Consider the following 72,089-nt stretch of genomic DNA (forward strand, 5'->3'; position numbering starts at 1 on the left):
AGGTTCAAATATGGAAAAGATGTAGAAAACAAGTAATTTGCGAGACCTGGAGGGTTTTTCTGAAGGACAGTGGTTAGTTTAACTGTTCAGAACAAACAAGGGACTCATGAACAACCCTCGCAAAAGATTAAAATAGTAATTGAATATCCAGGCAAGGACAAACAGTAAACGGGGTCACTTTTATAAATTTAGCTATTATTAAGTCTTGTGAACTATGTAAACATCTGTTATGTAAAATGTCTTATTCAGGACAGTACTTATTAAAAAAAATTATAAAAAAGCTTATTTTGTTAAAATAATTAAAGCTACACTGTGTAACTACAGTTACGTTTAGTTTATTCTTAGCTAAAAACACTTAGCTCTTTCAAAAATATATGTGCTCATTAATGTATATTTACTTCTTTCAAGTAATAAAGTATTCTCGTAAGTTTATAAAATGCCATTGAAAATACATACGGGTAAGTGGTTCGAATGCGGGTCGCCATGTTGCCCCTCCATCTTGAAAGTACATTAGCCAAAGAGGGACATACCCGTAAATTCAAGCTTCGCCTTTCGCGTTTTAACACTCGATGCCACCGTGTCGAATGTGGACGAGGTCGAACTGGAAGCCCTATTAATCTTGGACTAAATCGGCCACCGTAGGAGTTAAAACGAAATCGGAATTGAGAGGAAGATAAACTAATATTCACTGGATGGTCATATACCTTTTAACCGCTAGATGGGGGAAAATATCACACAGTGTAGCTTTAACATTTTGCAGATTCTGCAAAGTATGTAAATTGCTAATTGTATTGAATGCTAATAATGCTAAAATACATAATAAATGCATGCCCAAAACAATTGCTGCAAATTTTTAATTATTAAATAGTTGTTAATTACTCCTTGCTAAAAGTATGTTTGCTAGCAGCCTTCACTGATCTAAGAGCATCACCTGTCCAGATGTGCATTTACACCAGTAAGAAACCACACGTCCTTACATGCATTAGAAGAACCGATCTCCCTCTCAGCTGTCCAGTGATTCTGGTGCAGATAATGAATCTAAACACACCTAACACATGATTTAATTGGAAACCTGAACAAATAAGGTTCACCCCACTAAACAAAACAGCTGAGACAGATCTATCTCCCAGGCACATCTCTTATACCGACAAATGATATTTGAAAGGTCTGTAACACAAGGTGAAGAACAAGATTGCAATAGCCTTCACAGACGGGGAGATTAATTGCAAAACCAAAGAAAGAGAAAGAGAGAGAGAGAGAGAGAGAGAGAGAGAGAGAGAGAGAGAGAGAGAGAGAGAGAGAGAGAGAGAGAGAGAGAGAGAGAGAGAGAGAGAGAGAGAGAGAGAGAGAGAGAGTAGGAATATGTTGCTTAGTGGTTCAATTTACAGCTTCACTTCTTTTCCATTGTTACAGTTAGAAAATATTTTTTCTTGCTGTAACTATTAAATAAATGTTCGACTTAAATCAATAAAAAAATGAATAAAGTGGCAACACTTTATTTTACAGTGTCCTTGTTACATATGCTACATGTACTTACCATATTAATAACAGTAAATTATGCATAATTACACACAACTAACCCTCAACCAAACCCTAATTAATACTACTTAGTACTTAAAGGTCCCACGGCATGGATTTTTTATTTTATTTTATAATGTATTCTGAGGTGTACTTATATTGTTAGTATTATTTTTACATCATAAAATGTCATAATTTAGAAATAAAAGGCATTTTTTCTATACTGATGTTTGCTCTCTGGCTGAATGCCCTGTTTCAAGGGGCGTGTCTGCTGTGAGACTTCAGTAAAAACGCCCACTATTGTGATTGGCTGAGGGGGCGTGGTTTAACGAGGTCTATGAGGCACAAGCCTGTCACTTCTCATCAGTTCTCTCATATACTTCAGGGCCCGTATTCATAAAGATTCTAAGAGTCCTCTCAGAAAACTCCTAATTTAGCTTAAAACCTTTTACGTAGGAGTCTTAGCTTAAGAGCTATTCGGGAGCGATCTGAGAGCAACTCTGAGCAAGGAAAATACAAAAACTTTTATCTTAGTGAAGAGGCGGGGCTGACCCCGTTGCTACGTATGACACAGTCTTTTGAAGACTGTGATTGGTTGGTTGTCCAAAAAGGAGCGCTTTTAAGTATAGGGTCTATTCTAAGCCTTCACTTTGAAATTACAAGCGCAAATTGTCCTATTTTACCGTTCTCTCTCACTCACTCACACACATTTTATATATTATATATATATATATATATATATATATATACACAAACGATATGTATCGTGAAAAGCACTATACAAAAAAATTTGAATTGAATATAAATCCTTTTATTATTTACCATGCTGTTAATTTCCTATGGTATTTGATTGGCTTAGAATTATAAACATTGTTCCACTCTTTACAATTACACTGACTGCTGGCATGTCTATTTAATTGGTGGTTTGAAAGTTGGATTTAATGCAACAAACATGATCCCTGCACGATCTAATCTATAGCGTCTTATTAAGTCACTGTCATTCATTGTCTGCAACACCTTTCTTCTCCCTCTTCATCTTTCTGCCATTTTCTCCGCTGCTAAAGAAACTCTTAAGCCTCTTAAAAGTCCTCGTCCGTGCTCCTAACAAATTTGATCTTAAGACCTCTTTTAAGGGTTAAGATCCTTTCTGAATTACTTTTTTCTTTACAAGGATTTTTTAGTTGATTTTAAGAGTAAACGCCCACATTTCTAAGAATTTTCTTAGAATTTTGTCACTAGGAGTTACTCTTTGCATTAAGATTCTTTATGAATACGGGCCCAGGTTTTTAGTTTATTTCTAGTCAGAGAAATTTATTTATTTCACTCATGTCAGAAAGTTAGTAACTTTAGTAAATTATGGATCAGCACTGACTCAAGACACGAACCATTTAGAATGATTCAGTCCGATTTCGTGAACTGGTTCACTAAAAAGAACCGGTTCAAAAGAACGATTCGTTCGCGAACCGGACATCACTAATGGACCAGAGACGGAACGATTGCTGACAAAGTTATATTGTAACTACTGAGTTGTGAGAGCGTTGTCAGCGCGAGTTTATTTTGTTTGTATCTGAGAGTTCTGAATAAACACGAGTCCCAGTCACGCCGAGCCCATCTTCCTCCTTATTCTGCCAACTTTGTAACACATGTAATGTACCATTACAGCTGTCGAGATGAATGAGTTACGAGTAAGTGTTGATTATAGCATTATTTTTAGATATTTTCCTATCATATGAAAAGCGTCAGTGACGCGCATTGAGTACACAGCGCAAACAAATACACAACAGCAGGAATCGAATGTAATCCATTTTAAAAAGCGCTTTACATATTTACACAGTGTCAGCCATGCAAGGCGCCATCCAGCTCGTCGGGAGCAGCTGGGGTTAGGTGTCTTGCTCACGGACACCTCGACATTTGGTCAGGTGGAACCGGGGATTGAACCACCAACCTTCCAGTTTGTAGACAACCTACATGAACCACTGAGCCACTGCTGACCTGCAGCTGTGTACTGGCCAGTAGCACCATCTCTGGCTGATCCTTTCTGAGATGCAGGACGCAGACAAAGTTCACTTTCTTGACACCCCAATTTAGCAGTGTGGCCTCTTAGGACGCAAGCAGGCCACCTCCTTATATCCAGACACAACTCACACAAAGCCCTGCACAGGTCGGTGTGGCACATTTAGAGGATGCGCAGCTTCCTCATTGGTCATAGACCAGTTCCAGTTGGGGCTTATGGAGCAAGGTAAGTGTTTCAGTACACTTTCAGTCCACCCTGGAGGCAGAGTTAGCACTTCCCAACCCGTCGTGCTGGCTCATCAGGACAGTCAGACTCGGCTATGTGATTTACTGCGTGCGGAAATTGCAGTCCTATTGGCGAAGGATGCAATAGAGCCTGTCCCTCCAGCTGAGATGAAGTCAGCTTTCTACAGCCCTAATTTCGTGCCAAAGAAAGGCGGTGGGTTGTGAACAACACAGTGGCAGTAGCATATATAAACCTCCTATATAAAAAGGCAGTTTCACAATGCATGTCCACACTTATCAGCCATCTCCTCCTCTGGAGTAAGCGGCGCCTGCAGACACGCTTTCGTGACGAGTGACGTTTCAGGGGGATGGGATTCGGTGAAACGCAGGTAGACCTGTTCGCTTCCCAGGATTCCTTTTATTTCCCGCTGTGGTATTCCCTGACCGAAGCCCCTCTCTGCACAGACTCCCTGGCACACAGCTGGCCCAGGGGCCTATGTAAATATGCGTTTCCCCCAGTGAGCCTGAGTGCACAGACGTTGTGCAAAGTCAGCGGGGCGGAGAACAGGTCTTGTTGGTTGCACCTTACTGGCCCACCCAGACTTGATTTTCAGAGCTCATGCTCCTTATAACAGCCCCTTACATGGCAAAATTATCTGAGGAAGGACCTAATTTCTCAGGGATGGGACACAATTTAGCACCCGTGCCCAGATCTCTGGAACCTATATGTCTGGCCCCTGGACAGGACTAGGGATGGGTCACGATTTTCGAATATTCGATTAGTTATTTAATTATAGAATATCGAATAGTATGTGCGATTATCGTCCAAAAAAAATCCCCATGTTGTCGGTGCTGATGTGGTGCTGACGCGTTCATGTAACCAGAGGGAGGCGCTGCCAATAACGCTCCTAAAGCTGCCAGTCAGCTCTCAGGGTGTTTTATACTGAACACGTTTGCTGCGGTCCGAGTCTGATTCTTCCCTCCGCAGTTGGTCTGGTTTCACACTCAACTTGAACCCTGATGCGTTTGCGTTCATCTTACGTCATCACAGACGTGCACGGGCGTGATAGAAAACAGAGCGCGGGTCAATATATTGGGATTTTTTCAATTAATTTGGTGCTATTATGTGCAGCTGAGTAAACGACACTTGGGTTTATCGTATGTGTGTCCCTTGAAGGCGGCTTTGATGCTTGCAAACAGACTCTTTTGAGGAGACTGTGAATTGCCATTAATTTGCTGCCCTGATTGCACTCTATGCGCGAATACACTGCAGGCTCGCTCTCGCGATCGTATCCAGGGTAAATCATCAACACTATCATCTCTTACGTGTATGTTATTGAACTAATGACATTGTAATCGGCTAAAACGCATGCGCTGGTTTCTGTTTTCTTCAAGAACAAGTGCGCACCTGTTGTTTGCACATTCACGTGAATCACGGCTCAGCTCCGAGAGCAACCGAACTCCGGTTGTGTGTTCTCGGGTTCGGTACCTCAGTGCACACCAAGCTCTGTAGGTAAGCTTTCACATTAGCAATTTTCATGCTAACCGTGCCCCATTCCGAACTAAAATGTCAGAGTTAAAACGCCCTGAGACTAACACATCGTCTCACGCGCACGCTGTAGACTTGTGGCATTTATCAGGTAACTTGTGGCGATGTCACATTACAGTCATATGTTTCAGCATGTTACAATAAATATATATGGCTTGAGTTGATATAGCCTATTCCCTAATGAATTAAACAGTTTGTTATCCTACAGATTGAGAGTGTGAATGGTCTCTCCCCCTCTCTCTCTGTTTATATGCGTGTAGCCTTTACATGCGTGCATGCGGGGGAGGAGTTGCGATTTTCGAATAAAAATCGAATAATTCCCAGCGATCGTCGAATATAATTTTTGCTTGAAATGCCCATCCCTAGACAGGACGTGGTAGACCTTAGTGGCCTATCACCAACTGTGACTGACACTATCACTCAAGCCAGAGCTCCCTACAAGGAGGCTGTATGCTTTGAAGGAGGCTTTTCACGAACTGGTGTTCTTCCCAAGTGGAGGACCCATAGAGATGCACAGTCTGGTCAGTGCCTTCCTTCCTGAAAGAGAGGCTGTAGTGCAGGGTGTCCCCTTCCACCTTGTAAGTGTATGTGGCCGCCATTTAGGCACATCATGACCCAGTGGATGGTAAGTCTTCAGGGAAGCATGACCTGGTAATCTGGTTCATCAGAGGCTTTCCTAGGCCATGCCTTATTCCATCATGGGTTCTCTCTGTGGTCTTGCTGGGCCTATAGAGAGCCCCTTTTGAGCCGCTGGAGTTAGTCGAGCTTAGGGCCCTCTCACTGAAGATGACTCCTGATCACACTCACCTCCATCAAGAGGTTTGGGGACCTGCAGGTGTTCTCTGTCAGCAAAACGTGCCTTGACTTCGATCTGGCATACTCGCACATGATCCTGAGACCCTGGCCGGGCTATGTGCCCAAAGTTCTCACTACCCATTTTAGGGACCAAATGGTGGAACTTGCAAACGCTGCCTCAGGATGAACCAGATACATCCTTGTCATTTCTGTGTCCAGTACATGCCCTGCATGCAGAGATTCAGCTCTGAGCAGCTCTTTGTCTGCTTTGGGGGAGTATGGCCCACTGGATAGTGAATGCCATTGCCTTGCCATACCAGGCCAAAAAAAACGAGACGTTTAGGGTTAGCTGTATATAATTATGCATAATTTCTAATTATTACTATAGTAAATACATGTAACGGGTAAAAAGGACATCAAATTATTTTATATATGCTAAATATATAAACTATAATGCAAAATAAAACTATATAAATACATTTAAACAGAAAAGTTAAGTACTAAATTAATTAATGTTTTTTAAATTAAGTTATTTTTAAATAAATTTAATTTCTAAATTATTACTATTTAAAATACATGATCAAGTAATATAGAATTTTCTTTTTCTGAAATATGCCACAACATGTTTGTACAATTTTGATGAATTCTCATGTTGATCTTTGACTGCTGACTCATGTCTGGTGAAATAATTGCTATGTCAAAAAGGGTCACAGGTTTGTTCTGATGGGGTCGTGGTCTGCAGGAAACAACGACTTTTGCACTGATTTTGGTCAAAATGTTTTTAAAAAAAAACCCCCACTACAAACGGAAAACAGACAGGGACTTACAGATGCTTATTTATTTTATGTATCCATCATTCTAATGGAATGCAATGCAACATTCATGCTCTAGATTGTCTCTGTGGAGGAGCATATGAGCATAATATTTTACATATAAAGACAAGTACTAACACACACAAACACTGATACATTAGAGAAGTTCATACCAACTGACAATATGACAGTCGTGTACTGGATAAGTTGAATGTATACCAATGAAATCTAATTATTAGCAACCAACCCTGGAACAGAATTGTCAATTCATCCAGCAGAAATACCGGAGAATTTTAATTGTTCACTTTCAGCACAAATAGGTTGTTGGCAGTCAAGACAAACAGTCTCTCATTAGTGGCCCTGAATCCAAGTACGGGGTCATTGGTGTCCACGTTGGCTACCTGTTGTTTGGCGACCTGCCCGACCTGACGACCCTGTTTCCGGTTGAAGAGCACCGTGTCCACCGGCAAAGGCTGACGGTAAATGAAGACACGCCTGAGGCACTCACAAAGGGCTGCGTAGGAGAAGTTGGGGGCACAGGTCGCAAACTTTTTATCACGTTTTGAAGCCTGAACATAACCTAAATGTGGGATAAGATGAAAGAATATTTATACGATTTTTGCAAAACATCATCTCAATGTCTAATTAGACATTAAAAATATAATCTGAAGTCTGAACTCCTGCGAGGACTTCAGATGACACAGCTCTGAATCAACATGCACCAATGCTAAATTCTGCTATATATCCTAATTATTTGTTAACATGTATTAATTACTTCAATGATCTCATTGATTCTGCCTTAATTTAATACACTGTTTAAATTAATACTTTGTTAGCTAACTGCGTACATTTTAGAAATACTTAATTTGGACAGTCACCTCTGATAACAGATCACTCTAAATTGTAGACACATGCATTTTCTGTAAAGCTGCTTTGAAACGATATATATTATGAAAAGCGATATACAAATAAATGTGAACTGAAAAAAAAATGCCCCCGCTTATTAAAAAAAAAACACAATCAGAAGGAAGTTTAAAAGATTTAAAGGGATGTTTCACATTATTCACAAACAACTTGTCTTACCGAGTGCGTTAAAAGTAGAAATGTGCTCCCATATATTGTTGTCCTGGTGTGGACGGGGCTGCCAGAGCAGTGCATCGACATCGTGCCGTAAGCAGAAAGCAGGCATCTCAGAGGGGTCAATATGCACAGAGAAGAGGAACTGGTGGCTTCCCATGCTCACCTAAAGGTCAATAAAAGGCATGTAAATAATTAAAAATGATCTGTGTATCTAATAAAATAAAAAAACACTACCATTTAAAAGTTTAGGGTTGGTAAGATGCGTTTGAAAGTAGTCTCTTATGTTCACCAAAGCAGCATTTATTTGATCGAAAATACAGTAAAAACAGTAAAATTGTGAAATATTACAATTTAAAAGAAGCATTTTCTTTTTAAATATATTTTAAAAATGTAATTTATTCCTGCAATGGCAAAGCTGAATTTTCAGCAGTCATTACTCCAGTCTTCACATGATTCTTCAGAAATCATTCTAATATGCTTATTTGGTGCTAAAGAAACATTTCTTATAATTATCAAAGTTGAAAACATTTGTGCTAGATTTTTTTTTGTGTGGAAACCATGTCTGTTCAAAAGAACAGCTTTCATTTGTCTTTAGTCAATTTTGTATTTAAAAAAATCCTAAAACAAACTAAAACATCTGAAGAATATGTAAAATGACCAGTTTTGTCTATACCTTGTTAAAAAAAATGTTAAAACAACATAGCAAAATATAACTATATTCTCTGTGCTGTTGCCTCTTTAAGATGGTATCTTCTCAGTAGAGATGAAGGCTGGGAAGCAGAATGGATATTGAATTCTTTTGACTCAAATTTTCATTGTGCTGTCTGTCTATTATGCCGTCACTCTAGCAGAAAATGAAATGTGAAAGAAAAAAAATCTTCATACATATTCTCATAAAAAGATCCCATTATGAGGCGCCCGTCTGAAACGACAGCAGGATTGAACCATTAAGAGTAAACAACAGCAATGCAAGATGGTGGCAGCTGTAAGTCAATCATTATCGTCACAGACATGAAGTAAAATCTCTGTCTAGTTATGAATCACAACGGTTTTCATGTTGTACTGAAAATGATAAGCGTTATATCTTCAATTCTCAAGTGATGTTTTTGTACCTCTGCTTTTACACTTGTCCAAAAAATCCATTTGGTGAATGCTGGCTCTCGTTAAAAATACCATTTCTGAAACCTCATCTTGCTCTGCTCACTAGTCTAACTGCACATTAAATTCAAAGCAATATGTGATGGTCGCTATTCACAAGTGGTGACAGCTTCACATGCTCAAATGCCTCTTAAAACGGCCAACACTTTCATTCGGACATAAAATGCTGCTAAGTTACCTCAAGAAACCGGTCCCAACAGATTTAGTCTGGAATTAGTTAAAAGGGTTAGTTCACCCAAAAATGTTTACTCACCCTCAAGCCATCCTAGGTGTATATGGCATTCTTCTTTCAGACGAATAAAATTTGGAGTTATATATATATATAAAAAAAAAAAAGTCCTGGCTCTTTTTGCAAGGCGCTTGTGCGAAGACTAATGCAAACATCCTTTAGCAAAAAATGGTTAAACAACTATGTCGGACAAATTTGAAGTTGGAGATTTGGTGTTTGTATTAGACTTCACACATTTTTTTTTCCTCAAAAACTTAATTTCTTTTCAACTGAAGACAGACAGACACAAACATTGGATGGGATGGGGATAAGTAAATTATAAGGAAATTCAAATTTTAAAGTGAACTAATCCTTTAAAAATCCTTTTTCATTAATCTCAGAATCTCACTTGCTACTGTTTGGTCTCTCGGTGAGAGGTCGAAATGTTTAAGGCTCTCCACAAATGGGCACCTGGCTGTGCCAGAACTGCTTCACAAGAACATCACTGAGTCTCATGTTAAATTCATGAACGCAGTGGATGTGAAGAGCTCAACAATAAAGATTTTTTTTTGGGCTGGCCTGTGGTTCAGATTTTTACTTGGCATGCCAATATTTACACTGATCCACCACCACCACCACCACCACCACAAAAAAAAAAAAAAAAACTGCATGTCAGGCGGCTAATTAACTTTACCTTGGTGTAAAATTTTTAATCAGCACAATCAAAAATAAATGATTGGGCTGGGTAAAAAACATCCTTTTCTTGATTTTAATTGATTCTTATTTTAAAGTACCGATATCGATTCTTAAAGTAGCACTAGGTAGGTTTTGCTCTCGGGGTCCCCCTCCAGTTGGGAAACAGTATTGTCCTCTACTACTGTCGTAATATTCTACATCAGGGGATGCATCGCAAGTGCATTTGTTGACATGACAACCATGATAGCCCTGAACACTGCAGGAGGAGTTCACATGCAGGTGTTCTGCTTGCGTCGCGTGTGAAATGTCTTCATCCCAGGTACAGTGGCATATGTTTCAGCATGTCATATGAATATAATTTCATGGGTTTTATTTTTTTCAAACGCCAAATGATCGCGATGCTCACGTTTACAAGCCAGCGTCATTATAGTAACTTAGTCTATTGGTTCCCGTTTTACAGAATCTATATGATACTTCAATTCAATGTTTGAGTGGTAGGTAGTAACCATATATCGTCAATATTATAATATCAAGCTACCATAGATGAATCTGCAAATTTGAAAAATCGATTTGCATTATAGCTTGAGGAAAGACAAATAAACCAATATCACAGACATGTTAGGTATCCTAAAATATGATTTTATTCGTCTTATGTATTTACTTGCAAGAATGTAGCCCCTCGTCCTCCAGCTCACGCCAACGAGCAAACGCTGGCCCAATGTTGATTCTCGTCCTGCCTTTAATCCCATCACTTTCTCTTTTCCTCTTTTTGCTTTCCTCCGACAAAACCTTTGCTTTCTTATTTTTCTGTGCTGCTTCGGCCATGACTATAACATTCGGCAAACAAATGATAGTTTTTCTCGCACGTCCGAATTTAAGGAAGTGGGGGTGTCGGTGGAAGTGACGTATATGCCGTAAAGCAGTCGAATTTTGTAGTTCTTTTTGTTCTCGGGTTACAACCCGAAACCCGAAGTTTAAAAGTACAATTAAAAACGATACAGACCCCGTCAGGCTATGGCAGACGTGTCATTCAACCTATTGTAAGTCGATGTATCATCACAAGAGGTTTGAAAATATATTATAAAGGTTGAAAAGTTACCTAGTGCTGCTTTTAATCCCAAGAATGTTTTCAGTTGATGAATGAACAAAACTTTACATCTAATAAATCGCAATAATCTTTCCGATTTGTTACTTCTAAAACACGTCTCAGCTTTTAAATTCTGTCAATTTTATTACTAAATTCCAACAGTAAATACTGTTTTGGCACTCTTTTATGTGTGCCAAAACATAAAAAGCAAAGAGGCAGCACAAAAAGCATGTGAACTGATAATATCTTCCGCTTTATTGCTAGTTAAAGCATGAAATAAACACGAATGAACATCAGAAGGTATGTTGAAAGATACAGTACAACTTACCAAAATCCATGTAATCGCTCAATTAGTGTTTCAACCGAGGAAAGACGTAAACAGCTTGTAAACAATTTAACGTAATGTTACGTTTACAAATTTTTTTTTTACCTCAGAAAAGCCATTCAATGTCCAAAAACTTGTTAGTCAGCTAGAAAAATGTACTTTCTCCTTAAATCTTCAATTAATGCAGCCCTATGTTTGAATAAATCAGTCATGTTTTTATGACAGCCTCCATTTAATTGTTTATATTAATAATTATAATAATAATAATTTGTTACATTTATATAGCGCTTTTCTAGGCACTCAAAGCGCTTTACATAGAAGGGGGGAATCTCCTCAACCACCACCAATGTGCAGCATCCACATGGATGATGCGACGGCAGCCATATTGCGCCAGTACGCCCACCACACACCAGCTGATTGGTGGAGAGGAGACTGAGGGATGATACCAATCGTATATATATGGGGATGATTAGGAGGCCATGATGGACAGGGGCCAATGGGCAAATTTGGCCAGGATGCCGGGGTTACACCCCTACTCTTTATCGAAGGACATCCTGGGATTTTTAATGACCACAGAGTGTCAAAAAACAAACAAATGAGTGTCTTGTATTATTATAACATAATTATTATAAAGACTTCCTTATGTGTAATTTAAATGCAAGTAGCCTACAAATCAGTTAATTGTAACCTTAAATATTATAGTGATGTACTGGGGTTCCCTTCATAGTTTACAGTATTAGTAAATCGAATCGAAGGCTTATAAATCGAATCGTGAAATGTGTCAATGCCTAAAACTGAGGTTCCAAAACTATTCTGGTAGGGAAAACAAACACTATTTGGAAAAACAAAATCTTAATTTTAAAAATCAAGTAAAAAAAAAAAAAAAAGAAATTCAAGTCACAGCTGAAGGGTTAACCATTTTACTACAGATCTCATCTTAAATATTACAATAACCAGCCATCACAGCATCTCCAGCATTATTCTGTCCGTTTAACAGAAAGAAAAGAAAAGCTTATCTTAAATGGTGGTGAGGAGCTCTTGAGATACACATCATTCAGATATACAGTGAATGTCAGACCCTCTTCTTCCCTTGTTGCCGTCATGGCTTTAGTTGAAAGATGAGTGTGTGTCTCTAAAGAGAGGTGCCACTCTTCAGGAACACAAAAAGAAATACAAGTTCTTTCAGGTCTGCTCCAGCACCCACTGCGGGACACAAACATGCAATCTCTGAAGAGGTCGACATGGGAACGGCTCTCCTCAGTACCTGGAGAGAGGCGGCTTTGCAATCTGTGAGCGAGTGCACTCAGAAAAGGTCAGTTTGTTTCGCTGCATCAATGCAAGTGATTTAGATGTGAGAGGAAGAGAGGAAATGGGGGGAGGGACTGGGTCTACAGGGAATTTTATTCTATGGCACAAGAAAAAAAAAAACATTTGAAAGCCTTTACAAAATGTACTGCATGTACACACAGAAGAAAAATGTAGGATGAGAAGACCTGTATTAAGTTAAAAAAGGCAGGAAATGATGATCATAATGGATAACAATAATAATATTAATGATTATTATTCTTTTAATGCTTTTCTTTTTTTTTATTAATATTATTAACATTAACATTAATATGTAATTAATATTCTTCTTCTTCTTATTATTATTAGTAACAGTGGAGTCAAATGCTTTAGCTAAAAGTGTCTGCAAAATGAAAATGTATATATAGCAAACAGTTGTCATGTGTATTTTAAGTGTCAAACGGATTTGCAACAAAAAAATGATGAACCTACTATAAATAGGAGAGGGGAAGATATACATATAACAAAGCAGGCTCTGATTTCCCAATGGCCTGGCTACTAACTTGGCCCACTATCCAGTTGTTGTTGTTTTAATCAAACCTGTATGACTTTCTTTCTTTTGCAGAACATAAGATATTTAGAAGAATGTTAATTCAATCCAATTACTGAACAATTTGTGCTTTGTGGCAGGGCACATTATCCTGCTGAAAGAGGCCACAGCCACCAGGGAATACCATTTCCATGAAAGGGTGTACATGGTCTGCAAAAATGCTTAGGTAGACGATAAGTGTCAAAGTAACATCCACATGGATGGCAGGACCCAAGGTTTCCCAGCAGAACATTGCCCAGTGCATCACACTGCCTCTGCCAGCTTGCCTTCTTCCCATAGTGCATGCTGGTGCCATGTAGTGCCTTGGCCACCCATGACCCTGTTGCTGGTTCACCACTGTTCCTTCCTTGAACCACTTTTGATAGATACTGACCACTGCAGACCGGGAACACCCCACAAGAGCTGCAGTTTTGGAGATCCTCTGACCCAGTTGTCTATACATCAGAATTTGGCCCTTAAACTCACTCAAATCCTTACACTTGCCCATTTTTCCAGCTTCTTCTAACACCAGGGTTCCTACACAATTTTCATTTCAAAATTCCATACTTTTCCAGACTCAAATTTCCAGACTTCCCTACAGATTTTTCCGACCATAGTTAACTTGTTCTAATAAATTGTTTTAAAATTCAACTGCTAACAAGTATGTTACATTCTAAAGATTTAGTATTGCCGTTTTTGCCTTTTATTAGCATAGGAAAGTAGCTAGACAGGAAGTAAGAAGGGAGAGAGAGGGGGGCGGGATTGGGAAAAGTCCATGAGGCAGGACTCGAACTCAGGTCTCCCGAAGCACAAAAGCACTACATGGCGACGCACTTACCCACAATGCTATCGGTGCCGACAAGTATGTTATCCACGTCATAATAGATCACTTAACAACAAAACACAATCTAATCTTAATGATTGCGTGCTCCCTCGATATTTTGGTTATTTGATTGTGACGCGGATGCACGTGCTCATTCAACGGCCCAGATTGGATACTCTAGTAAATATCGAAGTTTTGCGAAATGGACATGCAGGCGTCGGAAGCAAAAAGAAATGTGGGTGGGTCCTCTCTCTTTTTTTTTTACTGGAGCCTAGATGCATTTACATTTAGTACTGTACAAATATACGCCTTTGTTTGCTAAACGTCTGGTTGGGAAAGACAAAATTATGGAAATCGCATTATCACAGAGAGAGGCAATAGTGTAGGGGTAAGACGCATGGCATCAAGTTTTGACGCAAATCTACCCGCGGTTGGAAACCGCCTTTTGCCGAACTCGCTCCATTTTCCCATCACATATCAGATCAGAAAGGCATTTCTTTCTTTTTTTTAAATGAAGAAAATATTAGAAAAGTGAAAATAAAGCATCAAACGTGTTTAATAATAAGTGTTTATCGGTTAGGGGTAAGTAAACAGACATGTGCTGATGGTAAAAGTGAATGGGTCCAATTTCATTGATCGTAAAAAGTGGTTGGGTCTTGTCCCACACCTTGGTTCCAACGCCCATGGAAATGGACAACTTTAATTTGTAACACTGAGAAAATATAAAATATAACAGTAATGTTAAAAAGAAACAACACTCACGCCGCGTCATGCGAAAACGCAATTGTACTCTGTGAATGCACCTGATAAGAGTAATAAATTGACCGATGTGACTACTGCTGCAGCTTCAAATACTCCATATTCCCTCTAAACACTGTTCCTGTGAGTTGGTTACGACTGTGTTTACGTTAAAACTCACCAAGATGGGCATTGAGACATTTTTGAGTGTATTTGACCATTAATAAGCTGGAAAAAGGAGCTCATTTTTGCACTTGTATGTCAGAGGCGGCTTTATTACAGTATGTGTGTGTGCGCTTCAGATGCGAGCGCGAAATCTGCGGGAATTAGTAGAATTAACTTTGTGTGCAACTAACACGCTGTCATGCGGAAAAATCCAACAGAACACCCCTTCGCCATGTTCAGAGGGTTAACTGGACTGAATGAGAGGAGGCGGGTGCGTGTCAACTCGCTGTCGGTCGGAGAGGAGAGGAGAGCGCAGCTGATATCGATACTGTAGAAAATTACTATTGTATAGTTTCAGATATTTCAGTATCGATACATAGCGAAATGTCGATATTTTTGACAACACTAGTAGGCATACACACAGGTTCGAAGACTCGTTCTCTCGCCCCTACAGTGCAATTCGGCTTGGTATACATCCGCGCTAAAATATCAAGGTAAAAGTCATCATAGCCTGCGTAGTATAGACCCAGCTCCCAACCCAACTTTGAGAATAGATTAACGGCAATATTTTTTTTATCGCCCGTTAAGAGTCTCACGTTAACGCAGCACGTTAACGCCGATAACAGCCCACCACTAATTTATATATGAATTGTTCATTTAAGTTATACAAAATACAGTTAAGTTTGTATCCAGCATCCATGTTTCTTAAAATAATTTATGCTATCAACTCTCCAACTATTATTATTTTTTATGTATAAAAGTCTAAAAAACTCCTTTGTTTTAAAAGCTATAATTTACTAACTATTCATAATCTGGTGTAATTAGACTTTCATTTAATCTTGTATGAATATGTATAGTATACATATAAATGACTAGAGTGACTTGACTTTATTCTCACAGCTGTACCTATAATTAAATTATTTGAGGAGTTCAGAGGTGAAAATTATTTATTGCGATTAAATGCGATTTCTGGCATGAAAGACCTATTGAAATCTACAAGTAAGCCATCATAATATTACTGACTTTGCTTTCAGCCACTTCCCTTTTTGGTGACTGATCCCTTGATTACATGTCAAAGCGACAGTTAGCGTTAGATTGTGCCGAACCATCAAGTGCAGGAATGTTACTTGCAGCACAAGACCAAGAGAGAAAAATCAATATTGCGCTTTTGTCCTCACACTCTCTTAAATCACAGCTTATTTCATTTCAACACTATAGCACAGATCATGAGCCTCTTATGGGAACTTAAACAGAATATCAGCTGCATCAGGTCAGTAGCAGTTTAAACATTGATCTGAAAGCAATGAAATCTTTAAGATCTAAAAGCAGAGCTGACTGGTCCTGTAGGTGATATAGCTGGTCGTTCAGGGCACCAACATGCCGGGGGTCTATAATAAATTGATAGATCTTCCGATACAAAGATGCTTAATGCTCAATTTAGCAGTGTTTATACATGTTTTACGAAGGTAAACTTGCGACCTTTTCAAGAACAAGTAAAGAAAATTTAAGGAAAATAAAATTTAAGGGAAAATACATCACATGATCTCGAAGGCTACATTTACACTAGTGTGGTTTCGTTTTATAACGCATAATGTCTCCTATGGTTACGTCTGCTGTCCACATTACTCCCTCGAAAACAGAGACTTTTGGAAATGCTGCAGACTCCGTTTTAGTTGGAAAACTCCAGGGTTGCGTTTCAGTGTAGACGGACCAAAACAGAGATGTTTGAAAAAGAAGTGTGGCTGCCCACATTCGCTCCCTGATTGGGGCTTCTGGACCATCCCTGATACGTCAAGCCCCTCTCAAAAGACCATTAAGCTACCAGAAGATGATAACAGACCAGCCTCGATGACAGTGTAAACAATAACATGGAGACTTTGCTGACTTTGTTGTCAGCAGCAATCGGTGCATGGAGGGTGTGAACTACGGGGTCGGCTCCCTTAATAAGACATGGGCTCCCCTGAAAACGTGATTTGTGAAATTTTAGCGATTCTGTGTTAAAGCTGGGTTGATATAGGTCTGCGTGACTCTCGATGTCTTAGGCCTAATGAACAGAGGAATTATGGTATTCTTCTGTAGCCTGACGAGTAACTTTAACCTTTGTTCATGTCAACTCAAAGACAGCCGGATGCTTTGTTTATAGACTATATTTGTGGGTGGCTGTTTGAACTATCAATTTGTGTTGATAAAGTATAATAGTGTAAATCCTATATTCTGATTTATCCTATATAGTGCTTGCATTAAGCAAGTAGTACGGCTGTAACGATTTGACCAAAAATAAAAACCTTGATTAATTGAACATTTTACCTCGATTACGATTATTTTGCTTTTTTTTTTTTTTGCCCTCATAAGGTTAAGTAAGTTCCTGATAAGGTTTTTACTGTAAATATTTTCTACTATTAAAAGGTGGAATTTTTTTTTCTAATGAAAAAGTGCATTTCTTTGTGATTTTAAAATACTTGAAGGAAACAGCTTTCAGCAGTTATTGTCTATGGGGCAGATTTCTGCATGTTGTACATCAGATACAGATAAATTAACACAGTAGGCCTAAATTACATTTATTTGAATGCATTAATGAGAGAGTGATTGTGTGTGTGAATTACTCATTCCGTCTCTATTCATTATGAACCTGCGGTTTGCACTTACTTCAAAAGGTATTCAAATATATGCCTATAACGGTTGAGTTTTTAAGCTAGTGACTTTACTTTAGTCACAGGACAGCATTGACACTGCCCTGCTCTTTGCGCGCGATCTTCACGTAATGTGCGAGCTTCTGTCTGAGTGTTCGTTTGTCACAATATATCAGGCATTAGTTCAACATAATACACATCTGATGGTCTAAAATCGCTTTAATGTTCAAACTGGCAGGCCTTAAAACACAGACAAATGACAAAGCTTTGTGAGAACGCAGGTGAAAGAGGTCTACCTTCAGGGCGCGCGCGCGCGTTGTCAGAGACGCGACATGGCTCGGCTCCCTGTCACAGAAAAAAGCTAAGCACTGAACGCATAAGTTTTCCGTATTGTTGTTTTTCGCTTTAAATGTTCAAACTGGCAAGCCTTTAAATGCATTTACTTGACAAACTTTATGAGGACGAAAGTGAAAGTGATCTGGCTTCGGGGCTTGCGCTCGCAGTTTGTGTGTGTGTGTGTGTGTGTGTGGCAGCACACAGGGTAGGATATAAGAACGGCAATTAACTTACCTGTATAAACTGTGTAAAACATGCAGTTACTATAGTGATTCTAGGCATCTATAAACAAAGATAACTGCTCCTGCATCTCTCTGTGTGCCTGCAAACTGCAATTGATGTGACTGATGAGGCGGAGTCACGTGACTAAAACCGAAATAACCGACATGGGAAAAATACGTCAGTTAGAGGTTCTGAATTTCGGTTTCGATTATTTTTTGATTAATCATACAGCCCTAGCAAGTAGTGCATACACTTGTAGCTGTTATGTATCTTTGTAAGTCCTCTTTTGAGGCACGAGCAAGGTAGCTGATGTAGCTTTCCCCACACTGTGTGCCATGCTTTTCAAATGAAGGCTTGGAAACAAAAATCTAAACATGCATAGATCTCAACATGCAGACATAAAGTTCCCTCAAAACCCTCGAAAACAGAGACTTTTGTCAATTCTGCAGACCTAGTTTTAGTTTGAAATCTCCAGGGTTGCATTTCAGTGTAGATGGACCAAAACAGAGACGTTTGAAAACGAAGGCATGGCTGCCCACATTGGCTACCTGATTGGGTCTTCTGGACCGTCTCTGATTCGTCCCCTACCATATGACCATTACACTACCGGAAGACGACAGTTACAGACCAGCCTTGATAATCGTGTAAACAATAAAATGGAGACGGAACTGCAAGCTTTGCTACGGCAGCAATCAGCGCATATTCCACACTGTGCCATGCTTTTCAAATGAAGGTTTGGAAACTAAAATCTAAACATGCACAGATCTCAACATGTAGACAAAGTTGTCACATGGTACTTGTTGCTTTAACTTGTCACTCAGGGCATTCTCTGCAAGCTCTGGTGGCGTGATTTGCTTGTCGCGACTCTCTGATTAGTACAGCATTATGTGTAATGTAGTTTTTCACCACGACTATTTTAAAAATAAGTAGAAATAATGTGAACAGACAGATTCAGCAAAATAAAAAAGTGCATACTGACAACCACTGAACTCACAGTAGGTCTATCTTCAAAAGGGTACAAGTTATCGTTAAAAATATATATATTTTTTTAAAGAAAGCGAATGGAGGTTTTACGTCCGTAACCCGACTGTTTCACTCTACTGTATTTCTATGGCCTTACCACATGGGTGGGCTTCAGAGTGGCACCGTCAAAGCGCATCAGTGTAGAGCTGTCCTCCGGAAACATGTCACAGTCCTCCAGTTCCTGGGCATTGCAAGGGGGCTTGTCCTTCTCTGGGTTTGAATTCTGCAAAGTCAAATAAGAAACAAATACTAACATTTTGGAAACTTTGCCCAATGCCTTCATGCTGTATTTGTGCTACTTTTGAAATATCTTATTCATTTTATTACATTTTATTGTCATTAAATCCTAAAGGAGTCATGACACAAGAAGTCAAACTTGCCTTAATCTTTTGACATATAAGAGGTTTTTGTACCATTAAAACATCCTGCAAGTTTCATAGCTTAAAACATTTTCCTCATTACAAACAAAGAATTTATTTATTCAAGCGCCAGAAACAGCTTGTTTTCATAGTGGGTCAAAATCAAATAGAACTCATTATAAATCACTGACACTGTCTACACTGGATACAGTATACAGATGTGTGTTCAGTTTGTGACATACTCTACGCACTTGAGTCTGTACACAACAGGACAATTGGAAGAGTGAAAAAAACGTTTAAAGTGCCCCTATTATGGGGCTTTTGCGAATATTCTCTTTCATGCAGTGTGTAATATAGTTGTTTGTGAATGTAAACATTCAACAAAGTTGTGAAGTTGAAAGTGCACAATAAATAAAGTTGCCTCCCAAAAGAATCAACTCTAAACTGCCTAAACGAGTCGTCTGTAATTAGACCGTTACGCCATGGTTCTACATCACTAGGTAAGATATTTGCATAATGACCTTCTATGTGTCTACGTTGTCTGTCCGCGAACAACTTGACACAGAGGGTAAACCCAGTTTACGTAATTTTACTGGCGACTGCTTCCCAAATCTCGGAGATCAATGTGGGATTCGCAAAATGCTTGCTCTTGAAAGATGGGTCAGTGCCCAGTTTATTTGGACCAGCTTGCTCCTCAGAATCACAACCTGTAAGTATGAATGCTTATTGGATGCATACATTTTCTACCGGGTGTTCATAATACGTAGTTTTGCGTTTTATATTGTGTAAGTTTCCGGCTAACTGGCTTACTGAAATAATTAATGCTAATCAGCTATGGGCCACTATTACCTAAAATTGTCTATTAATGCAGATTGTCTGTCGTTCTTACTTTGAGTAAAGATAAAGGATGGAGCAAGAGGTGTTTTACAAACTTTAATATTACAGGTTATCAGTCATTCACATTAGTGCTTGGCTAACGTATGCACCGTTATTGATACCGTAGTGTATCCTGAGCCTCCTGAGCTGAAATTCAGTTATAGTGTAATGGGCGTTTAGCTTCTAACAAGCACTGTAAGCAGTAGACCAATCACAACAGACTGGGCCATCTGTCCAATCAAAGCAGAGTAGGCTAGCGGAAAGGAGGGATTTAGAAAGATTGATTTATTCATTGAGTCGTTTGAGAATCACTGAAAAATGTGGTGATGTGCAATGTGTATATTATGAGAAAAGGACGTGTTTTTTTACCTTTGATGCATGCAAACTAGGGCTGTGAATCTTTGGGTAGGAAGCGAATCGATTCGATTCACGATTCATAGGTTTTCGATTCGATTCAAGAACGATTTTTGACAATTCAGAATGATTCGATTCGAGACTATTCACATTAAAATTCGATGCGATTCGATTATGCATTTTTTTTTTAATATGCATTCATAGGATTATTAAAATGCTTCCCCTAATGTGTCTTAGTCAGGGTGTGAATTACACAGCGGCCTTCATAGGTCAGAGAGTGGGCAAAAAAAATGGTAACACTTTACAATAAGGTTCATTAGTTTAACATTAGTTAACATGAACTAATAATGAACTGCACTTATAAAGCATTTATTTTACCTTTGTTAATGTTAATTTCAACATTTACTAATGCATTATTAAAATCTTGTTAACATTAGTTAATGCACTGTGAACTAACATGAACAAACCATGAACAGCTGAATTTCGTCAGGATTTGTAATCGATGCATCGAGAAAACGAGTGAATCGTTACACCCCTAATGCAAACCTGTTGTAGGAAACCTCCAAAACAAAATTAGGACTCTTCAAAATAGCATAATAGTGGCACTTTAAACAGTTAGTTTGCATCTCTGTACAGACTTAAGAAAATATCCCAGCATTGGAAACAACTGGATGGTTTGTTTTTATGGCGTCCTGGATCATGTTGAAGGATTACATGTTTGTTCGGAGCATTTTGTTTTGTCATTGAGGGACAGTATATGGAGTGTTTCAACTTTTGTTAAAGGATGAAGCAGCCAACTGCACTTGATCTGACAGCAGCTGCAGTAAATGATTTTATTATGTTTTTTCTGTAAATTATGGTTTTATATGGATAATGTTTTCAAAACATTTGCTCACGTGCATTAGCAAGTGGGCGTTGATGCTGTTTCCTATGCAATGACGTTAGCCAGTCATAACGGTGACAGTTTACTGACCAGCCTTAAAGGAGCCGCCCCTTAAAAACGGGTCATTTCAGACTTTTTTTTTTTGCAAATGTTTTTTTTTTGTGCAAAATACTTTATTAACATTATAAGTGAACCTAAAGAAACATATTCAAATAATTTTAAAAAATCCATCATAAAACTATGAATTATTACACATTTAATGTTATGATAAATCTAAACAGGAAGTGAAATTAACTATTTTTATTATTTATTGTGTGAAAATATTTATATACATTTATATATGAAAGGAACACTACTGTGGTGTTATTTCCACCAAACCGAGCAATTGGGTCCCAATAAAATGTGTTTCAAAAGTTATTGAAAGAAACTGACCAGGTCCTCAGCAGTGAGATACGAGAGTTTCTGTTGGAGCTGCGATTTTTGTTCATCATTCATTAGATACTCTCCTCTCCGGTTCCCCAGAACCACCTCGGACCAGAGCGGGCCTTCACTTCGCTTCTGTAGACTGACCTCCAAACTACACACACAAAAACTCCAGATAAACATGCTTGAACATCTTTTCATAGTGTATAAAAAAAAACAGATCAAAATGATTAATTTGAACCTTTTTGGGGTTGATAGTTCTGTCATTAATAAAGGACTTAATCAAAATTGATTCTGTTTTTCCCTTTGAACTCTGTGTACAAATTGAATATTTCCAATCTATTCAACTGCATCTGATAAAAACAATTCCTTTCATATATTCCATTATATTGTACATGCCTCATAAACAAAGGTGGCTTTGGGTACCCATACAAATGCAAATGACTGATACATTGACTGTAAAAACAACAGACAGGGAAAACATAAACGCACGTATAAACACTCAAAACAAAACCCAGACGGAGTCCGACTTGCACACTCAAGAGCACAAGAGGGGCCATCGGGGCCTCTTATTAAAATCAAGGATCTGGAAATACAGACGAGAGGACAGAGAACAATGCAGAGTGAGGGGTTGTTTGCGTCTCCAGAGGAGGTGGTGAGTGAACGAGACGTGAGATGATGTTTATTAGAAAGAGGTAAGGACAGCGGATGAAGGGACGGATGTGGAAATTCAAATCAAATGAACAACTAACACTCATGTAATCATGTTTTTGAGAAATGACTAGTTCGTAAAACCTTTCAAATCTTGATACATGTGATGAATGTGAACAGAGGCACAGTGACAACTCGCACCTCTCATAAGCATACAACAATGTGGGCGGTTGTTCTCCATATGCGTTGCTTTAGCTCAACATTTGCCAAAATCCTCTTGTGCATATCCACAGTATATTTAGCCTTTGTCAAGACATAATGTGGAACTTCATAAGCTTTGGTAACGTTTTGTAAGTTGGCCACATGAGAAAACTGAGTGCAACTTTCAAGAAAATTCTGTCATCATTTATTCACCCTAATGCATGCTGAACACGTTCTTTCTTCAGTGCAACACAAAGGAAGATGTTTAGCAGAATGTCCAGGCTGCTCTTTTCCATATAGTGAAACTGTATAAAAACTATAAAAGCCTAATCTATAATTAAATTCAATCTGTTCATCATATAAAGCGATCGTGTATCTTCAGAAGATTTGGACTAAACCACTCAGTTCATATGAATTACTTTCAACAAAATGGTAGTTACATGGACTGTCAATGGAGGGACAGAAATCTCTCAGATTTCATTAAAATGTCTTCATTTGTGTTTTGAGGATGAATGAAAGTCTTACAGGTTTGGAATGACATGGGTGATTCAATGATGACAATTTTCATTTTTGGTGAACTAAACCTTTAAAGGGTTACTTCAGCGATTAAGCATTAAGCTTTGTATAAGTAAAAACCCGGTAGTATATTTTCAAATTATCGCACTTTCCCCCCTAATATCCCCCTGAGACGAGAGAATTATACATTTTATTTATGGAAAAAAATCCTCAGATGACGCAGATTTTTTGGCCAGAGGCTTGAGACTACAGCCAGTAGAAGGAGCTAGTTCCGTATGTTATCAAACCCCCTACAGGGGTGGGATATCATTCACAGAATGTAAATGCGCATGGCCACTGCCACTCGGCTCGGGCATTCATAACGGAGCGGTACAGAGCAAAAGCGAGTGTTTCAACTTTTCAATGAATTCCTATGAAAGTTTAGCTTACCATAGGCATGATCTGATAACGCACCAGACTGGACACGCGCCGAGAATGACAGCCGCGCTTACCTCAGCTCTGCTCAGCTCTTCTCTCGTGATGAATGAAATCTGACTCCTGCTGCATTTGTGTCGTGACTTTCGTTCGGCTCACTTACACTTTATTGAAAAGACACGTTCAGTTTTTAATTGTAGTGTCTGTTCTCCAACTGAACAAAATGATTTTATTACTATGAATATCAAAACGATGGTGGGGGCGGTGCCGCGGTGGGCAAGTGATATAACCAGTAGCCGTGGCCTCGTTGAGCAGCGAAGCAAGTGAATTCTGGGAGTTGTTGTCTTTCATCCACATGAGACAAAAATAAATGTTCTGTATTTTCTCAGTCTAGAAGGCACCAAATTCAAAAATAATGTCACATTTCTACTATATAAATTACCCAGTTTAAATACACATTCATCTTCCCAGCGCTGAAGTACCCCTTTAAGTTACTTTATAGGGCAAGGCAAGGCAAGGCAAGTATAGCACATTTGTATAGCACATTTCATACACAGTGGCAATTCAAAATGCTTTACACAGAAATGAAGTTAAAATAGTTATAAGTGAATAAAATAAAAATATATATAGTATAATAGTTATAATAGGAATTAAAAGGAAATTAAAAGGAAATAAAAATAAAGATGAAATCCCCTATCTGGGGTGGAAGAAAATGGAGAGTCAGGTTTACTTTAAAAATATTTGTCAGGTAACTGTGCGTTTAGACAGTACCCTTACAGACAAATCTTCTTGGCCTAACTTGAGGGCGTTCTCTATAGATGTTTTACCCGTCAGAGCAGATCTAAACGGGTCTTCCTCGCACCGGAGGGAGTACTCAAAAAATATTTGTCAGGTAACTGTGCATTTAAACATTACCCTTACAGACAAATAATTTTTCTACCAGAAAAAAAAATCTTGACAAAAGTTTAATTGCAAAGCATTACTGATTTTTATGCTTCTAGATAATTAAAAAACAATCACTTTTTCCAATTTCAACAAAAGCTCATCTATGTTAGCTGGCTATGTATTCATACTTCAAAAGAGAGCCTTAAGAATTGTAAATAAAACCACTTACAGAGCACCAACTAATCCACTTTTCATCAAACTAAAAGCACTAAAATTTAGAGATATTGTTGACTTTAAAACTGCACAAATTATGTATAAAGTATATAATCAACAATTATCAAAAATTTCCAAGGGTTGTTTCAAATGAGAGAGAGCAAGTACCACTTAAGAGGAACGTATCACTGTATTACAACCAAAGGAGTTAATTTATGGAACAACTGTAGTGAAGAGATGAAATCATGTACAACAAAGAGTCATTTTAAGAGAATATTTCAAATTAAAATATTCAATGGATACGAAAATGAATTGAGGTGTTAGTATTGTATACTGCCTGTATGGTTTCTGGGATTATATAATAAATCTAGCTTGGTTGGGTTATTATTCGGTTTGATATAGATAGACGGAAACGAAGAAAATAGATGGAATGTGTATGCGTATCTATCTATGAAGGTTTGCATCTGTGTCTAGGTGTATACATGTGTTTATTACATGAGTTTAGCTACTGTAAATAGATATATGGTGCATGTGTATGTAAATATGTAAAGCATCTACTTGTTTTGTATTTAATTAAGGGATAAAAATAGAGAAAATGGGGATAGGACCAGAAAAGTTGGTTTTGAACTTCTTCCTACTCCTTTTTGAACATGGGAATTTTTTTATTTTGAATTACTTACAATTTCATGTCCTTATTTATTTGTTATTTTTATTGTAGTATACATATACATATACATACATATATATATATATATATATATATATATATATATACATATATATATATATACATATACATATACATATACATATATATATATATATATATATATATATATATATATATATATATATATATATACATATATATATATATATACATATACATATACATATACATATATATATATATATACATATATATATATATATATATATATATATATATATATATATATATATATATATATATATATATATATATATATATATATATATATATATATATATATATATATATATATATATATATATATATATACATACTAACTAACTAACTAAAAATATATAACAATTGTGGATTTGAGAATTGAGATCTATAATGGATTATTTTGTTCTCAAGTTATTCCTGTCTGTTCCTCACACAGAACTTTTATATGGCTTTAGAATGGCTTTAGACATGCAGTCATACAGATTACTTTTTGGACTTTCAAATATTATAAAACACACTTTTACCTCTTATCATCTTTAATGATCCAAGTGCTGGCCTCAGGATCTACAGGAGCAAACAGTTGCCCATCCAGCAGTGGTGCATAATCTCCTACTCCAACACGTAGACAATCGACGGTGAGCTTGAAGCGGATGTCATCTTTGGTGGTGCCTTTAGGTAAACGCACACAAACGGTCACATCCTCTTCCGTTTGGTGCCAGAAGTAGATGGGATCTGTGATAGGAACAATGGAAGAAGTGACACCTGACACAAAGCAGATGTTTACGGATGAATGCATAATTAAATTATACAGATATCTGGTAGACTTTTACATGATTTTTAAAATAGGTAAGAAATGCTACAGGCTAAAATTAGTATATCTGGAAACAACTGTTAAAATAATGAGAGCTGTATTTTGTTATGCAGCCTTGTCTGTTCAATTCCATTGTCTACCGGTGAACTATGTGCGTAATACAAATTATGAGTTCTGAAACTTCTAGGTCACTGTGACACTACTGCAAAAGATTAAACTTGTATGAGTCATGACATCCTGTGTAAATGTGTGCCTTTATTTAGCAATGGAAGTCAGAAATCTCTGTGCCCTTACGGAAATTAATTTGTTGAGAAATTCTAACATAATTGGAGGAAAAAGCCTTTACTACATGCTGTTGAGCTCTGATGATGTAGTGACTGTTCAGCAACAAACACTTAAATATACATTGATCAGGTATAACATTATGACCACCTTCCTAATATTGTATTACATATTGCTGCCAAAACAGCCTGTCGACTGGACTCCACCCCTGAAGGTGTGCTGTGGTATCTGGCACCAAGATGTTGGCAGCAGATCATTTAAGTCCTGTAAGTTGCGAGGTGGGCAACTTGTTTGTTCAGCACATGCTCGATGGAGATCTGGGGAATTTGGAGGCCAAGTCAACACCTCAAACTCGTTATTGTGCTCCTCAAACCATTCCTGAACAATTTTTGCTTTATGGCAGGGAACATTATCTATTAAATTAGGTGGTACGTGTGCAAGTAACATCCACATGGATGGCAGGACCCAAGGTTTCCCAGCAGAACATTGCCCAGTGCCTTCTGGTGCCATGTGTTCCCCAGGTAAGCGACGCACACGCACTCGGCCATCCATGTGATGTAAAAAAAAACATGATTCATCAGACCAGGCCACACATGCCCACTGTTGGCGATTTTGGTGGTGGACAGACAGGGGTCAGTATGGGCGCCCTGACTGGTCTACGGCTATGCTGCAATGCACTGTGTATTCTGGCACCTTTCTATCAGAACCTGCATTAAATTCTTGAGAAATGTGAGCTACAGTAGCTCGTCTGTTTGATCGGACCACACGGGCAAGCCTTCGCTCCCCACGTACATCAATGAGCCTTTGCCGCCCATGACCCTGTCTCCAGTTCACCACTGTTTTATCCTTGGACCACTTTTGATAGATACTGACCCCTGCAGACCAGGAACACCCCACAAGAGCTGCAGTTTTAGAGATGCTCTGACCCAGTAGTCTAGCTATCACAATTTGTCCCTTGTCAAACGGCTTGCCCATTTTTAAGCTTCTAACACATCTATCACACCCACTAACACTTGCCGTTATGATGAGATAATCAGTGTTATTCACTTTACCTAGGTCATAATGTTATGCCTGGTCGGTATAAACAACGTAAGTCTTATCTTTGGATTGGATTTGGATCTGTAAGAGTAGGTCAAATGAGGTGGTGAAGCCTATTAGTTAGAGCTCAAACCCCCATCATGGATCTCAGTGTGCTCCCGAGTGGACTGAAGTAATTGTGTACCAAAGGTCACTTCAGATAAAAGTATGAGCTAATTGACAAATTCATAATTAGACACACTGGATGGAAACCTAAGCAATTCTCCACAATTACATTTTCTGCTTTTCCAGAGTTATTGCTGCAAGCAGAAATGATAGGAGTCAAATACACCTGACACAAAATGTAAGGTTAAGTTGATTTGTTTGGTTATGGTACCTCTGGTGGTGGTTTTATTATGTTTATAATATGATTTTAACCAGTAGGTAGCACTGGCAGCAAATTTAGGAGGTATTCTCAGGGCAATGTGGCAAACCTTTGTGTCAATATACAGTTAAAGATTTTGAGGTCTGTAAGTTTTTTCTTCTTTTTTCAAGAAATTAATACTTTAATTTAGCAAAGATGCATTTAATTGATCAAAAATGACAGTAAAGACAATAATGCTACAAAAGATTTATATTTCAAATAAATAAATGTTTTTTGAATTCATCAAAGAATCCTGAAAAAAGTAACATGGTTTCCACAGAAAATATTAAGCAGCACAATTGTTATAAAGCACAATAATAAATAATATTTGAGCACCAAATCAGCATATTAAAATGCTTACTGAAGGACCATTTGGCACTAATGGCTTCTGAAAATTCAGCTCTGCCATCACATGAATAAATTACATGTTGAAAAATGTAATACATTTTTAATCAAATAAATGCAGTCTTGGTGAGCATGAGAGAGTTCTTTCAAAAACATTGTAAAAAATCTTACTGACCCCAAACTTATTTTTAACTTATTATAGCTGCATATGCATCTTTGCATTTACTCTAATAAAGATTCTCACAGAGTTTATAAAGTAAAGGATGAATTCACTAACAAGCTGTAGTATTTAGAGTTAAAAGGATTAGTTAACTTGTAAATAAACTTTTTCTGATAATTTACTCACCCCCATGTCATCCAAGATGTCCATGTCTTTCTCTCTACAGTTGAAAATAAATTAAGGTTTTTGATGAAAACATTCCAGGATTTTTCTCCATATAATGGACTTCAATGAGCTCCAAACGGTCCAAGGTCCAAATGACAGTTTCAGTACAGCTTCAAAGGGCTTTAAAGCGAAACGATCAGTTTCTGCGAGAAACCGAACAGTATTTATGCTATTATTTTACCTCTTATCAGATGAACATGATAATCTCCGAGCTTGGCCATAACTTCCGCTAAGTGAGGTCAAAATACGAGCGTGGTCATAGATATATCGATCATAGATGCCTCATTCTACTGATCCGTGCAGGCGCTAATGAGGCATCTACGTATACATCTATGACCATGCTCGTATTTTGACCTCACTTAGCGGAAGTTATGGCGGAGCTCAGAGATGATCACGTTCGTCTGATAAGAGGTAAAATAATAGCATAAATACTGCTCGGTTTCTCGCAGAAACTGATCGTTTCGCTAGAGAAGACCCTTATTCATTGTCTGGTATCATTTAAAGCCCTTTGAAGCTGCAGAAAGAAAGACATGGACATCTTGGAGGGCATGGGGGGGGGGGGATGAGGAGTAAATGATCAGCAAAAGTTTATTTAAAAGTGAACTAATCCTTTAAGCGTTTAAAATAATTTTACTAGTAGATACACCGATCAGGCATAACACTGACATATGACTACTGACAGGTGAAGTGAATAACACTGATTATCTCTTCATCAGGGCATCTGTTAGTGGCTGAGATATATTAGGCAGCAAGTGAACATTTTGCCCTCAAAGTTGCTGTGTTAGAAGCAGGAAAAATGGGCAAGCGTAACTTTATCAAGTTACATTTACAATATTACAGGGTTTTTCCTACATTGAAAATTTTTTGGCGGCCGCCAAAACAAATTGTTGTCCCGCCAAAGCCTTATTTGATGAGTTATTGTGATTTAGGAGTGATGTAGAATAGATGACCGCTGCCCTTGCGTTAACTGAGTGTCAGAGAGAACGACCAGAGAGCTCCTCCCCCGCTCGCACGCTCTCTGTCTTCAAAATAGGCATTCTTAGCTTTCTAATATTTCACATATTACGTTAATCAAAATCAAAAGGTCGGAAGACCGAATCCATGTTGCACGTGGCGCTATCAGACGATGTTTTCCTTTAATTACCGCTGGGTGTGAAATGCGCTCAAAAAACATTGACTGATTCTCTGACCAGCTGACATAAAGCATACTTTCAATAAACTTGAAACAAATCCTATCCGGTTATGAAGTGTTTTCTGTGTGTTGACAAATCTTTCGCGATGTTCTAACAGAAGGGATTCACACACAGCGCGTCAGCCAATGTCCGATTCGCCACATTATGACTCCTTTGAACCGAATCATTTTAACGACTGGTTAGAACGGATCAGTCCAACACTGAACTCATGAATCAGTTGAATCATTTACTCAGAACACTTGAAATGAGAACACAAGTGTGCTTACCCACTTTAGCAAGAGTGGATAGTAAGAATTAGCTTTAATCATCCACAGTCTTTCAGCTTATTTATTTGGACAATGTGTAGTAAAATAAATAGCCTAAAATCATTTAGTTTAGACTGGAGTGAACCCAGAACAAAGTTGTGGTTAGCTAGCTGATAATTTTATGAAATTGTATATAGCAGAAAATTAGGCTATTTGTTCATTTTTTAATACTACTTTTTAATATTGATATGATTATATACCAAAACAACTATCAGTAAATAGTGTAAAAATGAGGAACAAAAACAAACATCAAGGTATCAAAATAAGATAAGCAAAAATTACAAATTTTCTTTGAATTTATTTAAAATGTTTTGTCAGTATTGCACTTGCAGATCACGTGGGTAGGGAACTTTTTTACTGTGCGTGCGTGCGTGCGTGCGTGCGTGTGCGTGTGTGTGGATGACCATGTCTGTCAGCCACCACCGAAGACCAGTTTTGACCCAGGAAAAACCCTGTATTAGGAAGATGGTCATAATGTTACGCCTGGTTGTGTACATTTATATTGATCACACTGGCATCCAGATGATGTAGATGAGCACACATGGCATTTTAAAGAGCTGATTCAGGTGTCTGGATCACAGTGATGGATTGATGCTGTACAGTTCCAGTAAAGTTTGCAAGATCATGTTAATCTGCAGCATTCTTCACGGTTTACAGTAGCACTCACAACAGACCTGCAACACAGGGAATTGCACAATGCAAATTGCATTCGCAGGAGATTTATGGACGTGTATTGCATTTTAACTAGTGAATCGGGTAATAAAGCGATGGATACAGCAAGTGCTAATACACAGCACTATAAGCAGGCCCAAATTCATTCTTCCTGAATTCCCCACAAAAGTTTATGGTAGTTGATCTTTTAATCAGAAACCGAAGGTGTAACAAGTGAGGTGGATGAAATAAAGGTCGGAGTCTCACCCACAGTCTTAGCTGTGCTGGCAAAACCTTATTACTGAAATTGGAACAATTTTCTCAAGCCATAATGCTGCTTTAGAGTGCAATGAGGACTGAGAGCAGTATGCTCATTATCTTCTTTTGTTGCAGGTCTAGTCAACTTGCGCCTCAACCAGAATCTTGCTGAGCAAAACAGGATAATGAAGAGGAGGGCAAAGATGATCCGTGATACTGATATATCACTCCGACTCTGTGTGTTAAAAGGTGACATCATGGAAAAAAGGATTTTGCTCTTTTGAAATAGGAGCTTGATGTACTATGTAGACATGATGCAAAACTCTCTCAAATCCAAAACTTATATTTAATATTGTTTGTGCGTCACAACCACAAGCCCATGCGTCTGCCCACATTTACACATGAGTATTCAGCAACTTCTTTTATACCGATGATATACAGTGTAACCACCAATGTCAATAGATCTGCAAAGAGGTTATTCACTCACAATAGATGTAAAATACAGTCCATAGGGTGACAAGTTCATTAACATGTGCGTCCATGTTTTCATATCACCACGTGACCAGTGAAGAGGTTATTTAAGTAAGGAATAATTGACGACGGGCCGTTGAAAAATAATGCACACCCGAGGTGGTGATGCGGTCACGACGCGAAGCGGAGTGTGCATAATTTTTCTAATAATTCAACGGCCTGGAGTCAATTATTCCGCTTATACTACGGTTACCACACCTCAGGACATCGATCCGATGATATATTTAAAGGGATTCATCCGGTTTTTGTTCTCAAATCGCTATTGTGAGTAGGACTATTTCATCCACGTCTCATCCAACGGCTCTTTTGCTAGTTCCGAAACGTCATTTTAAAGCTGGTAACGGACGCTTGAGCCGTTGATAGCATTCTACTGCAGTTATTAATGAAGTTATAGAGAATGGGAACGTGACGTCAGCAACGCAATGCATTCGTGGTCTTTAGGACACTGCACTACATTAGAGAATGAGTAGTAGTGGAGATAGACTTATACCGTTAAAAACACATTTGAATGGTCACCGCTTGCTATGTTATGAACTGCCATAGCCGCTCTTTTACAACCTGCGTGGAAAACATATCTCAAATCACGCGCAATATTTCAGTTTACCAGCTTGGAAATAACAAGAGTAAGTGAAAGTAATGCTACCTTCACGTGCTATCGGAAATTTGACAATTCCCACTTCTGAAGTCGTGATTACGAGCTCATCCCATTCATATTTCGAAAGTGGAGCGCGTTCATGTGCAATTTTTACCAAGGAAACTCCTATTCACGATAATTCCGAGAGCACGTGAAGGCAGCATAACACTCGGAAATAAACAACTTAGCCAAAATGTGTCTTTATAATTTGTATTTATCATTTATAACAGATATATTACAGATTAATATTTTCTGAACCGCTTGAATGTGCTCACACCATAAATAATGCATGAAACGCGTCTGGAAATGCTTCATTGTTCAGCTTCTCTCAGTAGAACGAAATCTATTCCATTTAAGTCCAGTAAAACTTTTTAGTACTGTAGGCTAAAGCGCTTTCAAATACAAATCATTTCAAAGCTGCATTACGAGCCATAATCTGTTATCCTTTAATGCACGTTAAGGAATTAGGGCGATATGATATAGGCTATGTTGATCGAATAAATGATCCACTGGCTGAGATCAAGCTAATAAGTATATTTACTATTTTATATATCAGATACAGACTTTTTAGTTAGGCTATTAAAAAATAAACTGCAAAAGACAAACCAATGTGTGGTGCGATAGAAGGCGGCCGTCTGATTTCTCATTGTATGAAACGTAATGAATATGTGCAATGTCCTGGCCGCACGACTGAGCGTTCATGTATGTAAGACATTCAAATATCAGTCAATTTATTATAAGTGAGTGCAAGCAAGAGTTCTTAAAAAGTATTAAAGTAAATACAGTCGTTTTTTCCTCTGGTGATTCGCATGTTATCATTGTACGCTCATGAGCGTGTCCTAAAACATGGCGGCGACTACCCATAATGCAATGCGCAATGACGTAGTTTCCCAGACTGTATTAGAAAGAGAGCGACAGACACACATAGAGAGAGAGAGCGCTTGTGTGAATTAGGCTACCTCTGTGACCTATGTTGTTTTTCATCTGCTGCTGCCCAGTTGTTGAACGTTTTATATTCACCGTAAATATTAAAATTTACTTTAGGAAAATCGTCTGTCATGTTTTATTTTTTTAGTCCTGTAATTTCCGTTATTACAGTTAACTATGCGAAGTGATATAGAACTGTAATGCGGTAAAGAGAGCTGCCTGGAACTACGTTCACTGTGTGTTTCCCGGAAAATAATTGCACATCTCCGAATGTTCATCAGCCAATCAGATTCAAGCATTCAACAATAGTATAAATCACAATAAAGGTCATGTACAAAATAAAAGTCTTAAATATTTAATTCTAAGGAGTAAAGAAGAGGATGACAGTTTTGGTGCAAAACAACAACAACAACAACAACAACAACAACAACATCATCATCATAAAACATTATGGGCCGGATTTACTAAACAGGGCATGAGAGCGCAGATAGGAGCACAGACGCAGCCGGATCATTTCCATTAGGACCAAAGCAATTTACCAAGAGCAGGCCAAATTAGCGGCTCGTTTAAGAGCTTTTTTTGGGCGGTAAATAACGGCACAAATACCAGTAAATTGACTAGTGCAAACCTTAGTAAATCATGTTGAATCAAGATTCATTTAAATACTCTCTTCCCCATCAGTGTTAGGGAAAGATACTTTGAAAAGTAATTAATTACAATATTGAGTTACTCCCTTAAAAACTTCACTTAGTTACTTTTTAATAAAAGTAATGTATTACATTACTTTTGCGTTACTTTTTCTCATAGTTTGCATAGAATTCTGATTTTGCATTTGACTGATTTTATCATTTTGAGGAATACTGAATCTTTTTTTCTGCAAGTGAGATGCATGATCACATTTAGTCTAAAACTACATTAACCATCATGTTTACACACAACGCCTCTGCACTTTCTCCCGATTTTTCCCAACATTGGGAGAAGAGAGCTGCCAGTCAATAAATAGGAAAACAAATAGGCTTGAAAAATTGCATTGAAAAAGTTACTTGAAAAAAGTAATCTGATTATGTAACTCGAGTTACTTGTAATGCGTTACCCCTCAAAATTCCTTCCCATACATTTTGCATCTGAAAGGGAAACTACGAATGCATACGCAATAAGGTCAGCCACAAAAATAACCTTGTCCACTGTCAAAAGAGGGCTATTAGTAAATCTGGCCCTAAATGCTACAAAAGAGCAAAATATGGCCCATTTATAGGAATATAAAAAAAAAGTCATCATTTACTGACCCCCATAAGATATTATCTAAGCTAATCTTTTTTTATACAATAAAAAAGGGAGGGGGTGCTTTAAAGGGATACTTCACCCAAAAGTGAAAATTCTGTCATCATTTACTCACTCTCAAGTTGTTCCAAACCTGTATCAAACTCTTTCTTCTGCTAAACACAAAAGAAGATATTTTGAAGAATATGGGTAACCAAAATTATATGATAGACCCCGTTGACTTCCATAGTATGGAAGACAATGGGGAACATCGACTGTTTGGTTACAAACATTCTTCAAAATATCTACTTTTGTGTGGTCAACAGAAGAAAGAGTCATCCAGGTTTGGAACATTTTGAGGGTGACTAAATTATAACAGAATTTTCATATTTGGGTTAACTATCCCTTTAAGTGCTGTATGTTTACTGCTCTGAAAAAAAGTGTTTTAGGCTCTGTGCGTGAGATTTACATAATTATTGATATTTGCCAAAATCGTATCGATTTTGTCTTGTCCAGAAAGACTACTAATTCACACTACATTGATTCCCCTAACCCTCTGATGACAGTGTTCACCGTATAAGCTTTGGCTTGTTCATTTACCCTGAAATCAACACGCCATCAACAGAATATCAATGTCTGGTGTGCATGTGACCATTAATAGTCTTTTGTGGCATAGAAGGTCGACCTCTCTTTCTGAAACAAGCTAATGCACCTCTATTTTATCCGCCTACCAATAGAGTCTCTCAGAACTCTCAGCCTCTTAAAATGAGAGAGAGAAAGAGGAAGAGGATGAGGCGAGATCACTCCTTTGTCACAGAAAAAAGCATAAAGGGTGCAAAGGAAACAAATGGCCTTTTAAAAGTTCCCTCTCTCGCAGGTTCAGATGACTAATACAGGGGAAAAAACAGGAAATGACCGAAAGAGGATTAAGATAATAAATTAATTAAGATAATTTCCTGTCAATATGTTTGGAATTTTTGTTGTATAAGCTTTTGGTGATATCAATCATGGACTATTTTAGGTTTGCTAGAAAGGAAGAACTCAAACACACAAAAACTCATTTAAATGAGGAAATAAACAAATATTTGACCGAAAGGGACTCTACCGTCCAAGTCTGAGCACCACTAATGAAGCAATATTTGCAATTAGCACTCTCTGACATAAAGGAAATGTCAAATGCTAATGAAAACGAGGTACTAGTTCGTTCAATATGCCAGACCAATTTCAACACAGAATATATAAACAAACTAGAACTGCTTGTCAGGATTCAATATATGATATTGTAGCACAAAAACTAGCTATTAGTTAAACCTCGTTCTGTCACATTGAAAATAAACTAAATGCATTTAGCTCCAACATGTCACGCAGCTGCCCTATATTTACATAAAACAAACTGGCCTACTTTACATAAACTTTCTTTCCAAAATAGAAAAATTAACCCAACTGAGGACCACTGCAGTATAGAAGTGCATGGTCGTCTCCAGTCCTCATCATAGTCTATTTGAGGAATTCTATTCGAATGATACTTTCTGATGTTTCTATGGCTACAGCAAGCCTCTGAAAGTGTGCTTCCTTGAGACTGCAGCACTTGAGAGTTTCTAGTTTGATTGGTGACTACTTCAAATGTGTTTTCTTGCAGGCTTTCAGAATTCTGTCAAAGTGCAACCTAGAGCGATGGTGAAATGGTACAGTCTAGAAGTTCCTGGGACTATTTCAAATCAGCAACAAAACAAAAAAATAAAGCCAAGGGAGATTGTTTTGTCGATCTAAATGTAGTTTATTCCAATATGAAAGTTGGTTCTCACCTGAGCTTTCCGCCTCCATATTCTCAGCAGGTGGTTCTTCAAGCGGAAGTCCGTCCACCTCAGTAAAAGTGAATGGCTTTTCTGAGGCTACTACGACTCCTTTACCCTGAGGCTCCACTGCAGCATAGTGCGGGACAGCCTTGCCCTTCATCATTCTCCTCTTCCTCATACCATATTTCCTCTCCTCACCTGTGAGAAAGAAAGCACTTTAGTAGCTGTATTTTTCTACATTCTATAATTTTTCCTTCTTTATTTTTCCTGCACCTCCAGCCTAAAATTATATCTTTAATAAATTAAAATATTAACTTTGTAACAAATCCTTCCCTCGCGGGTCAAAACGACCCGAAGCCCTAAAATTATACTTAATTTTTTCTTTGTCCATAAAGTTTACTTTATTTCATTTTGATAATATTTTTTGGGAGTTTTTTTATTTACCTTTAAATTACTAGATTTGATCAATAAATAAAGTTATTTAATAACATTCTTCTTCTTCACAATTTAAATTCAAAATAACTATTTTATGCATAACCCTTTTAATTCAGCACAAAATATCTTACATTGGGTGTCTTTGCGACCCTTGTGGGGAAAAAAAGATAATATAAAGTGAGTTTCGCTTCAGCATGCATTTAGATACAAATGTAGAATTTATAAAATCATTTTTTGGTAGTTTTAGTTTGAATTTTGAGCATTTTTCTGTGTGTACTGAAGCATTCCTCACATTCCATTCATAACTATTGGGGTCAAATTGACCCGTGAGGGAAGGAGGTTACTTTTTTACTTTTTTAAATTTCACAAAACTCTGCGAATCCAGTCAATTTTTTTTGTGCATTCGTGGTTCAAGTGCGACAAAAGTCCTAGTGTCTTGGACCACTCCAACTCTCAATTTGAAATTTTTCGGGTTGATTTTTTAAAAAGGAATTAATACTTTTATTTAGAAAGAATTCATCAAATTGATCAAAAGTGTAATTACATTTATATATTCATTTTGAACTTCATATTCATCACAGAATCCTGAAAAAAATGCATTGTCGTTTCCACAAAAATATGTTTCCAATTTTGATAATTATAAGAAATGTCTCTTGATCAACAAATATCAGCATATTAGAATGATTTCTGAAGGAACATGTGACTGAAGACTGGAGTAATGAGACTGAAAATTCAGCTTTATATCGTAGAAGTAAATATATATATATTAAAATAGAAAAGTTATTTTAAATTGTAATAATATTTCACAATATTATTGCATTTATGATAAACTAAATGCAGCCTTGGTGAGCATAAGATAATTACAACCCCAAACCTTTGAATGGTAGTGTTTATTTCTGTCCCTATATACAATGAAAATGCTTTAAATTTAAACATTAACTGATGGCAATATTTTGCTGTAAAAAGTATACAATTTTAAAACTGCATTAAGATGCTTTTAGTGCAGTCCCTGTTCATAAATAAGAGCTGAAATCATTTGAACTGAACAACAGGGAGACACTCACTCTCGCCCTGCCCAACAGAGTTGTCCACAGTGATCCACTCCAGTGAGATTGAGAAACCGCTTCCTTTGGTATCTGATGGATCTTTTTGGACTCTCAGAAGCAGCACTTCAACGGTATGAACATGAGAGTGCACGTGAGCCAGACTGTGAACGATGATGAACGGCTCTCCTAGACGCTCACTGAACATCGGCTGGGAAAAAGAAAAACAGTATGGAAAATGTAAATGTGTAAGGATGTCAAAGGGAAAATAGTAAGTAAATGAAACCCGTCTCAATCAATTTAAAACCAACAATTAAAGGCACTATATGTAATTTCCAGCACTAGAAGTTGCTTAAAATTCGGACAGAATGTTCATGAATGAACAAATGTAGTTCAAAGCATGGCGGGCCGAGAGCCTTGGGAGTGAATGCTAATGAGAGAGACCTGCGCGAAACACCGCTATCAGAGCTATTATTATGCTTATGCTGCAGTCGGCCGCTTCCTCTCTTTTCATTGCGCATGTGGGTTAACGCAGTGATGTTTTACCTGATGTGATGTTTTTAAAACAATCATACTAAATAACTTTTAACACACTCAAATCAAATGTATGTTATAACATTACTCTGTGCATTAGCTCGGTGGCTGGTATGAGAGACTTGTTGCACTTTGCAGTAATCTAGATCGATATTAATTTCATAATAAAAGCTGGATGACTAAACGACTTGCTAAATGACATGCAATTAATTTAAAAATATGTTGTATGATGGAGAAAGCTCTCGCTGATTATGCTATGTTAGCCACTTGACAAAATAGTGTTGTCTCTGAGGCATGGTAAAAACATGGTACGTGGTAAATCAAGAAAACAAGCGATTCAAACAATAAGACTAACCGTGTTGCGCTGTATAACAACAATTCGTTTTCTGTTGATAAATGTATATCCAAACAGTTTCTCACCTGTCAAATAAAACATATACTATATTAAAGCGTCTTTGGTGTTTCCATGGATTCTACGGAAATCAAGGGTAGCGCGGATATGACGTCATTGACAGGAGTCGCAAGGACGCGGTCCATAACACTGGATAAAATAGCTGATTTCTCTAGATTTAAACATCGTTGGAAACATTTGGGATAGTGTAAGTACACAGGTCGACAAAATATATAACACTGTTCTAGTGGTTTTTGGATATTTTAATCTAAAAATCTTACATATTGTGCCTTTAAAAACAAATCATTTGATTAGTGAGAAATGTAAAAATATAGGTTGATTCCCCCCACCTCCCATTTAAGATGTGAACTCTCTCCCCTCTTGCTGGTGCGCAAAAGAGTCAACTTTCCGGTTCCATCGGACAGTGCGGCCCAAGTCGCAGAGGTCAGGCTCAGGGAAGTACACAATTGGTCCCCCTCACACAAGCTTGGGTCCAATTCAAAACGGAACATCTCACGAGGTTTGCCCAAAGCGGTGTCCTGGAAAAAATATTAGATGGACACATGTCAATTATGCGGTCTCTGAAAACCACACCTAGACCATCTCTACACCATAGGAAACAGAAGTCTAAGGGCATTTTCAGACCTAAAATTATTACAATGATGCAATTTCTTCTTGGTTCAGTTTGCTTTCACAAGGATACATTTCTAAACGGACCAAAATTTGTTAATACAAGTCACATGCGAGAATTAGTCAGAGTGCACCTGTTTATGCTCCGGGATATTTTACATAAAATGTTTACATATAGTCCACAAGAAAAAACATAGATGAATTTATACAAATTACCACGTTCAAAAGATTACATACCATTGATTCTTAATACTGTGTCTCGTTTTTTTGCGTGGCAGTTTTCTCGAGCCCCAATGTTCCTCAGAAAAATCCTCCAGGTCCTGCAAATTCTTCAGTTTTCCAGCATCTTTTGCATATTTCAACCCTCTCCAGCAGTGACTGTATGATTTTAAGATCCATCTTTTCACACTGAGGACAATTGAGGGACTCAAACACAACTACTAAAAAAGGTTCAAACATTCCAGAAGGAAAACACAATGCATTAAGGTGAGGGATGAAAACGTATTGAATTTGAAGATCAAGGTAAATTGTTCATTTTTGTCTGCCGGGAAACATTTAAGTATCTTCTGTTGCTTTTGAAGGGCAGTACACTAAATTATTATTTTTTTTTATATTTAAACAAAATAAGAAAAATTTGGACATCTTTTAATGCATTGTGTTTCCTTCTGGAGCTTCAGTGAATGTTTGAACCTTTTTTAATAGTTGAGTTTGAGTCCCTCAATTGTCCTCAGAGTGAAAACATGAATCTCAAAATTATATTCACTGCTGGAAAGGGTTCAAAAATGGAAAAGATGCTGGAAAACTGAAGAATTTGCAGGACCTGAAGAATTTTTCTGAAGAACAATGGGTTGTTCAGGACAAACAAAGGACTCAAGAACAATCATCACAAAGACATCATCATTTTTTGTAAGCATGATAAATCTGTGTATGTATTTTGGAGGGCCATAGTGGTGCATGCACAATGCAAAAAGAAATACTTGCAAATTACAGTTAGGTAGAAACAGTAATGGATCAATCTGTAAAGGGTATGAATGTCAACTGTCTGGTTCACATGATTAAAGCTAAACTAATAAAGCACCAAGCAAGCCAACATTGCAGCAAATCCATGTAAACAAATTCAACCCCTAATGTGAAGTAACTACTTTTGTTTACCACAACGATCCACCATCTTCATAGGATCATTTTCTTTTCAAGGGCTTATAGAGTCAATGTCTTGCCAAAAATCTGACCAAAAACAAATGAGAGATCAGCCAATTAAACTATTTAGAAATAAAACTAATAAGTGCCACGCATCCAAGTCTGCATGTTCCTGAACTTCAAAGGCAGCAATTTGAAAAGGATTACAATGAATTTAATAATCATCAATTACACTCTCTATAAGCTAGCTATTTTTCCAAAGAATTGGGCAGCAAAGCAATTGGCCTTTGGTTGCCATGGAGCTTCACACAAGCATTAAGAGATATCCATCTCAGTTTTCACTTCTTTCCCAAAGGTAAAATGCCCCCTGGCTAGTACCTTTGAGAGAATACAAACAGTCCCCAAGTAGAGTTAATTGCAGTATGTTAACTGTAATTATAGCGCAACTGGCACATTTCATACTGAGTAATTTCTTAACCCAGCATGTCAGTAGCAAGAATGACATAAATTGCAATCAAATCATCAGCATAGGATTCAGAATAAACCATACTGTTGAGATGCTGCGTTTCATCTTATTATGCATTTGTGAATTGCATCAAATTATGCATTTGTGAATGTTATCTTATTAAGAAATAGTTTGATTCCTCTGAGAAATTAATACATCTGAGATCAAACTCCTTCATTTAAATTCAAACAAAAAAACTGAAAATAATCTTTACCCCTTAACTGTCACCCCCCTTTTTGAGAATAGACATGAAATTGCACTGTCAAAACTTAAATGTAATTCAAGAATGCTTTGGAATATAGGAATATATAAGTTCACTGTAAAAAAAAAAAAAAATCAGCTCTCCAATTGAAAATTTTCTAGAGACTGGTGATCACATCTAAATTTTTTAGTTGACCAAATTGATTTTCTGTGAATTTTGGCCAACTGAAAAATTTAGATGTGATCGGTCACTAGAACCTTTTCAATTGGAGACCTGATTTTTTTTTTTTACAGTGTTGGTCTTGTTTTAAAGAAGACACTCAGATTATGTTAAATGAAATTTAGTGTACTGTTTCCATGGTAACTTCAAAACGGTTTTCACAGGATGAATTTTGAGTTTCGCTTTCGAATGATACCTAATTTTCGATGATTACTAAAATATGTGATACGGAAAAAAAAAGCGCCCAGCGTCCTGCTAGCGGAATGGGTTTAGGCACAACAACATGAACATGAATTGCACATTTAACAGTCTAAATTAATTAGTTAAGATAATTTTTAGGAGAAGGTAATCTAAAACACAATTAAATATCCAATACCAAAAATAAAAAAATAATACTGGCCAATAACCAATGAGGAAATACTGCACATTCCTAGATTAAAGGCATTTCACTGTGAGCACTATAAACGGCTTTCTATTTACAAGATGACTGAGGTTTTAATAAAGCAAATGAGGAAAACAAGATAATAAGAAAGTTAGTTTTTGATACTGGTAAGCTCAAGATTGATCAACATTTTTAAAATCAAAAGGAAAACTTCTATCCTGACACAAATATAAACCATGAATGCCCTCTGCTGGTAAAAGAAGCATGAGGCTGCATCCTAATGAGGCTGCGTCTTTCCTAGTCCAGTCCTTCTGAGGTTTGTAGGCTAGAGCAGGGGTTTTCAAACTTTATGATGCCAAGGACCCCCCAAATACGATGAGCCTTTTATGAGGGACCCCCTTCCTAAAATCCATCTATATATTTTTATGTATGGGAAAAAATTTTTTTAAACCGTTAGATAAATAGTACGTGTGACATTATAAATGCAACATATCCAAACTTAAATTGGCTATACTTTATGTTGGATGTATAAACCTGAAGAAGAACATTTTCAATTAAAAATGATTTGTAGAAGCAACTTTCACAATAAATGTATGAAAGCAGCTTACGTGCTTGCATTAAGAATAATGCCTTACAACCCCAGTGAGTGAGATAAAGGGGACTAAAGTGAGAAAAACTCACTAGAAAGATACAAATCAAACATATACAATACTGGAAAGTACACGGCAAGAAGGGAGAGAGACATTTAGAACTGAAACATTTAGAATGTTTGGTAGATTTGATCCATTTTTGCTTAGTTTTTTTATTCTCTGAAATTCTCTGGGGACCCCTTAGAACCTTCTGTAGGACCCCTGGGGGTCCCCGGACCCCAGTTTGAAAACCCCTGGGCTGTCCTCCTCAGCATAAAGGGTTACCGGTAGTTTGCCCAAAAATGAAATTTCTGTCATTAGATAGATAGAGAAGATAGATAAATACTTTATTCATCCACTAAGGAAATTCGGGTTTCCAGTAGTAACAATTAAAACAGTAAAACAAACATAAACAAGACAAGCAGCCAAAAATGATATTATGCCCTGCTCACAAGGAGGAATTAAAAAGTTGTATCGTCTGAGGAACAAAAGATGTCCTCAGTCTGTCTGTAGAACAGGACAGGGATAGCATCCTGTTGCTGAAGGGGCTCTTCTGCTTAGAGATGGTACTATGCAGTGGGTGATGGACATTGTCACTGTGACCTCTCTGCCACAGTTGTTAAGGAGTCAAGTTCAACACCCATCACAGAACAGGCCTTCTTCACCCCCCCATTAAAAAAATAAACATTCACAAGACATTAAATGCACAAGAAAACAGATAGGTTTTCAAAAGACTTTTGAACTCAGATACTGTTGGTGCAATTTTGATAGATAAAGGAAGTTTGTTCCATAACTTTGGGCCAGCTAGAGCCAGGGCTCTGTCCCCCCTGCATCTCAGTCTAGATCTGGGTACCCATAATAGGTGACTGGTCTGTGATCTGAGTGCTCTGAGTGGATTATGCGCAGTAAACAAATCTGACAGGTATTGAGGAGCAAGACTGTTTGTGGCTTTGTAGACAAATAATACGATTTTAAATTCAATACGATATTGAATCGGTAGCCAGTGCAATGAATGTAAAATTGGCGTAATGTGGTCCCTTTCTCGACTGCCCGTGAGCAAGCGGGCCGCAGCATTTTGGACCAGTTGAAGTCTATGAATAGACGAGACCAGCAGCCCGTGATACAGCGAATTGCAGTAATCAAGCCGTGATGAAATAAACGCATGAATTACTATCTCAAAACTCTTTCTACTTAGGAAGGGTTTAACTTTCGCTAATCTTCGTAGGTGGTAAAAGCTGGAACTGACAACATAATTTATTTGTTTGTTCAGTTTTAATCCACTGTCTAAAATAAAACCCAGATCTTTAGCCACAAAAGAACGATATGGGGTGAGAGAGCCCAAATCAACAGTGCTCAGATCTGTTTTTTCGGTGGGGCCAAACAGGACAATTTGTGTTTTTTCCTCATTCAGATGCAGAAAATTATTGGATAGCCACGTTTTCAACTCTTGAAAACAGTCAATTAATTGATTTATAGCCGACCTGTTATTGTGCTTAAATGGTACATACAATTGCGTGTATAATACAGTGCAATACACAGCCCTATTCTTTACAAGTGTGCAATGAAACCAATTCAAATTCACTCCAGTGAGTAGTTGATAAAATGGTATCTGTTGTAGAATTTGTCATTGCAGAGAATTGAGCCTTGGCATTATTAACTTTATCTAAAAAGTGCTTAAGAAAGCTTTCACAAATTAAGGAGGAAGTGTCTGGGAATGTCTGCACTGGGGGGTTTAAAACAGAATCAATAGTTGAAAATAAAATTCTAGAACAATAAGAATTTTTGGCAATAATTTCAGATAGACATCTCATCTTTGCCGTCTTGACAGCCTTTTGAAAATTATGCAGTGAGTCTTTTAGCATGCCATAGGATACTTGTAGTCCATCCTTCTTCCACTTACGCTCACATTGGCGACATTTCTGTCTAAGTGCCCGAATATCCCCATTCCTCCATGGTTGGGATTTGCGTTTCAGTTTTACAAGCTTTCGGGGTGTAAGACAGTAAGACTTTTCTATTCCAAGCGCAGGTTAATTCTGTAAAGCCAGGAACACGGCATCAGTGTCTGTCAGTCGTGATAGTGTAGGGGTAAGGTGCGTGGCACAAAGTTGACGCAATTTGGCCGTGAGGTTCGAATCCGGCTTTTGCCGAACTCACTGTACTTCCTTTTCCCATCACATATCAGATCGGAAAGGCGTTTATTTTCAATTAAAAATGAAGAAAATATTTGAAAAGTGAAAAATAAAGTGTCTAACGTTTGTTGTAACCGCTGCTCATGTTTTGTTTGTGGACTAGGCATGTGCCGGTATCAAATTTTCATGTTGCGATTAATTGCTGAAGCTTTTATCACGGTATGCGGTATTATCACGATATTGAAATAAGTTGCAAAAAAAGTGTTGTCATACTATAAAAGGTTAAATCACTTACTTATAACAAAAGAACCAAACATTTAAATACAATAAAGCAATACACAAAAATGTATAAAGTAAACAAATATTTAAAACAGATTAAAGTGCAAAAGAATTATAAAGAACAATAGGTATGCTGAAATGTACATTTAACTAAGATTAATACATGCTTTAGAAGTATTTTTCATTGTCTGTTTGTTAATGAAGGAACTAATGTTAAATACTGGAGCCTTGTAAAGTGTGTGATTGAACAACAGTCAGAACATATTCAAACAATATCTAGGGCATGTCATTTAGTCCAGATTAAAATATAAAATGCAAGTTTGAAAATGAATAGTCTTAAGTCTTTAAGTATTATGTATTATGTTATGTGATTACTGGGGAAACGGCTGCATTTCTGCTGTTCCGTCAGCGCCCTCTGCTGTCGAAGAATGAATGTGCACTTCAGCGTGTCTCCTCATTCCGCCATGTGCTCGGCTCATGCACGGTCAATTTACATCAGTGCGCGTTCCTCTTTGACGTGTTTTTCATTTTAAACGGTTGATGAGTAAAGGATTCTTAAAATTCCTTCTAAAAATCTGAATAATTCGTAATAAATAATTATTCACGGTATTTTGAAGTGCCCACGATAACAATATTGTGCATGTTCATTATTGCGGTATATCGTATTACCGTTTACCGGCACATGTCTATTGTGGACATGAGGTAGCTATAGTTTTGGTTTATGTTGACAGTGACAAGTGTGAAAGTGCCCGCTCACTTTTGCCCAGGCCCGAACAAAAAAAAATTCTGCCTACGCCACTGCCCCAGTGGCGGCAGAGGAATGGCAGTGTATGTATCCTTAACATTAGCATAAAGTAGATCAATAGTCCCATTTCCCCTAATGGGACAGTCAACATACCGGCAAAAAGCAGAGAGAGAGAGAGAGAGAGAGAGAGAGAGAGAGAGAGAGAGAGAGAGAGAAGGTTAATTACTCACCCTAGTGTCGTTCCAAACCCCTCCATAGACAGCAATATAATTAACACTTTCAAGGCCCAGAAAGGTAGTAAAGACATTGTTAAAATAGTCCATGTGACTCCAGTGGTTCAACCTTAATTTTATGAAAAAAAATATATTCAACAATTTCTTCTAGCCTGTGGCAGACTCTTACGCTGTTGATGCCGTGTTATTTAAAAAGCTGTCTATGGAGGGGTCAGAGAACTCTCGGATCAAAAATATCTTAATTTGTGTTCCGAATATGAACGAAGGTCTTATGGGTTTGAAACGACATGAGGGTGAGTAATTAATGACAGAATTTTCATTTTTGGCCGAAATAACCCTTTAAACGCTAGGATGAGACATTCTTGATGGCGTGGCAGCTGATATGCAGCCTTACTAGGACACAGCCTACAAATTGAGAAGCACCCGCTATATGCCCTGGTTCAAAACATTTACCCCGGTTTCACAGACAAAAGCTAGTCCTAGACTAAAATGCATGTTTGAGGAATTTTACCTGAAAGCAACTTGAACAGGCATATCTTAAAATATATCAGTGCCATTGTTTTGTCTCAAGATGCACACCAGTAATGTTTTTTTTTTTCTAAAGCAGGTTTATAAAAGCTACTTAAATGTCCTAATTAAACTAAGGCCTAATCCTGGCTTAATCTAAGCCCTGTCTGAGAAACCGGGCCATACTGTATGTAGAACAGTGTTTCTCAACCTTTTAAATGCGAAAACCCCCATTTTTCAACACAATATTCAAAAGGCCCTCCATATTGGCTATTTTTCCTCTGCTTCTTCTTCTGCTGTAATTATGACAGCCAGCATTGCTTGTTTTCAAACTTTTTTATTAACAGAAACTGGGAGTGTTGATATAAGTTATTGAAGGGAAATAATATTTCTGTTTACACATTTTAATTAACTTTTAATTTTTCAATAAATATATAAAATTACATAATTTTAAGTCATCCTGTGGCCTCCTTGGAAGTTTTCTAAGGACCTGTTACCTGCTTAGTATATTTATTAAAGGTTTAGTTCACCCAAAACCCGCAAGACCTTCGTTCATCTTCTGAACACAAATTAAGATATTTTTGATGAAATCCGAGATAATAAATAATTTCTTCATGTCTGTGTCAGACTCTAAAGCTTGGAACATACTCTGCAAGAACAAAGAAATTTGTTCGTTTTCTCGAGGTGGCAAGAACAAGAACAAAGTTCGTTCTGGCCTGGACATTACATACTTCACGAGAAGAGCAGGTGCCGAACATCTCCGTTTCTCCGCGTTAACCCCGCCCACTTGAAAATTCTGATCAATCACACAATAGTTCTCGGACACCCACAAGAAAAAAGTTCTGCTCAGACGATGTGTCAAGAACGAGCTGCGAGAACTCCCAAACCAGGGCTCCGAGAACTTTTTTCTCTGTTCTTGCGGAGTATGTTGTGGCCTTTATGCTGTTGACGCAGTGTAAACAGTGTAGCGCTTCCAGAACGCCGGCTTATCATTGGCCGACGCTGTTCACGTGAGGACCGCAACGCATGCGCACGAGTCGTTCTGCCGTAGAACTAGGAAGTGCTGCACTGTTTACACTGCGTATATAGCGTAAGAGTCTGAAACAGGCTAGAAGAAATTGTTGAATAAAGTTGTTATTTTGTTTGTTTATTTTTTATGCACAAAAATTATTTTTGTCGCGTCATAAAATTAAGGTTGAACCGCCGGAGATGATTTTAACAATGTTTGTACTACCTTTCTGGACCTTGAAAGTGTTAATTAAATTGCTGTCTATGGAGGGGTCAGAGAGCTCTCGGATTACATCAAAAATATCTTAATTTGTGTTCCGAAGATGAATGAAGGTCTTATGGGTTTGTAACGACATGAAGGTGAGAAATGAATGACAGAATTTTCATTTTTTGGGTTGAACTAACCCTTTAAGAATTAGAACTAACCGTATTCATTTCTGACCCACACATGCATTCTAGGGGAGAGAAAATACAGTAGCTTTGTGCTCCTGGGAGGAAATATAAATTAATGAAAATATGTGGCCCTTATAATCCATATTTCAGAAGAAATAACATAAAGAGACTCACCAATGTGACTGTTAGATTGAGAACCCGGCCCTTGCTGTCCACAAAGTAGACGCTATCTTCATACCAGGGGTCTATATGGAGGTAGTTGTACATACCAAATGCTCTCACATGGTCCAGGGTGTACTGACTGTCTTTCAGTTTAACCTCAGCCACAGCTGAAGGAAAGAAAGACACGCATAACCAATGCAGCAGCAGCAGACTTGTAGAAGGCATCCCACAACATCTATTATGAGGTCATGTGCCCAAAACAAAGCTTTGGGCTAACTTTAAGATCATAACAAAGATGCACACATCTAGTAGTTCATAAAGAGCAATGCACATGTTGTAGAGCTGCATCTTTATGTGGTTTATAAAGGACTGTTATAATAGCAATACAGTTCACAGTGTAGTAAACAAAAGCCTCCTGGTTTATAAATATGTCACGCTACATTGAATAAACACTTATACAATGAATACATCAGACTATAACAGGTCAAATAAAGCATTTTCTCACCTGCATCCAGTTCAACATTGTAAGTAGGAATAGAGTCCAGTGAAAGCCTGTAACTTTCAAAACTGGGATCCAACAACTCTCTGTTTACCTTCAATGAGCAATTCGGTAAAGCCATATTTCATTAAAATTATATTCCAAAGAATCAGTATTCAGTTCGAGGACATAGGTCTCTAATAAAACAAAAATGTAACGTTGCTAGTAACAGGAAATAAGCTTTAACTGAAATGCACTCGCTAAAACCCGGACTAGTTTTCAGACGGACCGATCGCACGGGATTCTGGGAAATTGAGTCTTTTTGAATTTCGCTTTTATAGCCTCTATAAATAATACATTATAATAAAAAAAAAAACTAATATTTTTGTTTATTTTTTCATTTGTTTACACCTAAAAGAGTTTCTTTTATTTGGCCATTCAAAGAAAAAATGTGTACTGGGGAAAAAAAAGTCAAATTAAATGTGCTATGCAAATAATCAGGCTGTTTTTAGCAATGTATTTTAACTTGTGACTCATGCTGGATTGGATTCACATTTGGTGAAGTAGCCCATTTATTAAGCATAATGTTCTGTTTGTTGATATTTTTCAATGTGCTTTTTACTGGTAGCCTACTCAGGTTCAAAACAGAATACTGTCTGTCTGTGTTAAAAGGGTGATATTTGCATGAACACTGACAATTTGATTAATATTCATCAATTTCAACACTGATATTTAGTGGCTGTGTTAGCTACATAAGGAATTGTAAATGATCTTGAAAGTCATTTGCCAGCACTGCAAACAAGAGAATAATGTTTATTTATCTATAACTTTAGTCATTTTAGTTTAATTTAGTTGGTATAATTTTCCTGGAGATACAAACTTTTGCATGCACCACTATTCAAATTTGGTGCACATACATACTACAATACAACACAGATTAATAGAGATCACTCTTGGATAAAGTCTACTAGCACAATGCGCTGCTGTTAAATTACAAACTAAATTTTGTTCATTCGGACCGTATAATCTTAATAATCATAAGAAGTATGACTTAATCACTGAATAATACAAGACTACTTGCAAATTTTCTTCATTCCATTTTGTTTAGATCATTCAAATGGATTATGTCTAAGGGACATCAGCCACACCGTGACACTCACTCTCACACTCTCTCTCTCTCTCTCTCTGACATAAAATATACCATTACATAGTAAAATACACCATGCATAAAAATATCAGATAACACTTTAATTTAGGGTCCAATTTATATTCAGGTCTGATGGACTGCCAGTAAGACATTTTCTTCCCTCCTTTGTTCAGACAGCCTTTACAAATGTTAATATCAGTAAATGTCATCTGTCACAATTAGGCAGGTGTGAGTTACTGTGGTTATCCGTCTACAGGTTGCCATCAAGTACGTCTCTAAAGACAGGGCCCTAAAGATGCTAAAAGTTGTAAGTTCCAGCGTGAATCTGTTTCTGTTTCATCCATTTCGTTCAGCCCTGGACAGGGCCGGCCCAAGTCCTTATGGGGCCCTAAGCAGAATTGTATTTGGGGTCCCCTCAGTGCCACCAATACGATTGGCTATTGTCAATTCTTGATCATTCGCACACCCAGTACCAATGTTAGTATTTGTAGCTGTGTTGCTTACATCATGTCTGCCTGTCATGTTTTTACCCTTATATAGTTTTTAATTGTGACAGTAGCAAACCCACAAGAGTGGTCAGATGTTAATATTCAAAGCCTTACAGTACTACAGTTCAGACCCTGGATATAACGGATCATTTGTCCCTGCAGGAAGGTCAGGGTCTGATGCCGCTGGAGGTGTCATTGATGACCCGGGTCAATTCGGCTCTCGCCTGCACCAACGTCCTGCAGCTTGTGGAGTGGTTTGAGCTTCGCAGATCCCTGCCAAGATCTGCAGTTTCTGCGAGGAGAACGGCTGTCTGGATAAGAGAGCTTGGCCAAGAAAGTGCTGGTGCAGCTGATCACCCCTCTGAAACACTGTGAGAGCTACGGAGTCCTGTACCGGGACGTCAAGCCAGATAACCTGCTGATTTCCACAGCTTCCCATGACATCAAGCTGCTGGACTTTGGTTGTGGAGCGCTGCTAAAGGACTCAGCCTACACATCCTTTACAGGTTGGTTACAGACGGAAAACTGTGGATGTCTGTGGACTTTTGATGATCAAACAAGAGAATTAGTTTGGACTGGAACTTTTTCAGTGGATGTTTCTGGTCTTCTTGGGTCTATCAGGTACTCTTGAATACGCCCCTCCTGAGTGGTTTGATCAGCACTGCTATCATGCAGGGCCGGCTACTGTTTGGTCAGTGGGGGTGACACTCTACAACATCCTGTGCTTTCCCTTGATAGCCGCACACACAGGATCTCCTTCAAAAGTAGACTGATCTTCCCTAGAGAGCCGTCGACAGACAAGATATAGCAAACATTCAGAGGTAGAAACCCAGGATAAGTGTGTTGGTTTGTGTTCCTGAAGTCTATGTTGTGTGTAACAGAGTGCCGTCAGTTGATTAGCTGGTATAGCAGTGATGCGGCGGCAGATCGCCCCAGTTTAGACGACATTGAGTGCCATCCCTGGTTACAGTGAACAGGTAACTAGTAACATTACACTTATCTGAATCCCAGCATTCATGGCTTGGATTGTATTGTTAGGATAGTGTAGATTTGTGGGGTGAGCAGGAGTGACACTGGAACTGCAGAAAGCTTCCTGATCACCTACAGAAAAAAGAGTGGACCATGAACTACAGTTTACATCCTCTGTCAGCTCTGTGTAGGAGCTGGACACAGTGCCAGACTTAAAAAAAAAAAAAATTGTTTATTGTCCTTTTCTTGTTTTATAACCACACATCAACTAGGCATATAGTAACAAAATGTATTTTTTTAACAAAGAAATAAAAATATAAATAAAATAATAAGTACATAAATAAATACAAATAAAAAATAAATTTGTTTTAGACACTTTACAATGTATTTTACAGTAAGGTCTACATTTCAAGTTGACATGATATTTATGTCTGGCTCATATAGCAGATCAAAGTATTTCCACTTGCTCGTAGCAATATAAGTTAGCCTTTCCACACACAGCACCAGCTCAAACCAGAGCCCCGATGGGCCGAGATTGATATGTAGCCAATTAAAATTTTTTGACAGAGTGTAAACTATTTTGTGTAAACTATCTAAACTTTTTTTTTAAATTAGGACAAGTAAAATAAAAATTAAAACAGTCCAGTAGGTGGAGACAGACACATAGAATGCATCTGTAAACTGAAGACAATAACAGAACAATAACTAACATATTGCACAATGAGGTAGAGGTTGGTGCATGAAAGTCATTGTACTGCAGAGTGTAAACTAGCATAATGAGGTTTATTTATTATTATAACAGGGTAAAGGAACAAGTAACATAAATAAGATTAAGACAGAAAATCAGAAGAAATGAAACCTAGAGCTTAAATTAAGTTAAACCCATCTTACAAACCAAGAGACCCAGGATCAGTGAGTCGTAACTAGGGCTGCATGCAACTACCATAATTATTATTTTGATAATCAATTAATCTGTCAATTATGTTTTATTAATCGGATTGTAAAATACTGTATATACTGTATTTTTTCATTATTTATAAAATAAAGTTATCATCCTACGCAATGCTGTCCTCAAAACAATGTGAAAGTGAAAGTGAAGTGTGGCCAAGTACGGTGACCCATACTTGGAATTTGTGCTCTGCATTTAACCCATCCAAGTGCACACACACACAGTAGTGAACACACACACACCGTGAACACACACCCAGAGCAGTGGGCAGCCATATTGCTGTGGCTCCCGGGGAATAGTTGGGGGTTCGGTGCCTTGCTCAAGGGTCTCACCTCAGTCGTGGTATTGAGGGTGGAGGAGAGCACTGGTAATTCACTCCCCCCACCGACAATTCCTGCCGGACCTGAGACTCGAACCCGCAACCTTTGGGTTACAAGTCTGACTCTCTAACCATTGGGCCCCAACTGTAAATAAAAGCCTGTGAAAACAATTATAGTGAATGTGTCTATAGCCATTGCTAAACATTAAATGCAAAAGGGTTCAAATATAAACATTACATTATCAGAGTTATTCCACAAAAGAGTTCTGTGTGCTGAAAAATTGTGGATGTAGCCCAACTTCCAGAAGAAGAGCCTGCTGATATAAATAGATAATGTGACTGGCAGTTTATTAGCAATACAATTACATTTTAAAATAAAAGGTAGGCCTCCAATTTTATCAAAGATTATTAAAGGAGAAAGCCCATACCACATTTGTATTTATCAACCATCTTTTATGCCAATTTCTTTTAGTGTTTATAGTATTATGAAAAATAAGTACTTTAAGTCCAGCATCTCTTCTGCTATTGTAAATCACTGCTTTTTTAATCCGGAAATAGTGGAAATAGTATTTGTCAAATATTTTACAGTGTCTGCGACTGAAATACCTTCAATTAAATGATTTACAATGATACGTATAGCTACACTGATTACAAGACCCACAGCGATAGTTATCTTCTGGAATGGGTGTTAATGTAGTTTTTGTAGGTGGAGGAGATAAATCTGATCTCCGATTATCTCTTTAATTACAAGTTTAAACACTGTGAGAGGCTTGCATCAAATTGCAAAATATGCCAGTGTTGGTTAATTATCTTTTTGATTTGCTCTGTACGTTTAGTGTATTAGTAAACATAACAGAGAATGTTTTTTTCTTTTTTTCCATTTTTCTTTAATAGATCCAAACGGGACCAATCTTCAATTTTTTGTTCTGCTAAATTAATTTGATTAACCTTATATTCTCTACAATAAAAATATTTTTGTATCAGTAAGATTCTTATTAAAATCCTCCTGTCTACAAAGTATTCTTTTTAGTCTGCACATTTGGCTGTAGGGAAGGCTATCCTTTAGAGGTAAAGGATGGTAAGAGTCTGCTCTCAAAAGCATGTTATGGGCTGTTGGTTTCTTAAAGAGATCTGTATATAAACAGTTATTGTCAAGAATTATCCATAAATCCAAAAAGCTAATTTTATTTGGATCATAGTCTATAGTAAATGTCAAAAAGATCAGAACAGTCATTTAAATATTGGTAAAAAAAATAATTCAATTGTACTAGCATCACCTTTTAAAAGGCAAAAACAATCAAACATGGTTTGAATAAACATATTTTTCTTCAAAGATGGCCATATACAAATTTGCAAAAGAGGGTGCAAATGCCATACCCATAGCTACACCTCGTCTTTGATAATACTGAAGGAGCTTATATATGTATGTGATAGACATCGTATTCCTATAGATAGACGTGATCAGCTGACAGTCAGCTGATACGAGCTTGACTAACGTGACCTGCCAGAACTGATGCTACGCTTGATATGTTGCATGTTGACAGTTGTTATTTTAACCTAGAGTATTTCCCATTAGTGTGAATATTGTGGTTATGCTAAATTGCACTCTTCACATCTGTTGCAGAGATTTAAGGGAATTAGAAGTCAAGCAAAATGGCGAATGCCAGGATGACTATGACAAGTGCCCTGCAGCTTCACCAAAGACAAAAAACAAACAAAGATTTTTACATGAAAGGAAGGACAGAAATTATCCACCTAGCTGGAATGGACATGTTGCTAACATTTTCCTTCCAAACCTAAGAGAATCTCCCTCCATTAGACCTGATTCAAAAATCTCTTCAACAGAGGTGATATCAGATTCAAACACACCTACTACTCTCTACTTTGATTTTGTCTCTGCACTCTGATTTCAGTTTGTCTTCCATAGCAGCTGATCTGAAAAACACCACATTTTAAATCATATTTAATCAAATCAAAAATATTCAAAAAACACACATACAAATGATTGATTGATGACTTGTTTCCTTTTTAAGAATGACTCGCTGAGTACAATGTCCCTGGTGGGTAATAATATAATCAAAAACCTTCACAGCCTCAGCAGTTTTAGTTTATGCTGTCTTATGGGCATCTGGTTTTACAATTTAATTTGTGTACCGATGGTAAATTAAAGGGTTAGTTCACCCAAAAATGAAAATTCTGTCATTAATTACTCACCCTCATGTCGTTGGACACCCGTAAGACCTCCGTTCATATTCGGAACACAAATGAAGATATTTTAGTTGAAAGCTGATGGCTGAGAAAGGCTTCACACAGGCCTCAATTGGCATTCAGTACATTGACACTTCCAAGATCCATGAAAGGCACTTAAAACGTTGTTACAAAGTCTATCTCACCACAGTGGCTCTACAATAATCATACGATGCGACGACAATAGTTTTTGTGCGCAAAAAAAAATCAAAATAACACCTTTATCCAACTTGTTCTCGACTTCCGTGTGTGCCTCCACGACGCATGCGCGAGAATATGACGTAGCGCCGGTATTCGGGAATCGATGAAATACACACTTAAGCCCCATTTTGAGCACTACGCCGAGACCTAAAGCACGATCAATGTAGAATCCAACAGCTTAGACACGCGCGTCTTCCTCTGCTCGTAAACAAATCGCTTCTGGGTCATATGTCCGAACGCCGGATCTGCGTCATATTCTCGGGCATGCGTCGTGGAGGCATACACGGAAGTCTAGAACAAGTTGGATAAAGGTGTTATTTTGATTTTTTTTTGCGCACAAAAACTATTGTCGTCGCATTGTATGATTATTGTAGAGCCACTGTGGTGAGATAGACTTTGTAACGACGTTTTAAGTGCCTTTCATGGATCTTGGAAGTGTCAATGTACTGAATGCCAATGGAGGCCTGTGTGAAGCCTTTCTCAGCATCAGCTTTCAACTAAAATATCTTCATTTGTGTTCCGAATATGAACGGAGGTCTTACGGGTGTCCAACGACATGAGGGTGAGTAATTAATGACAGAATTTTCATTTTTGGGTGAACTAACCCTTTAAGTTATGTATTTTCCCCCCATTTCCTCAACAATTTGGCTTCATTGTAATGAAGTAAATGATCTTTGAAAAACACCATGTTATGGCCATACAATTACTTTGTCTTGAGCTGACCAGCCAACTAGAGCAGTGCTTCTCAAACTTTTCCTGGGGACCACCATACATTTTGGAGGTCTCCCTCATCTGACACACCGGATTTAACTCATCAGCTCATTAGTAGAGACAAGCAGAGATTCCGAAATCGCCCTGGGGGACAGTCATTTGTAGTGGTGTCCGAAATCATAGTGGACGTTATTGAGTGCACTCATTCAATCCCACATTGCACTGCAATAATGAGTGTACAGCCGATGTACACACAACAGCTGTCCGAATTCACTCACTCAGTTTCATTCACTCCTTCAAGTGAACTATATTAGTGGGTACTATAGGGAATAGTGAATGAGTAGCCTAACGTCGTCTTACTCAGTTCTAGTCAGAATATGAGTCTGATACTGTTCCACTGGGCTGTGATTATGGGACGTGTTTCAACCGAACCAGGAAATACCTCAATTGGATAGACCTACAACCAATCAGAGCAACCGAGCGACACATAATTGTCAACAGAATTCAACTGCACGCATGCTGGAATTCAACCCAAGCACTCTTCGGTGACGTGAATGATTACATCACTGTTTATAGCGGCCGCCAGTTGCCGCTGAGAGGCTAAGCAGTGGGATTAACATCTCTGACGTGTTTCGTTTCAAATTAAGATAGTTTAATTAAAGGAACAGACAAGCAGTGTTGCCACAGTTACTTTGAAAAAGTAACTTAGTTACTTTACAGATTACTTGATTTTAAAAGTAACTAAGTTACTTTACAGATTACTTGATTTTAAAAGTAACTAAGTTAGATAACAAGTGACTTTATTAGTTACATTCATCAGTTGCCGACAACACCTCTGCAGCCTCAACATAAAAATGACAAGCGTTTTTGCCAACACTTTATTGGAAAGTGCATTTTTAACAGTAACGTCAACAATGTATCTCATCAAATTGTATCTCCAAAAAAATCTTTTGACTAATTTTATAAAATCTAAACATGTTAATGAAAAGGTACAAATTACTTTGTGTTCTTATTAAATACATTTATGAAAAACAATTTATATTTAATTTTTAATTTATATTTATATATGAATGTAAATAATTATATGGGCCTACACAAATAATATAAAATTACAAGATTTATATTTTATTGTAAACGTAATGTGCAGCTCTGTAAAGGGACAACAAATATATGATCGATACGTGAGAACAATATATTTTTTAATAATCTTTAAGTGCACAAAACTATGAAAATATATGAAACGCTTCAAAACAGAGCGACAAAAAAGCGCTTATGCGCATCCCGGGTGCAGAATGATGCGCTTAAAGCAACATGGAGTCAGAGTGTGCAGTGCAGCGCGAGTGCACATTGAAAAGTTCACGGCATAAAGAGAAGATGAGCGTTGAGTCCACAAATCCTAGTGTACTAGCCTATATCGGTCCAAACATTCACTGATTATTTGTTTCTTCACAGTTTTAAATTCCGGTTATTGTGCGTGTGATGCTAATTAATAGTCCCTGTGTTGTCACCTGGGTAGCGAGCACAACATCTTTCAGAAATCGCTAGATAAACTCCAGGAAGATAAATTATTTTATCAACATATCAAGTATTATAACGGTAATATATCATATTGGAGTGAGCTTTACCGTGCTGCTGACTGGAACCGAACGTGACGCGCAGTTTGAATGCTGAACGGACAATGACACCTACAGCGGAGGAAAGACATTCAGCTATGGAATGGCTTTAGATGACTTTGTAGGCTACTAGCAAATCATAATATACTAATAATGATTGCTGAAGGATAATGTGACAATATATATTTCTGATGATTATTTAATTATCACGACATGCCTAATCTGAGCAAGTGACTGCCTGTCTTGAGTTTTGTCGACAGACGGAGGCGACCGCCTCGTAATTCTCTATGCCGGAAAAACCCTGCTGAGACTAAACAAGAAAGCAAAAATATATATTTTTACTAAGGAAAATGACAAAAATAGTAACTCACAGTGACTTGGATAAGTTACATTAATCTGATTACTGGTTTGGAAATAGTAACGCGTTAGATTACTCGTTACTGGAAAAAGTTGTCAAATTAGAGTAACGCGTTACTGGCATCACTGCAGACAAGTGTCGTGTAATGATAATAAAGCAGAAAACATAAAATAAACAAAATAACAATACAAAACTATATGGTACGAAAACGGTCAACAGAAAGTGAGCGTCCCAGCTACTCACCCCCTCCCTGTCTCCCATTCACAATGAACAGGTAATTAGGGATGGCCGACGCGAAACAGACGTTTCGGGGCTTTGCCGAGATCCCGAAGCGCAGATGTTTCGAAACACTGCTCCGAACTGTGATTCGAAACACCCGTGTCACGTGACTATGGCTAAATTAAGCTTCAAAGTGTTTCATCAGGTGGCGCCTTCCGAAACTGCGTTGATTAAAGGGGGCGGGAACAAGCCACACAGTCACAAATCTGTATAAACCTAATTCACCACAGTTTAAAAGTGAAGTAAATCCATCTTCACCTCGTGGGTTTTTGTGAGAGGAGAGTGATTTTGTGATAGCGGTGATTTTGTGATAGCAGTGAGATTTATAGTGCGCTTTGGTTAGTTAGGCTATATTTAGGCTAGATTTAAATAAGATATAGGCTATTGACTGATAGGTATAGACAGTGACATATAGTTAGGATAGATATAGTGACACATTCATATAGGCTAAGTTAGATAGTGACAGATAGATAGCACAGCATAAGTTAGATATATAGAATTATATAGATATAGATTCATAGGTGATATATAGATAGATATATTAATAGAATATATAAAAATGGAGGCTGCACGCAAGAGATGCCGTACATCTGTGGTGTGGGAGCATTTCCATTTGGAAGCACCAAATAAAGTGAGATGTGTGTATTGTGATAGGCAGCTAGCCTTCTGCAACAATACATCATCCATGTATTTACATCATCCAAAAATATTTGTGCATGCCAGCAACAAATGTCCCTTGTGAGAGGATTTTTTCAAAGGCTGGAGAAATTATATGTAAAAAAAGAAGTCAGCTGAGTCCTTCAACAGCAGAGCAATTCATATTTTTGAATAAAAATGTTTTGTGACAAATGTGACACATTGTGGCTTTATTTATTTTATTAATGTTCATTTTGTATAACAAACAAAATATATATAGTTCTTTACAATGACGAGGCTACAGGTTACAAAACCAAGATCATGTAGTTGTCAGACAGATGTTAAAAACAATTGTTTTTACATGGATCATTGTCAAGGTATTTCAGATCAACACATGGAAATGACCACTAGATGGCGCCGTAGAGACGGGTGTCAGATTGATTCGAAGCTTCGAAACAATATGACACATTTGCTTCAACTGCTTCAGTGCTTCACGAAGCCTCGGTCTGCCCATCACTACAGGTAATATAAGCACCTACACCCCAAGTGAAGTTACCCAAACAGAAAAGAACAATTTCAAAATAAAAGACATTGCACTATTGCTGGCACCTACATTCCAGCCCCTGATTATTACCCCAAAATAGTAATAATCACAATACAATACAATACAATCAAAGTACATATACATCACAAATATTTACCTGCAAGCATGCAAATCATGAATTTTACAAATAAACAGTGTATACAAAAAAATGTGTATGTGTGCAAATGTCCAGTTCTTCAATGTGTGAACAATGTCCTGCAAATCAATCAAAGTCAATAAGTCCATCAAACAGTCTATAGTCAAAGTATCCAGTAAGTCATTTGAGAGCTCTCATAAGTCGGTCAATCGGTCAGTCAGTCAGTCGGTCGGTCAGTCATAGAACAGTTAGAAGTCTTCTGTTTCAAGGAGAAGACAAATCTTAGTAATGGGTCGGGTCAAGCAGGTGCTCTTTGTCTTGATTCTTAATTGACGTGTCAATCCTCTTTTATCCTGTATGATTTCAATGATTTTGCCCATAATCCATGAGCTCCTTGGGGCAGTCTCATCCACTACAAGCACAATATCACCCAATTGAAAATTGCGTTTCTTCACCAGCCACTTCTGACGTTCTTGTAGTTGAAGTAGGTACTCCCCGATCCATCTCTTCCAAAATAAATCCGCCATATATTGGACCTGACGCCACCTTCGTCGTGAATACAGATCGTCCTTATTAAACAGTCCAGATGGTAAAGATGGCTGCGTTTCAGCAGGATGAGATGGTTAGGAGTAAGTGCTTCCAAATCATTAACATCCATAGATGCTCTGGATATAGGACGATTGTTTAGGATGGATTCAACTTCACAAAAGAGTGTGTAGAGACCCTCCTCGTCCAAACTTTGTCCTCTAAGGATAGAATTTAGAATCTTCCTTACTGATCTTATCAGCCTTTCCCAGATTCCGCCAAAGTGCGAACCAGCCAGGGGATTAAAGTTCCACTTAATTCCTTTCTGCAGCAGAACTGAATTGATCTGATTATGATTCCAGTTTTTTATAGCCTCCTGCAGTTCACGTTGGGCACCAACAAAGTTAGTTCCATTGTCTGAACAGATCTCGACTACTTGTCCTCTACGTGCAATAAATCGCCTTAAGGCATGGATGAAAGAGTCCGTATCAAGTGAAGCAGCTATTTCAAGGTGAACAGCTCTCATAGTCAAACATGTGAAGATTACTCCATAACATTTTACAACGCTCCTTCCCCGTTTTACTTCAAAGGGACCAAAGTAGTCTACTCCAACATACATGAATGGTGGTTTGTCAGGTGTAATTCTGTCTTGTGGCAAATCTGCCATCTGCTGATGACCTGTAGCTCCGTGAAGACGTCTACAGACTACACATTTAGACAAAATTCTTCTTATAGCCGTGCTAGCACCAGGGATCCAATATCTCTGTGTTGTGAAACGTTCGTTGGTTACAAGGAGGAAGAAGGCAGGGTCAGCGGGACTGGTACTCGGGTTTTTATTCAACTTCTCTTTATACAACATAAACGTGCGCACACCGCGCTTCCAATAACTCAGGCACAAATAATTTGTAAAGCTTTCTTCATCCAGTCCGTCTCACGACCACGAGTTCCCAGCCAGTGTCTCTCTCTCTGTGGCCCATTCCCATCTGGCTTATATACCGTCTCTCCGCGCCAATCACTGCAATTAGACACAGGTGTTTCTCATTATGCACTTGACCTACTTACTCACCGTCACTCTCCTGACTCTCTCTCTCCGTGCAGACTTTGCTAAACCACGCCCCCTCTGCCACACTCTGCCTCAGTTTAGCCAGCATATAATTCCGTCCACATTGTCCAATGTCATGATGAATTTGCAACAGAATCAAAACTGAAATGCGTAGATCCTTGGCTAGTATTACTGGATGTTTCACTTCCTCAGGCATCATAGCCTTGTCCAAACGTCCACCCATGCACTCTGATGATATCTGAGTGAAGCACAGGGTTCAGTCTATAGAGTTCACTACTCCGTTTTACCAATCCATCTTTCCGAAGACTAGTCAGTTCCTCAGAATACCTTTTCCTTTGGCAAAGACGGATAATCTCCAATTCAGCCCTTTCCAGCTCCACTGAAGACAACAAATTCGAAGGCATATTGGATCTGAATTTTTGCATCTCTTGATTGACAACAATCTCTTGTTGGAACTTGTCTATGTCAGAGTAAGTAGTCATCAACCCTTTTCTTTTCTTGCTGAGATCAATCAGAATGTTTCTGAATCGAAGGATCCAAGCCACGCCCCTTTTCAATCCCATCCATGAAGAGTAGTACTTAAAGTATGGCATAAAATCATACTCTTGATGAACCTGTACCACATTTACCAGAACACTCCCTTTCACTTCTGGGTCACAAGAGGACATCACATCTACATCAGTAGGATCCATGGGCCACAACTCTTGTGGTTGAATAAGAAATGGAGGACCAGAAATCCATATCTGGTTTTTCAAGAATGAATTTACATTCAAACCTCTGGATGCTAGGTCAGCTGGATTGTTGGATGAATTCACATACCTCCATTGTGTGACTTCAGAAACCCTTTGAATTTCAGCAACTCTGTTTGCTACAAAGCATTTGAATCTTGAAGTCTCATTTTGAATGTACTTAATAAGCACTGAGGTGCTATCTGTCCAAAAAACAGAATCCTGACATTGTATGTTCAGCTCCTTTTTCCACAGCATGTCCATGCGACTAGCCAGTGTGGCAGCTGTGAGCTCCAGACGAGGGATAGTGATAGATCTTAAAGGCGTCACTCTAGCTTTACTCATTAGAAGAAAGGAATGGGCAAGTCGTTGATCATTTTGAAGTAGTAAATAGGACACCATGCCATAACCCTTCTCACTGGCGTCTGAAAAGTGATGCAATAGGCAAGGCAAGGCAAGTTTATTTGTATAGCACATTTCATACACAGTGGCAATTCAAAGTGCTTTACACAGAAATGAAATAAAAATATTACAATTATAATAGGAATTTAAAGAAATAAAAAATAAAGAAAATATTGAAAGATAAAAATAAAGAGTATAATTAAAAATAAAAATAAAAACAGGGTTAAATTTAAGCATATAAATTAAAATGCAAGCAGTTCGGACAAAGCACGTACAGTGGCACAGCTCATTCAGTAAATGCACAGCTGAACAGATGTGTTTTGAGTCTGGATTAGAAAGTGGCTACTGTTGGAGCACATCTGATCTGTTCAGGAAGCTGGTTCCAGCTACGGCTGGCATAATAGCTAAAAGCAGACTCTCCTTGCTTTGAGTGAACCCTTGGTATTTCTAATTGACTTGATCCTGATGATCTGAGTGATCTGTTGGGTTTGTATTTAATCAGCATATCTGCAATGTATTGAGGTCCTAGGTCATTGAGTGATTTATATACAAGTAATAGCACTTTAAAATCGATCCTAAATGTAACTGGAAGCCAGTGTAAAGATCTGAGGACTGGTGTGATATGGTCATATTTTCTGGTTCGGCTCAGGATCCTGGCAGCAGCGTTCTGTATGAGCTGCAGCTGTCTAATGGTCTTTTTGGGAAGGCCGGTGAGGAGACCATTACAATAGTCCACCCTACTGGTAATAAAAGCATGAACGAGTTTCTCTAAGTCTTGCCTGGAAACAAAGCATCTAATTCTTGATATATTTTTGAGATGATAGTAAGCAGATTTAGTTATTGCTTTGACATGACTATTGAAACTCAGGTCTGACTCCAAAATCACACCAAGATTCCTGACTTGATTTTTTGATTTCAGGCCTTTAGCCTCAAGATATGCATTCACCTTCAGAATTTCATCTTTGTTTCCAAATGTAGTAATTTCAGTTTTGTCTTTGTTTAACTGAAGAAAGTTTTGGCACATCCAACTGTTAACTTCATCAATGCATTTACATAGAGAGTCAATGGGGCTGTAGTCATTAGGTGATAGGGCTAAGTAGATCTGGGTGTCGTCAGCATAGCTGTGGTAAGCCATTTTGTTATTTTTCATTATTTGGCTGAGTGGCAGCATGTACAGGTTGAATAGGAGTGGTGCAAGAATTGACCCTTGTGGGACTCCTCATGTCATGGATGTCCACTCAGACTTATGGTCACCTATACTCACATAATAACCTCTCCCTTCTAAGTATGACCTGAACCATTTGAGGACCATTCCAGAAAGCCCAACCCAATTTTCTAGCCTGTCAAGAAGTATTTTGTGGTCAACAGTGTCGAATGCAGCACTGAGGTCCAGTAGTACCAGAATTGATGTTTTGCCTGTATCTGTATTGAGGCGAATATCATTTATAATCTTTATGAGCGCCGTCTCTGTGCTGTGATGCGGTCGGAAACCAGATTGAAAATTGTCAAAGTATCCGTTTGAGCTTAAGAATTTGTTCAGCTGACTGAAAACAACTTTTTCAATGATCTTGCCTATGAAGGGGAGATTTGAGATTGGTCTGTAGTTGCTCAATATGGAGTTATCCAGATTTCTCTTTTTCAGGAGAGGCTTAACTACTGCGGTTTTAAGGGAGTTTGGAAAAGTCCCAGAAAGAAGTGAGGCGTTTACCACTTCTAGGAGATCTGCTTCTAAACAGTTAAACACACTTTTGAAAAAAGAAGTGGGGAGTGTGTCAAGGGCGCAGGTTGATGTTTTAAGGTGCTGTACTGTTTCTTCTAAAATTTTACCATCAATTGCTTCGAAATCAGTCATAGTAACTTTCTGAGGCTGTGGTCTGATCTGATTCACCTCAGAGCAACTAAACGATGTGCTGATCGCATTTCTGATATTAATGATTTTCTCGGAGAAGAAGGAAGCAAACTCACTGCATTTGCTGTCTGAGAGCATTTCACTGGGAATGTGACTCGGGGGGTTTGTTAGTCTCTCTACAGTAGCAAAAAGAGTGCGCGTGTTGTTTATGTTTCTGTTTATAATATTTGAAAAGAAGGTCTGTCTAGCTTTGCCTAGTTCCACATTGAAAGCACGAAGACTGTCTTTATAGATCTTATAATGGACTACAAGTTTTGTCTTTCGCCACATGCGTTCCGATTTCCTGCATTGTCTTTTCATTAATTGCACTTCTGTTGAGTTTCTCCAAGGTGCTTTTTGTTTGCCACTCTTTTTCCTGGCTTTTACAGGAGCAATATCATCAATTACACCCTTAACTTTTGAGTTAAAAGAGTCAAGGAGAAAATCAACAGAGTCTGCAGATATGCTTGGTGTTAGAGATATAGCCTTCATAAACAGCACACTAGTGTTCTCATTTAAGCATCTCTTTTTGATAGAGACAGATCTGGTTTCAATGGCAGGAGAGATTGATATATCAAAGAAAATACAGAAATGATCAGACATTGCCACATCCTTAATAACTATTGATTAAATGTTTAGCCCCTTACTGATAAGTAAATCTAGAGTGTGTCCACGATCATGTGTGGGTCCGTGAACATGTTGTGTCAAATCAAAAGTGTTAAGAACAGTCATGAGATCTTTTGTTGTACTGGATTCAGCATTGTCAATGTGAATGTTAAAATCCCCAGCAATAGCAAAACAGTCATACTCAGATGAGATTGCTGATAACAGCTCTGTAAAGTCATCAATAAAGGCCGGAGAATATTTCGGAGGCCTATAAATAATGATAAGCAGGATGCGTGGAGCACCTTTTAGCACAATGCCCAGATATTCTAGAGACAAATAGTCACCAAACGATACTTGCTTACATTGATAGACATCTTTAAATAGTGCTGCGACCCCCCCGCCCCTTCTGACTGGTCTGCAGACACTCATAAAAGTAAAGTTAGGAGGGGCTGTTTCATTGAGGACTGTTGCACTGCAGCTGTCTTCTAGCCACGTTTCATTTAGCAGCAAAAAATCTAGGTTGTTTGTGGATATTAAGTCGTTGACTAGAAATGATTTGTTTTTAAGTGAACGGATGTTTAAGAGTGCTAACTTAACAGTATTAATTTTAATTTTTTCCCCCATAGTAATCTTAGTTTGACAATTAACAGGCAGCAGATTAGATGGGTTTGCCATACGGCCTGAGAAAGCCTTGGACTTTCTATCACGTAACAGAACAGAAATAGAGAAAGATAGAGGCACACTGGATTCACGCATGTTTTGTAAACATTTGATAAGATTGCTGTTGACGTTGCGAGGACCCAGAACACGTCACTGAGAGCTGGTATCAGTTGTTTTTGGTGCAGATGGAGGAGGGTGTGTGCCCTGGCGTTGTGACCGAAGAAATCTCACAGGAGGAGGGGCAGAGCGAGCTGGGCCCACAGTCTTTGGTGGTTGTGGGGCTCGACGCTCTTTGGTTGATATCTGGGGGCTCGCAGTGATCGAGTATGATTGTCTGTTTCCAGTATAAACAAAATCCATTTTCTCTGTGAAGCTCAGAGGCGGGGATGCTGTAGAGCGGGATAACATGTCTGGTGAGGGGGGCTGTTTCTCTGGTGTTACCGGAAACTGCAATATGTTATCGTCCGGTTCAAGGATTGACATTTCTTCTAGCCTATTGCTTATATTACATATAAGTTTTAAAAGTTCACCAGTGTCACTCCTGATGGTCCCCATTTTTACCAGTGCCTCCACAGACTCCACAGTATGGGCTGAGATGTTACTGTTTAGTGGCTCGATCTGTGTCACTTCGAGCTGTTCTAATCCATCACAGTCTATCTGTGGTGAGCTCTGAGGGCGGGGTTCAGCTGGGAGTGTGTCCATGAGAAGTGGTTGTTGTGGCTGCGTGGTGTTATCATTGTCCTTGTGGGGTGTATCAACCGCATGTCCATTCAGATGCTGAAATGAAGTCCTGTGATCGTACTTTACTGGTGTGTGTGTGCTATCCAGGTTGAGTGGGTTAGCACACACAGCTGAAGGATGATGAAGGGAAAAATAAATATTGTCCTTTAGCACTCTTGCACCGAGTTTGTTTGGGTGGAGGCCATTTGATGTAAACAGTTGTCTCTGACTCCAGAAGAGATTAAAGTTGTCGATAAAGTTCACTCCCTTCATGTTGCAGGTTTTTTGCAGCCATGTATTAAGCCCAAGTAGCCGTGAGAACCTATTTGTTCCTCTTGCTGGAAGTGGTCCACTGATGAACGGCTGAACTTTCAGTTTTCTAAGTGTTTCAAAAAGTTCATTAAAATCCCTCTTTAGAAGTTCTGACTCCTCTCTCTGAATATCGTTCTTTCCCACATGAATGATAAGTCGATTTGCAGTCTTATGTTTCATCAGAATGTTCTTAAGTTCCCTGTTTACATCAGAGACTGTTGCTTGTGGAAGGCAGCATGTAGTTGTATCCCTGCTGCTAATGTTTCTGATTGTTGAGTCCCCCACTATGAGAGTCCTGGGCTCGGCTGCGCTCTGAGCTGAGGGCCGCTGTCTGCTTGACCTTGAGCGCCTGTTAGCAGTGTTAGCTGCGGGCTGATTCAATCTGTGTTCGGTCATATTCATCACATTTGGGGATTCCTCACCCACATTCATTAGCACTTCAAATCTGTTTTCAAGATGTATATTTGGTGGTAGAAAACTAGTGTTTGCAATCCTTGTGTCTGGGGTAGAGCATGCTACTGCGGCAATATGTGATGCTCGTGACAATCTGATGTCTCGAGTGCCTTTGGGTCTTGCTCCCTGTTTGTTCCATTGATTAGTGTGTTGATCAGTTACTTGTTTCTCTACATGTTGAGTAGCACTACATTTATGGGACTCACCGGCAGTGTGCAGAGGGCGATCATGATGAAGCTCTGCTGTGTGATTCGTCTGGTTGGATGGTTCCGCAAATAACTTTGTTTCAAGAACTGCAATCCTTTGTAAAAGTCTGTGGCAGTTTGTGCAGCAAGTAGATTCTAGAAGAGGCATTTTCTTATCCTTTTGAATGTAGGCAGCTGTGTTTTCCCTTCTCCGGAATGTAAGCTGAAGGCAGTGGGAGGCTGGTCGGTTGAAATATTCCGCTTTTTGTTTAGGAATTCAGTCACCAGAGTTTCTAATTTTATCATTGGAGTCAAGCTTTGTCAATGTGCTGATTTGCTGAAGTTGTAAAATATAGAAGCGATAGAGCAAAGCGCGGAGCAGTAAGCAAGAGCGTCCGAACAGTAGCGAAGCAGGAAGCAGGAAGTAGGAAGCAATAGCGTATATGACACGAACTTCCGGTTTACAGCTAAACCGGCTCCTTTACTTCCGGTGTGTTAGCGTTCGTGTATTGTTCGTCAGTGAAGCCGTCAATATGGCAGTGTTTTTCACCCGGTCACTTCAGGATGTACCTCAGATGAATTTAAACGACGTAAGTCGCATCATAGCTCTGAACTCTTCAACATCGGCAGCAATGAAGAACAAGGGTTTCAAACTGTATGTGACGAACTACATAAACAACTACGAAGGTAAGTTTACAATGTTTTTATTAGTCCTTAGTAGGGTTGGGAACCAAGAACCGGTTCTTATTCAGAACCGAAACTGATTTTTGAAAAATACCAGAACCGCGCGAAATTCCCAAGTTTCGGTTCCGAAAACGGTTCTGGTGCAATGTGTGTGCGAAGCGCTGGAAGCGTATCCTTTCATATCGAGTGACAGCCAGTGTTGCCAAGTCCGTGGTTTTCCCGCTTTCCCGTTTTCCACTGTTGCCGCAGGCTGTGTTTCATGTCCGCGGGTTGAAGCGATTGTGCAATTGTGCGGGTTTTGTTGTGAAAACCTGGCAACTCTGGCTCACCTCATCATGAATATTAATTACGTTGCCTGCCGCTTCCAGGAGTGCAAAGCAGTTCAGCACTGAAAGCCCTCGCGCTACACATTTATGGTTTTGCGTCAGATATTTTCTCGTTGACCACCAGCATGGCGAAGAGAAAGTCACAAGTATGGATTCATTTCCAAAGAATGAATGATAATGAAGCAAAATGTGAAAAGTTAATAACATGCAAAGGAGGCTGCACTAGCAATTTGACAAAACATTTGCTACAGCACAGAGTGCCTCAGGGCTTATACCAGATTTATAGTGTAAGGCCTATATATATATATATATATATATATATATATATATATATATATATATATATATATATATATATATATATATATATATATATATATATATATATATATATATATATATATATATATATATATATATATATATATATGTCAACAGTTGAGTCACCATGGTTTAGGTAAGCGTTTAGGCACAATTACCTTTGTAATGCTGAATTGGAATTTATTATTTACAAGTTCACTGAATAACTGAATTACTATTAAATTAATATACAACTAATTAATAAATATAACTAATAAATATAATTTATAACTTGGTTTTATTCAGAGAAAGAGAGATAAAATGTAATAAGACAATTTCAGAGGTGTTCATTTGAAAAACAATGTGTTGCAAGAATGGCTTAATTAATACTGTAATATATGTACAGTACAGGACTTTTTTGACATTGCCAACCTGTAAATTAATTTTAGAGCAAGTAATAAACACAAAATGGATTGTTTGAGTTGCGTATTGTGCCTTTTTCCTTTACCACTATTTGTGTAATAATTTTAATGGAACCGGAATCGGAACCGGAATCGTTAGGCGGAACCGAAACCGGAACCGGAAAATTTCTCACGATTCCCAACCCTAGTCCTTAGTATGTTGTTTTCCTACATTAACGTAGCAACTAACTAACGGCAACAGCAGTGCTTGTGTTCCATGTATTTAATGTGTTCTCTTTCATCATCTCGTGTTCGAGATCCACCTATGGGAAGGGCATCTGTACCTGACCTCTGCAGAAGCATCCAATTGCACCAAGTCTGACAAGACAGGCAGGAGCGCGCAGCCAATGCCCGGTAAGGCCCCGCCCCTTACCTGCGGGCATATATAGCCTGCACGCGCTACTGTACTCCAGTTGACATTCGCTTCTCGCGATCTCTGCACTGATACAGCTCGGTCGAATTTGTGCTGTTCCTGTTCCACGGCTGCCGCCACAGATTTGTTCTGAGTTCTTCGCCGGTATGTCGCTCTCTATTCCTGCTTCTTTCCGGCGCTAGTTTATCACGGGCCTGCCCGGCCGCGTGTGGTGCTCTTGCCGCTATGATATTCACCCTTTCTGCGCGGTCTGCTTGGGCCTCAAGCACGCGGAAGAGGCCATAGAGAATCCGGAGAACTGCAGTCACTGCCTGGTGCTGCCTAGTTACTCCTGCGACGCCACCATAAGGTGCTGCTACCCAGTGGGACATAGTGACGACAGCCCGCCACCGGGGACCTCCCGGGACGTGACTGCTCTTGTCTGGGCTGACCAGCCCAATCCTGAGTTCCCCGAAGAGGACATCTTTGCGGGAAACCCCCCGCTCGCCGACGATCCGGCAGGGTCCGGTGATGACGACGTGCGGGACTTCTCATTCACGCGAATTGCGCTGCAGAATGCCTATTCGCGTCTTTGCATTGACTTAACATGAAATGTAACTTAACATGTAAATCACTTGCGCAAAACGTTCATTCGCGTCCGATGTGAACGCACCATCAGAGGACGAGGAGGCCATCCCGCCCTCTGGCATTCCCCAGGCTAGCGCCCCCGCAGCCTTGCCTCAATCCATCTTCCTGGATGTGTGAGCGAGCGGCCGCTTGTCTCATCATCGGCTCCACAGAGCGCCACCGACCAGTAGAGGGATATTTACGATGGTAAAATGCTGGGAGCTCTCCTCGGCCTGAGGTAACAACTTTCACGTTCTCCTAGCGTGCGTTAAGCACACACGGCATTACTGGAGCGACCCGCTTGACCTTAAACACGGTCTTGCGGGTCTGGAGGTTAAAATATGGCGGCTCTCGGCATGAGTTAACCGCCCGCTATAGAGCGATCGCCAGGCACCTCAACCCAGTCCAGGGAGGGCTGCTCGCCCTGATGAACCGTTTTCTGCTTCGGTGCACCAGGCCAATCCTCGGCCTTGGCTGTTAGGGCCCTAAATGTCTCCTCCTCTCCGCTTACCAGGCGGAAATTTTGGACGACCTGGGCCAACAGCTAGGGATCTTCCTCTCCTGCATTATGGAAGGAGATCATCACGGTTTACAACCTTGTTTCTCCATAACGCTCGTCAGGCTTTTCAAACCTTTGGGCGCTCCATGGCGCTTTGCTTTGTAGGATGTGACCAGGAGGAGGAGGAGGACGAGGCCTTCAAGTTGTGCCTTCTTAGGAAGGCGGCCCCTAGCCAGGCGCGTTTGCCTAATTCCCCGGCCCCGGGAGGTAACTTTCATCAAAACTGTTCTCGAGCGACAAGCTCTTTGAACTCTCTTTCTGCAGTAACCCTGTCTAAAAGACGGAGGGTTTCTTCTGGAGGGTGCCCCCCTCCCGTGGCTGCCCAGCCTATGTGTTTAGTGGATGGGGTGTGTCTCGAGCGACAAGCTTTTTGAACTCTCTTTCTGCAGTAACCCTGTCCAAAAGACGGAGGGTTTCTTCTGGAGGGTGCCCCCCTCCCGTGGCTGCCCAGCCTATGTGTTTAGTGGATGGGTTGTGTCTCCCCCCCATTCAGGGGTCTGTTGTGAGGGAAAGTGCAAAAGCAGTGTCACCACACCGCACATACTGTGTCCCCTCACTCAGCTAATAAAGGCTTCGGCCCCAGTTTTCCCAAACCCCAGTGTTTTCCCTAAAACAAAACACACAAAAACACGTTAAATCAGACGAATCATATTAATTCGTTACAGAGAGATACCCTCTCTCTGCAGGGAAAGCACTTTTCTCTGCAAAGAGTGGACAGCTCTCTGAACCCACGCATGCCGTCCCTAGTTTCTCCACTAGAGGGCGTCATTGCATCACAAATAAGCCAGCTGGGCAAACACGAAGCCAGCTGGGCAAACACAAAGCCAGCACGGCGCGAGTGGGCACGCTCGTGAGCCGTGTGTCTGCTTCGCGAGCTGCAGAACCACCCGTATGGGTATTGTGTACAATATCGCAGGGTTATCGTCTGCAGTTTGCAATGAAACCCCCACTTTTCAGCAGCGTTCGTTTTTCTCACACAGAGGAAAACACGGCGCGCGTTCTGAAAGAGGAAATCTCCTCTCTGCTGAGCAAAGGTGCGATTCAGGTGGTACCCCCCAATCTGATAAACCAGGGTTTTCATTCTCGTTATTTCCTGGTTCCAAAGAAGGACGGTTCCCCCCGTCCTATTCTGAAAATCAGGGTGTTGAACAAACATTTGAGGAAATACAATATCAGAATGTTAACTCATGGTTCGCTCGCCCTCGCCATAAAACAGAACGACTGGTTCACATCAGTCGATCTGAAAGATGCTTTTTTCCACATAAGCATTTATCCACCTCACAGGAAGTGTCTTCGTTTCGCCTATCAAGGCATTTGTTACGAATTCACGATCCTGCCGTTTGATGAGTCTAAGCCCTCGCAGCTCCTGTCTGTGTGCGGAAGCGGGCTTGACTCCCCTGAGAATGTCTGGTCTACGGATCCTGACATACATAGACGATTGGCTCATCATAGCCGATTCGAGGGGAAAGGTGTTGCGGGACACCTGCCGCGTGCTCGCGCACATTACATCTCTGGGCTTCAGGGTGAATGTGAACAAAAGCAATTTTACACCCAGCCAGAATGTGATATTCCTGGGCATGGAGCTTAACTCAGTCTCCATGCGAGCGCGTCTCTCACAGGAGCGCGTTCTCTCTCTGATGAACTGTCTGTCGCAGTTCAGAGAAGGGGCGAGGGTGCAATATCGCACATGTCTCAGGCTACAGGGTCTTATGGCTCCATCTATCCAGGTTTTGCCACTAGGACTCCTGAGAATGAGGGCGTTCATGAAGTGGGTTTTGTCACTACATTTCAGCCCGTTACACGATCTTTGCCGTTCTGTGACAGTGACGCGCACCCGCGCTGCAGCTCTGCAGCTCTGCAGCTCTGCGCCACTGGAAGAGCGTGGACTTTTACGCACAGGGCGCCCCTCTCGGGACGGTTATGTTGCGGAAAGTTGTGACGACGGATGCGTCCTTAACAGGCTGGGGTGCCACCCAAGAGGGCAGAACTGTGAACGGTTTGTGGCCGAGCAAACTACG

At 38.9% G+C, this 72,089-nt stretch overlaps 1 protein-coding gene across 1 annotated transcript; it reads right to left on the reverse strand.

Moving 5' to 3' along the window:
* Positions 1–6,868: 6,868 nt before the first annotated feature.
* Positions 6,869–48,897, reverse strand: nudcd1 (NudC domain containing 1). The gene is made up of 10 exons (XM_079829015.1): positions 48,651–48,897; positions 48,158–48,312; positions 39,336–39,524; positions 38,082–38,271; positions 36,592–36,780; positions 26,288–26,495; positions 22,181–22,325; positions 19,374–19,499; positions 7,996–8,155; positions 6,869–7,492 (listed from the first exon to the last, which is right to left on the reverse strand). The coding sequence occupies exons 1-10, from the start codon at positions 48,763–48,765 to the stop codon at positions 7,206–7,208; spliced, it is 1,764 nt and encodes a 587-aa protein (XP_079685141.1). The 5' UTR covers positions 48,766–48,897; the 3' UTR covers positions 6,869–7,205.
* Between the last annotated feature and the right edge of the window lie 23,192 nt (positions 48,898–72,089).

The sequence above is a fragment of the Gobio gobio genome (assembly GCF_949357685.1).
Source record: "Gobio gobio genome assembly, chromosome: 11".
Classification (NCBI taxonomy): Eukaryota; Metazoa; Chordata; class Actinopteri; order Cypriniformes; family Gobionidae; genus Gobio; species Gobio gobio.

Coding starts and splice junctions, on each gene's coding strand:
- nudcd1 (XM_079829015.1), bottom strand. CDS start 48,765: ATGGCTTTACCGAATTGCTCATTGAAGGTAAACAGAGAGTTGTTGGAT. Junction 39,525..48,157: donor TCAATCTAACAGTCACATTG/GTGAGTCTCTTT, acceptor TATTTTTTCCAG/GACACCGCTTTGGGCAAACC. Junction 7,493..7,995: donor TTCTACTTTTAACGCACTCG/GTAAGACAAGTT, acceptor TCCCACATTTAG/GTTATGTTCAGGCTTCAAAA.